Below are 72,089 nucleotides of genomic sequence, written 5' to 3'. Positions count from 1 at the left end.
TGCCTAACTATAATAACCATGCTTATTGTCAAATAAGCATGTGAAAATGTAGTATTTTGTAAATTAATTAAATGTATATTTTTATTTTTCATAGAATTTTAATGTTCTGGCAGCTATAATCACTCAGACTTAATGTTTGTATCGTCCCTGTACCCTCTAGTAAGCCTCATTTTACTGTTATATCCCTATTGGCTCTCACAAAATTTCACCCTCCTCAGCCACAATTTGCTGAGGAATGAGGATAAGGGTGCGGTGGAGCTTTTCTTTTGAGAAATGAGTGCTCCAATGTTTCCACTCTGTATTGCTTTCAGCTCTTTGTCTCTCTCTTAGTTTCTGTCCTCTATAGGATAAACCTTCTTTACTTGTAACTGAGGAAGACACTAATCTATGACAATAGCAGTATGTCACTAGGAGGTATTTCGTTTGTATCCTCCTACGGCAGATCAGTGGTATATGGTTTTACCCTAGGTCCCATGGCAGTTCTAGTCGCATGTTCTTGCATGCTAGTACGACATTAATCATGTCTTTCACCTCATTTAGTGTGCCTTACATCCAATCCAATAGTTGTTGGCTAATTTTATAATGACTGTACCTGCAGTCCGGCCATTTGTTATGGATCACAGGATTTGTAGATGGCTTGGAGTTTTTCTTTCTCTTCAAGAAGAGTGTGGAATACCTTTGCGTTCCATGAACTTTAATCAGTAGTGGTGAAGTTCTAGATAGAAACCACCTTAAATTCTCCATGTTTGATGAATATGTACATGTTGACCTTACTAGTAGGTCTTTACCCTCAGTTTTTGGAGATTATATTTTGAAATATTTTGGAATGGTAGGCATTTCTATGGTGTCCATTTGGTAAACAACTCAGTAAAAGATGAACCACTCCTGTGACTGGGGTTTTGATTTGGTGCTTTGTTTTATGTTTCATCATGACAGATTCTCTAAGTCCTAGAGAAATTTTAGCTCTCAGGGTCTGTGCCTTTTGTGCACCTGCTTCCCACAGTTGCTGAGTGAAGTCTCTCTGATGCCCATTAGGCTATGCACCAATCTTTGAGTATAGTAGAATATCATTGGGAATTTTCTCATGGACAGTCATTTATTTTATTTGTATTTGTAGCTATGTTTGGTGTTTTAGATATTCAGACCCTTGCACTTAGCAATGTCAGGGGTGGGCTCCCAGTCATGCAATAGTTATCAAGATAGACCAACCCGTCATTGATTCATCATTGCCACAATATCTTTGTCTCATTAATCCAAGCACATCTTATAAGCTGAACAAATTGTAAGTCAAATCTTTTTTTGCCTGGATTGATCTTCCAATCCCTTAACTGAATATCTTACTTGGTTATAGGAAATGGATGTTTCAGGCTCCATATCCTCCAGGGCTTAGAGTTTTAGCTAGCATCACCCTCATCAATTCCTGGGAGTTTCCTTTGGCCTTGGTTTTTACCTCTTCTAAGAGATGCAATCAAATTTCATTCTTATTCCCTGGAGTCTCTCACTCTATTTTCACCACACCTGATTCCCTCTGTTCTAACTTTCAGTTCCCACCTACAGGTAGTCCACTCTCCATATCTACCTATGATGTCTCAGTTTCCCCTTTAAATGAGATTTACACGTTCCTCACTTAAAGTCTACTAGTTACTGAAGTTCTTTGGGTCTGAGGATAGTTGGTTGCTTATCATTTATTTTACTGCTAGTAGTCACCATGTTTGATTTTCTGAATCTGTGTTAACTTAGTCAGATTGATTGTTTCTACTTCCATTCACAACCTGGCAAATTTCATTCTGTTATTGGTTTCAATATCTGAGAAAGAATCCACTGTGTAAATGTACCACATTTTCTCTATCCATTTTCCAGGTAAGTTAGATGTAGAATATTTTCAGTTTCTAGCTATTAGAAATGAAGACCCTACAAAAATAATTGATAAACTATCCTAGTAGTGTGGTGAATTTTCCATTGGGCATATTTCCAAAAGTGGTACAGCTGGGTCTTAAGGTAGATAGATTTTTTTCCCAAGAAAGCACCATATCTATTTCCAAAAAGGTTAAACGTTTTTACACTCCTACCAGAAAAATGAACTAGAATTTTCAAGTGTTTGAATCTGCTAAAATCTATGGTAATTTTAAGGCATTCAGACCTTTTATACTTTTAATGTGAGCTTTTGAGAATGAAATAAAAATGAAAGGGATGGGTAAATAGCAGTGTGATTTTTATTTCATGTCAACAATGGCTAGGTTTTGAGGGTAAGGCATATGGCAACCGGGCCCAGATTATAGTTATCTGAAATGAAGGCTCACTTAAGAAAAAGTTTTGAAAATATTCATCTGTAAATCTTTTTTTAATTACTGACTTATGTGAGAGGTATCTGTCCATTGTGGGGAGTGAACATCTTAGGTTGCATAAGAAATCAGGCTGAGCAAGACATGTGAAATAAACCAGTAATCAGCATCATTCCATTCCTTTGCATCAGTTCTTTTCCTTCAGGTTCCTTCTTTGTTTGATTTCCTGTCTGTCCTTCCTTGGAAGGTGTGCAGGTCATAGAAGTAAAAGCAAATACGCCCTTCCCAGCCTGTCTGATTGTTACCCCACTGACTTTTACCACTGTAATGCAAGCGTTAAATAACAAGCTGCTTATGGTTTAAATTGAGATGGGTTTTCATCGTGGCCTATGGAATAATTTGGTTAGGTAATTTGTTTCAAACCGGTACATTATTAAATTGTTCACAAAATAAGATTTGTCCTGTTACTTTACTGGTTCAGTATATACATACCTGGGTCTTTCTTCATCATTTATGTTCCAAAAGCAAATTCTTTCTTGGGAAATTCAAAATTGAGAAACACAAATGGTGATTTTATAATCTCCAGAATGTGTCTTAATGAAGGAATTCTTCTAAGTAAATGTACTCATCACCTTCAATTATTTTAATCAAATTCAACTCCCCAGCATAACAGAGCTCCCAGGGACTAAACCAATAACAAAAGAGAACACATATAGGATCCCCTGGCTCCAGCTGCATATGTACAGAGCATGGCCTTATTTGGCATTGATAGGAAAAGAATTCCTTGTTTCTGTAAAGGTTAGATGCCCCAGGGTAGGAAAATGCTAGGGCTGTGAGGTGGGAATATGTGTGTATGTTGGGGGAGCACTCTCACAGAAGCAAGGCTAGGGGCAATGGGAATGGGGGCTGGAGAGGAGAAACCAGTAAAGGAGATAACATTTGAAATGTAAGTAAGTAAAATATCAAATTAAAAAATAAAAATTATATATATATATGCTTAAATGAAAGAGAAAATCTAATAGATACAGAGATATTGGTGAAACAAAAGATTATAGACAAATTATCAATAAATATAGGATTTTAGACTTTCAAATCATACCAAACTAAAGAGAGCTGTGACTCACAAATGATTACATTGTTTTTCTATGAAAAATAAATAGACAAAAAAAATCTCAGGAATTTGGATTTCTAAACTGAGAAATAATGCATTTGACTCATAGCCTACAATTAAATTTGAACCAAAACAACTTCTTTTAACTAAAATTTTACAGTGTTTCTAATAGAACAGGGAAAATTGTAGATCACTATATAGGTACATTTTTCATATTCCTGTATTTTTGTTCTTTTAAATCTACATCATACATTCATCCATGTGATGATTTATATGCACACTTTAGGCATAGTCTTTGTACAAAACAAGCACGTTTGCAAAAATTCTCAACATTTTTTCTAACTCTATTAAGATATCTTATAAACTACCAGTATCTTTAACAGTTATAATTGCCCAATTTCATTTAATAAGACAAAGTTCTGCTGTATATCCTAGTTATGATCACCATTGATAGCGTCTTTGGTGAACTTTTTCTTAGTCCCATATAGTAGCAATATCCTCACATATCCATGTACACCTCTCTGCAGGAATAGAGAGAAACTGTTTTCAACATACTTACAACATACCATTCCTGACAAAGGGTGTAATTGATCATTTTATAAATAGGAAGGTTATCTTCACTCTTATTTTAAAATGCCAACCATCACTTCACTGATATTCCACAGTTTTCTTGCCATTGTCTCATCCTTAGCTTTGGGTAAGAGTTCTTCCTCCTTCCCATCACCAACATACCTTGTTGACGCACCTCCTATATTGGGCAAAGAGGCTATATTTCTTTACTTTAATCTCTCTGAGTCAATAATAATTGAATTGGCTGGAATGGCAGTGTTTTCAAGCATGCAAAAGGAAAAAAATCATAACAAGAACATTTTGTTTTAAGCGCAGTCATCATGTTCTTCCTTGGTTATATAACTGTACTGTTCTTCATAAAAACTTAAATGGATTAATTTCCTTTTTTTAAGGACAGAACCATCTGTGAAATGCTTTAACTATATATTAGAATAAATAAAACATTTCCCTACTGTTCATGTAACTGATCAGTGAAACTTCAAAGTATTTACTCATGTAAAGCCATTCTTATGAACTAAATACTTGCATCAGAGGTTAGAGTAGATATATATTCTTGTCCCAGTTTGGTACATGAATAAAAAATAAAAATAACTAGAAGAGTCCAATTCCTATTTACACAAATTTTATTATTATTATTTTTTCAATTTATTTACATACAATATTTTGCAATACCCTGACATCATCAAATAGTTATTTTCCTCATCTCTCTCACGTTAACCTCTGTAAGGATGTCCCAAAGAATCTGCCCTTCCTGGGGCATCAAGTCTCCATAGAGTTTGACACACCCTTTCCACTGAGGCCAGACAAGTCAGTCTTATGCTACAAATGTCCCAGCAGCCTTGGACCAACCCATGTATGCTCTTTCATTGGTGGCTCAGTCTCTAGGATCTCTCAGGGGTCCAGTTTATTTAACAGTGTTGGTCTGCCTGAGAAGTTGCCAACCAATTTAATTCCTTCAATACTTTCCTCAACCATTTTATAGGGGCCCTTAAATTCAGTCCAATGCTTGGCCTTGGACAAAGAAAGGGAACTTCAGACAAATTACTCTAATGAACATATATGCAAAAATACTGAGTTTATAAAAAAAAACAACTAGTGAACCTAATTAAAGAAAGCATTAAATCATCATCCATTATGATCAATAAAACCTCACTGCAGGCATGCAAGAATGGTTCAATATACAATAATACTCTCAATATAATCTTCCATATAAATAAACTGAAAAGAATCACAGTATTATCTCATTAGATGCTGAAAGAACCTTTGAGAAATACTAACACCCTTTCATCTTAAAGGTCTTCGAAACATGACAAAGGGAACATATCTAAACATAATAAGAGCAAAATACATGAAGCCAATTACCAACATTAAATTAAATGAAGAAAAGATTTAAATCAATATCACTAAATCAGAGATAAGACAAAGCAGTATGTTCCCTTTCTTTTGAATATAGTGATTGAAATTCTAGCTAGAGCAAGAAGACAACCAAAGATCAATTGCAGAGGAAGGAGTCACGGTATCACTATTTGGAACTGATATTGTATAAAAGCAACCCAAAAAATTCTATCATGAAAGTCTCAAGTTGATAGACACTTTCAGCAAACTGACTGGATAAAAATAAACTTTAAAAAAAACCTAAAAATTAAGAATAAGCTAAAAGTATATATTATACTATATATAAATGGTATAAAATAATAATTTATATATGATATATCCATATATGTATATATAATACATGTATATATAATATATGTATATAAAATAATTTGTTATTATACTAATAATAAATGTGGTGAGAAGAATTTAGGGAGACAAGATACTTTACAACAGATACGTTTAATATAAAGTATCTTTTTGTAATTCTAAGAAACCACTGAAAGACCTGCATGACAAAAATTTAAAGTGTCTAAAAGAAGACATAGCAGAAGTTATCAGAAGGTAAAACTATTCCCCATCATCATGGAACATAACGGTTAACACAGGGAAAATGGCATCTTAGCAAAAGCAATCCACGCATCCAACAAAATTCCAATAAAATGTCCAGAATTTAAAAGAACAATTCTCAATTTCTGGTACAAAAACAGAACTACCAGGGGTAGTTTATTTTATATCCTGTAGAATAAAAGAATTTCTGAAAGTATCATCACATGATACCTAAAAATGTACTTCAAGGCAATAGAAATAAAATTTTATGGTATTATTACAGAAACAGACAGATTGATCAATAGAATTGAATCAAGACCAATGGAAAAACCTACTCACTTCAACTATGCACCATTGACTTTTGGCAAAGAGTGAAAAAACATAATGAAAAAAAAAGCATATTCAAGTGGTGCTACTGTAACTAGATGTCTGCATGTAGAAGAATGAAAATAGATCCCCACCAATAATTTAAGTCCAAGTATATCTAAGACCTCAAAACCAGATACACTAAATCTAGTAGAAGAGAAGATAGGGAAACATTAAATGAATTGATACAGGAGATAATTTCCTGAATAAAATACCAATGGTTCACACTCAAATATCAACAACTGTCAAATGAAATCTCATAAAAATGAAGTCACTTTAAGGTAAATGATACCAACTATAGGAACAAACAAATGCCTGCACATTGGGAAATGTCTTCACTAAGCCTACATCTAACAAATGTATAATGTAAAAATGAATACAGTACTCACAAAAATAAAAACCAACAAATCAATATAACCCAATCAATAAAAGGGGAAGAGAGCTAAACAGAATTCTCACGAGAGTAATCACTTCTGTGCAAGAAGCCTTTATAGAAATGATCAAAACTCAAGTGAGCTCACATGGTGGAGAGACTTGAGTGCATAGGAACACTCATCCATGTTAAGTTGAAATGTTGTAAAACCAGTTTTAAAATCAATTCGGTAGTTTCACAGAAACCCGGGAGTTGTTTTGCTTCAAGACTTAGTTATACCATGTAACCATAAGATGCCCCATAATAACACATGGACACTTGCACAACTATTTTCAGAAAAACATTATTTGTAGTAGGTAGAAACTTGAAATAAACTAGATGTCTGAAAACTGAAGAATGAATAAAGAAAATGTAGCATTTTATACACTGGAATCCTATTAAGTTATTAAAAACAAAGGAATAACGATTTTTGCAGGTAAATGGATGGGACTCAATAACAACCTCCTGAGCAAGATAACACAAGAGCTAAAAATATAAATATGATATCTACTCACTTATTAGTGGAGATGAGCAATAAAGTAAGGGGTTATGGAAGTGAGCTTGTTTGACTTTAACTAAGAAGTGGAAATTTAATTATCGTCAGTTTTGGATAGAGAAACAGAACTGGGTATGAGAGTGGGTGATAAGGCGAAAGGCAATGGTAATCAGATATGGGCTGAGGGGAGGCAAGAAGGCAGAAGAATGCTATGGGTCAGAATGAAACTAGTGGGAAACATCTGTAACTAGCTGGAAGTCTGGAGATGGGGAGAATATATGGGAGTAAGTCTAGCTGTGATTCCTACAAGAGGGATATAGAGGCTGAAGGATCTAACCCATGTAGCCAGGCAGGACTCCATAAGTGGGTTAAAGATAGCAATACACCGGCAAGTCCTTCCACCCCAAATGTACAAGCCTGACATTTTGAAGGAATAAAGATTGAGCAAAGACTATTGCAACAATCAATAAATGGCTAGCACAATTTGAAACCCATACCAATTGATAGAACCAAACTCTGACACTATTGATGATACTCAGCTATCTTGCAAACAGAAGCTTAATATAACTGTCTTTTCAGGGCCTCTCCAGGAATAAATGGAGGCAGGTGTGCTTTCCCAAGCATCAAGCAGAAGATAGAGAGACAGAGAGTCTTGTGTAAGAGTGGGATATAGTTCTGAGCAAGGCTTAGGGTCCAAGGATACCAAAAAACGTACTATAGTGTCAACTATCCTGTGTCCACGAGGGCTCAAAGAGACAGAGCCACCCAGTAGTGGTCATGCAGGGATTGAAAGCTGCCCCTGCCATACATGCTTGTAGCAAATGTTCTGCTTGGTCTTTATATGGGAACCCTAACAATCAGACTGGGAAAATCTGACTGTGATCCCTGCTATTCAACCATGTTCACCCTCCATGGACTCCATGGTTGGATATCAGTGGGAAAGAATGCACATATTTCTTCTGCAACTAGAGGCCCATAAGTGGGGTCATACCCACAATTTTACTCCCTCTTCTATGAGGAAAAGGCAGGGGAGAAAATGAGAGAGAAATGAAAGAGGAAATTATGAGGAAGGCAGGGAAAAGAGCTTTGATTGGAATGTAAATAGAAGAAAAAATTAAGCAAAATTCCCAAGAGTAAGGGAAGCAAAAATATCAAGAAATAGAAAAGAGTGGGCAAAATAAAGAAATTTTACTAATACGGTTATTATGAGGAAAAACAAACAAAACCTGCAAACTAAAATGGTCAAACCATACTGTGAAAATAGACACAAGTCTCCCCTCCCTGTCTCTTGCTTGAAAAGGGACAAAAAGTATTTCCAAAGGTAGAGACAAACAATGGATTGTTGATGCAAAAATCACATGGAAGGAAAGCACTCAACGGCTGCTATCCAAAGTCACTATCATAAATAGTCTGAAGCTCAGGGATGAGAACCCAGGAGACACTCTTCGTCAAAGTACTTTGCTAGTCAGAGCAGCCAGTGAGGCACAGCTGCATCTCACTTCAAATCTCTAAAACTCTCCTCTTCACAAGGAAAGGAGGAAACTCAGAGAACCACAGAAGCACAGGAGGCTGAAACAGGAGGTGATCTGAACTGAAAGGTATGAAACAAGCAATTTGATGTAAGACTGTTTAGCATAAAAGTAAGTGTCAAGATAAGATACTAGTGTTTACATTACTAACATTACAGTGTCTAGATATACACCAGAGCCTTAGCCTTGGAAATATACAGGAAAGTTATGGGATTGCCCAGCAATCTTCACATATAATCCTGCTCAGTTAGGCTGTATTATATAGCAACTTTCCATAGTAATGATTAGAAAACTCAGTTTCAATGCATTTCTTACCTTGTACATGATAATAGCAAGAAAATTGTTTCCTTAAGTTTCATAAGAAACACAAAACTTTCTTGCAATTCCCTATTTATTCAACTGCCAAGTAGAGGAGTGAATGTCATACTCTGCAAGATATGATCAATGAGTGTATGATGATTCAGTATTACCAAGAACGTTTTGTAGATCATTTGCTGTTATTTGCCTATATAATGTAAAAGGGAGAAAACAATATTATAGAAATGTATGAAGAGGTTCTGACTCAAGTTTTAACACTAAATTACAAGGAAATAGACACCAATTTGAAAGGGAATGTTATGGGCTTTATCTAAGGGTGTGAATAGAAAAATCAGTAAAAAATATTCAAAATCCAATGTTTTATAGATGCTTGGTTATAATGACTCTGCATTGCCTTTTAGTCAGATAACAATTTGAAGCAAATAACATATTTTTAAAACCTTATTTGAAGTAGCACAATATGCAGAGTATACAAAATAGGAAAGTACGGGTTTAATTTTCAAGATAAAATATTTCTAATAATTTTAGCATAAAGGCAAATGTATCCACACTAAGAAGATTTACCAGCATCTAAAAGATTTAGAATTTGGCCATTACTGAAAGTGAATACTATGAGATTGAACAGGTGTTTCAGTCTTAATAACAATAAGAAATATCCTACCTGCAAAGCAGGACATCAAATAGAATATATTTACAATTTAATAATTATGTTTACAATTTCTACTGATTGAGCAAAGAGAAATTTGATGCAAGTAATGAAAACAAAAGTAAAATTTACAATTGTTCTTCACACAATGCTTTTCTAAAGTCTTTGTATGTTTTTGCTTGCATAATCACAAACTTGACACACTTATTCATGTCTAGTATACACCTCTATAAACAAAGAGTATAATATACATGATGCACAATGGAAAACAACTTTCAAATATTTGTAACTTTTTTCTCAAATTTCCTTGTTGAAGGCAGTATAATGGAAATATTGAGAAAGAAATTAAAAATTCTTCTCCTTTGCAAATACACACCTAAGGGAACAGGAAAGCTGTTTAGCTTATGATTCACTCTATCAGAGACAAGGTTGGCGTAATGAACCTTTGGCGGCCCCACTTAGTATCTCTTCCCTTGGTATATTTTTAAATAACTTGCCACACATTGTTGCATTGGCATAACTTCTACCAAATTTTTGGTTTCCTTTTGTGTCTTATACACTGCTTACTTCAACTACGATATCTTCTTTGATTAGTTTCAGCCATGGCTTCATTCCCAGTGATGTGTTTTCTCACTGTTCTGCTGTTACCATCACAGCTAACTGAAGGATGGGTAAGTTTAAAATGGATAATCATTCCAGATGTACCTAACGACTTTGTGAAAGTTTACACATGTTGCGAATAGTAAACTCCAAAGGATCTGATAGGGGAGAGTATTTTGAGGGAGTATTGGAGAAATTAAAGGGGATATGGTGATAAAAGAGTAAGTTTGCATTCTCCACCATTTGCTGGTATAAGAGCCACCAGTTCCAGGTGGGAACTGGTCACATTCACATTGTCATGTGAAGATGCACTGCAAATAAACTGTTCTTGTCAGACTTCCAATTAGATACTAAGGAGATTGTGATTATTGTCATTTGGAAAGAATGAAGGGTTGAGTTCAGATATGAAATTTCTATTAGAATGTTCTCAATGTTAAATGTAAGGTTGCAGCAGAAAAGTGCAGCAATTTCATTTAAAGAATAGCTGAGTGAGAGGAACAACTGCCAGAATTATCCATTACCCTCTATAGTATAAGGAATCTGCTTCAATATCAAAAGATAAATAAACCATACCTTCTGTCTAGCATATAGATAGTTTTAAACAAGACTACTGACATAATGTTCACTAAATATGAACTCTGATAAAATGGTATTTTTTTGTATTTTCCTCAGCAATTCTTAAAATTTTACCTCTTAAAAAGGACTCTTCTGATTGTCATTATAAATAATTAAAACCTTAAGAAGAAATTTTATCTACTAAAGAAGAAGATGTTATAGGAAGCAGAAATTTAGTATTGCCTTTTGTCTTATGAAAACTCATATCGAGTTTTACAAGAAATTTGTTTAACTTTTTGTTTTGAGTTTAATAGAAATAGAATTTAAATGACAATGCTGGCTTAAAAAAATGAAATAACTACTACAGATGTGTAATATGTGCTTCCTTTTTGCATGCAATTGATGAGTTGGGTCTATTTATTCAACCATAATACAATAATACCTCTTATTGAGAATGTAAAATAGGTAAGACATGTAAACATATTTTGCCACACCACATGTTGAGATACATATGGACAGACTTATAAACTGTACCAAAATTCATCTTGAACTCAAAGCCTCTTTTCAACCCATTTAGTCCTGTAAAATACGATTGGATAAGTTTTATTTTTATTACTGTAAAATTTGTAAAAATAATTTATCTCTACCTCAGGTTCTAAAATGGATTCAAAGAGACATCACCATATATGCTGATACATCAGTTCTCTTGATTAAATGTGATGATATAGAAGAAGCCGTTAATTATGTTATTGAGATACTTCTGGATAACAATGAAGACGAAATAGTGTTTAAAGAAATACCCAATGATATTCAATGCATTTAGAATTTATGTATTGCCTTTAATATCCAAGAACAATGTTGTTACTTCAACTAAAAGACCCATTAGCATGGCCTAACCAAGGGACATATGTTAAATAACAAAAACAGAAACTTATTCTCTCATTCAAAACTATTTTGAGCAAAATTTGAAAGTTATAAGTACTCATTTTTTTCCAAATAAAATAGGAGCCTCAAAGTGTCCCAAATACTTTGCCTCTTATGATATTCTCCATCATGGATCAGTCTTCTTTACTTGACCACACAAATAAAGAAATGGAGGATGTAAATAAATTCAATATAGTAAGAAAATTATTGTCTCCATATGCAGGCAGAAAAACAGAACAAAATTATGTATGAATGTAACAGGAAGATACAAATTAACAACTGTTCAAAATTAATACCCTAACTTTTTTTCTAAAACATTGAGTTGTAGCCTTGCTAATTCTATAACCTTTTACTAAAGTTACTCATGTTGTGTTAATGAACAAACATAAACCTTTTCATTCTTTCTTTGTAACTTTAAATTTATAATGTTATGAGTTGTAATGTTAACATGTGATATTTAGGATTTTCAACCCCTATAGAATGGTCATATTACCCCAAAAGGCATTGTAACCAACAGTTTGAGATAAGTTGCCTTAAGTTCACATGTTACTTTTTGGGAGGATTCCAACTGGACTCATTACCAGTCCCTCACTCTTCCTTACTTTAATCTGATCAGACTGGAGTGAAAATGCTCTTGGGTTCATATTATGCACATTTATGAGTATATAGTATTATCATGGGTTTTCTTTTCATCTTGTATGTAATTCACTGGAGATTTCATTCAAGTACATGATAGATTTTGATCATGCTCACATTTCAGGCACTCTATTTCCATCCATCTCCCCTGAACAATAAAATATTTTTCTCAAGAAACGTGGTCTGGACATTTGCTTTGGTTGTTGCTGTTATTTGTGACAGGGTGGGTTTAACCCGGCCTGCACATGTGGTCATTTGAATGAAGTGATCACAGGAACAAGGTTACTGTGCAGAGGCTAAGGCACTGAAGAATACTCTCCCTGTTTCAGAAGCTGAACACTACTATTGTCTTTGCAGATATTAAGTATTTCTTATGAGACCCTTTCTCATCTATGAGTGGATGTTGACAAGCCCAATCTTGAGAAGTCATTATAATGTCAAACACATCAATTTTTCTATGTAGTAGTGTATAACAAGTCAAAGATGTATGTTCAAATTTATTCAAGTCCATTGAATTCTCTCAAAATTTGAATAATGTGTTGAAAAAGTACTTGTTCTTGAAATCAGGGATGGAGACTCCGTTAGAATTTCTCTTACTGTTCTTGATTCTTTATCTACCCTGGCTCTCTTGGTTTGCTACATTGTTAAGAAATTTTATTTCAAGGTCTGTAAAGAACTGTGTTGGTATTTTGATGAGGATTCCATTGAATCTGTAGAAAGTTGTTGGGAGATTGGCCATTTTCACTACATTACTCCTCCCTACCCATGAACATGAGAGTTCTTTCCATTTTCTAATATCTTCATCAATTTCTTTCTTCTGAGTCTTTAAGTCTTGTCATAACTGATTTTGTCGTGCTTTTAAGAGTCACAGCAAGAAATTTTTATATTATCAATGGCTTTCTTGAAGAGTAGTCTCTCAAAATTCTTTGTCATGCAATTTACTATTTGTATAACAAACACTACTAAATTTTTTGAGTTTTATTTGAAGTAAACCACTTTCCTGATGATGGTTATCTTCTGTTGAGATTGTCTAGTAGAAACTGAAAAGGCACTAATGTATATGATACCATATCATTGCTAACTGTGATATTTTTACTTCTTTCTTTCCAGTTTGTATCACTTTGATCTCATTATTTGTGTTATTTCTTTACCTGGATCTTCAAGGGCTATATATAAGAGATAGTAAGAGAATGGACGGCCCTCTTTTGTCACTAAAATTAGCCTAATTCTCTTAGTTTCTATTCATTTAATTTGATGTTAGCTATTGGTTTGTCATATATTGACTTTATTATGTTAACTATGTGCCTTGTATTTCTGATCTTTCTTGTATATAGCAGAATGAAGAATTCTGTGTAGGCATTCATTCTGTTAGCTTCTGATTCTTTTATTTTATTTTTTTTTTACTGGTGACTTGTGTTCATCATTATTGTTGACAGATATTAATGTCCAAGTGTTGTTAATTCCCTTTACTTTGATGTTAGTTGTTTTATTCTGTGTGTTTTAGTGTGTGCAAGGTTTCTAGTTTTATTGTTTTTAATAGTGTAAAATTAATTACTACATGAACTTTCTTAATTTTAATGACCTTAATTGTGTTGATGTTTTCCTTCTAGTATCCTCTTGATACTAGGTTCCAATCTCATGGAATATCTTGGTTTCTCCATTTATAATGATTGAAATTATTGCTCAACATAGTAGTCTGGAATCATATCTGTGACGTATCAGGGTCTTTAAGTCATCAGCCTAATCCCTTCTAGCTTTTAGAGTCTCTATTGAGAAGTATGGTGCAATTCTGGTATGTTTGACGTAATATGTTACTTGTACATTTTTTCTACTTTTAAATTTTTTTCTTTTACATAACGTTTAGGGTTTGTATTATTATATTCTTAAAGGACCTTCTTTTCACATCCAATCTTGTGTTCTAGAGAGACTGTATCCAAATAAATAAATTAGTAATGAAAAGACAGACATAAAAACTAACACTGAGGGAATTCAAGGAATCATAAGGTCGTAATTTAAATCTTTACTCCACAAATTTGGGAAGTCTCAAGGAAATGGATGATTTTCTAAGCATATACCAATTACAAAAGTTATAGCAAGATCAGGAACACTATTTAAAGATCCCTATTTTTTCTTAAAAAATATAAGCAATCATTACAATTCCCCCAAACAAAAAAAAGCCCCGTGCTAGAAGCTTTTAATGGAGAAATCTAACAAAATTTTGAAACAGGCAACACCAATCTCTGAATTATTCCACAAAATAAAAATAGATGGAACATTCTAAACTCATAATATGAGGCAAGATTTAGCTTGTTACTTAAAGTACACAGCAACTCAACAAAAAATCATATGATTATCTCACTTGACACTGAAAGAAGTCTTTGATAAAATGGAACCCTCATTCAAGTTAAATTCATTGGAGAAATCACAGATACAGACACATACCTAAGCATAATCAAAGCAATATGCAGCAAACCAGTAGACAACATCAAACAAAATGTAGAGAAACTTCAAGTAATTCCACTAAAATCAAGGACAAGAAAAGGCTGTGCAAAGACTCATGTCTATTTAATATACTACTTCAATTTCTAGCAAAAAATGATTGGAGAAAGAAATAAGATCAAGTTGATAAAAATGAGAAAAATAAAGTATCACTATTTGCAAAGGATCTGATACGATACTGAAGCGTCCCTAAAAATTCTACTAGAGAATTTCTCCAGATGATAAACACTATCAGCAAAGTGGTTGGATTCAAAATTAACACAGAGATATCAGTAGTCCTCCTTTATACAAATCATAAGAAGGCCAAGAAATTAGAGAAATAGCACCTTTACAATAGTCATGAATAATATAAAATATTTTAGTGTAACTCTAGGCAAGCAAGTGAAAGATATGTATGACAAGAAGTTAAGTCTATAAAGAAACAAACTTAAGAAGATAGCATAAAATCGTAAGAATTTCCATGATCATCGACAGGTAGGATTCACCTAGTGAAAAATGATTAATTTACCAAAGGAATCTATATATTCAATGCAATCCCAATCAAAATTATAACACATTTTTATAGACTTCAAAAGTACAATTCTCAATTTCATATGAAAAATAAAAAAAGCCAGGATACCATAACAAACCTGAACAATAGAAATCTTCTGGAGAAATCACCATACTAACTTCAAGATATCCTACAGAGAAATAGTGTTAAAAACTGCATGTTGTTGGTACAGTGACAGAAAAACTGCTCAATAGAATGCTTTCGAGACACAGAAACAAAACCTCACACATATGGACAATTATACATTTTTAAAAATGCAAAGACCTAAATATGGGGAAAGAAAGCATCTTCACAGATGGTGCTGGATTTCTACATGGATGTCTACATGCAGAAGAATGTGAATATCCATATTTTTCACCCTTCCTATATCCAAAGTCCAACTGGACCTAAGATCTCAAAAGAAAACCATCTACACTAAGTTTCATAATAGTGAAAATGGGAAATATCCTTAAAGGCATTAGTAGAGGTGACAATTTCCTGCCAGAACAACATTGGCTCAGGCACTAACATCAAAATTTGATAAATGTGACTTCATAAAACTGCAAACATTTTGATAGGCAAAATACACTGACAAGAGGACAATATGTTAGGCCATATATAATCATTATTCCATTTGGATCACAATGATGGCCCCAAAAGAATACAAAGAATAATAAAAGGTGAAGGAAGGAGATAAATAAAAATGCAGTGTAGGTGAAAAAGTTATGTGATCTTAAAATCAGGAATCAATAACAATAAGCTGATTTAGAACACATATGATATGAAAGAAGAGAGATAATGACAGGGATTAATAATTTAAGAAGGGTTTAGTGCAGGAAGATGGAGGAAATATGTGGTAGAGGTTGAAGTAGAAGTCAGCAAACTAAGGATTAGCAAGTAAGCCTAGGAGAACATAGGATTACATAATTCTATTGCATATTTTATGTATTTCCATTTCAAATATTATCACCTTCCTTCTCTCCCATACCTCTCACCCCGCTTCCATGAAAATGCTCCCACTCCCACCCACCCAATACATCAATATCCTACCTTTCTCCCACACTGGGTTAATGAGCCTTCATAAGACCACGGACTTTTCTCCTCTACTTGATTCCAGACACTGTGATTCTTTGCTACATATGCAGCAGGAACCATGGGACCCTCCATGTGTACTCCTTAATGGCTGGTATAGTCTCAGAGTCTTCTGGAGGGTCTGTTTGATTGATAATGTTATTTGTTAAATGGGTTACAAATCCCTTCAGCTCCTTCAGTAATTTCTCTAAATCTTCCATTGTGGACCCCATGCTCAGTCTGATGGATAGCTGTAAGCATCCTCATCTATATCAGTAGTGCTATGAAAGGGCCACTCTCAAGACATCCATGAGTCTCCTGTCACCAAGCATTAACTGGCATCAGTAATAGATATGGAGGTTGCGGGCAGCATATAGGATGGATCCCCAGGTGGGGCAGTCTCTGGATGGCCCAATCTTCAGTCTCTGTTCCACACTTTGTCCCTTTATTTCAACCTGTGTGTATTTTCTTCCAACTTCTAAGGAGGACTGAAGCAGGCACATTTTGATCTTCCTTCTTAGCTTCATATGGTCTGTGAATTGTTTCATGGGTGTAACAGCTATTGGGCTAATATCCACTTATCAGTGACTGCAGACTAAGTATGTTCTTTTGTGACTGAGTTACATCACTCAGTATGACATTTTCTAGTTCCATCCATTTGCCTAAGAATTTCATGTAGTCATTTTTTTAATAGCTTAGCAGTACTAAATTGTTTAAATGTACCACACTTTTTTGTATCAATTCCTTTGTTGAGGGACATCCAGATTTTTAATAGGTTCTGGCTATTATAAATAAGGCTTCTCTAAAGATAGTGGAGCATGTGTCTTTGTTATATGTTGGAGAATCTATTGGGTGTTGCCAAGGAGTGGTATAGCTGGGTCCTCTGGTAGTAATGTGTTTTATTTTCTGAGGAACAACCGAACTGATTTCAAGAGTGGTTGTACTGGCTTGCAATCCCACCATCAGGGAGGAGCATTCCTATTTCTCCACATCCTCGTTAATGTTTACTGTTACTTGAGTTTTTGTTCTTAGCCATTCTGACTGTCGTGAGGTGACATCTCAGGGTCATTTTGTTTTGCAATACCATGATGGTTAAGGATGTTGAACATTTCTTTAGGTGCTTCTCAGCCATTCAGTATTTCTCAGTTTAGAATTCTTTATCACTTTACCCCATTTTTCATTTCATTGTTTAATTCCCTGGAGTCTAACTTTTTGAGTATTTTTTATAGATTATATATTATGCCTCTATTGGGTGTAGGATTGGTAAAGATCTTTTCACAATCTGTTGGTTGCCACTTTTCCTATTGACAGTGTCCTTTGCATTAGAGAAGATTTGCAATTTTATGAGGTTCCATTTATCGATTCTTGATCTTCGAGTATAAACCACTGGTATTGTCCTCAGAAATTTGCCCCATGCCTATGTGTTTGAGACTCTTTCATGCTTTTTCTTCTATTAGTTTCAGAGTATCTGATTTTATGTGAAGATCTTTCTTCTACATAGACTTGAGCTTTGATCAAGGAGACAAGTATAAGAAGAATAAGTCAATTTGCATTCTTCTATGTGCTGATGTCCAGTTGAAGGAGCCCTATTTGGTAAAGATGCTGTACTTTCTCCAGTGGATAGTTTTAGCTCCTTTATCAAAGGTCAAGCGACTAGATCCTCAATGCTATTCCATTGATCTACCTGACTGTCTTAGTAACAATACCATGCAGTTTGTTTGTTTGTTTGTTTTTGTTTTGTTTTTTTAATCATGATTACTTTGTAATACAGCTTGAGGTCAGAGACAGTGATTCACCCAGAAGTTCTTTTATTGTTGTGGATAATTTTTGGTATCATGTGTTTTTGTTTTGCCAAATTAATTTGCAAATTGCTCTTTCTAATTATATGAAGACTTGAGTTAGAATTTTGATAGCGATTGCATTGAATCTGTAGATTGCTTTCAGCAAGTGGATCATTTTTACTATATGATTCCTGTCAATCAATGAGTTTGGAAGATCTTTCTATCTTCTGAGAAATTTTCATTTCTTTCTTCAGAGACCGGAAGTTCTTGTCATACAGATCTTTCATGTGCTTGGTTAGGTTCACATAAATTTGTTTCATATTTTTTGTGGCTATTTAGAAGGGTGTCATTTGCCTAATTTCTTCCTCAGCCTATTTAACCTTTGAGTAGTGGGAGGCTACTTATTGGTTCGAGTTAATTTTACATTCAACCAGTTGGCAGGAATTGTTTATTAGGTTTAGGAGCTCTTTGGTGGAATTGTTGGGGTCTCTTAATTATCATATTATATCATCTGCAAATAGTGATATTTGGACTTTTTCCTTTCCAATTTGTATACCTTTGATCTCTTTTTCTTTTTTAATTGCTCTGTCTAGAAATTCAAGTACTATATTGAATAGGTAGAGAGAGATCAGGCAGCTTTGTCTACTTCCTGATTTTAGTGGCATTGGTTCAAGTTTCTCTCCATTTAGTTTGATGTTGACTTTAGTTTGATGTATATAGCTTTTATGATGTTTATGAATGGGCCTTGAATTCCTGATCTTTCCAAGACTTTTATTGTGAAGGAGCATTGAATTTTGTTAAATGCTTCTCAGCAACTAATGAAAAAATGATCATGTGGTCCTTTTCTTTGAGTTTGTTTATGTAGTGGAATCCAGTGATTGATTTCCATATATTGAGCCATTCTTGTATCCTTCTGATTACAGCTACTTGATCATGGTGCCTGATCATTTGGAGATGAAGAAGAAGCTCATAAAGATACAGTTACACATCCACTGCTAAAGAAAGCCTAATCGTACACAAGTTGGGATAGAGCAGGGAAGTTTTTTTTAAAATGCCTAGAGAATGTTTTGAGATAAAATAAACCTTCAAAAATATCACTGAGATCATATCCGTTAGCCATCCACTGCTAAGCATGGAACAGTCTCTTAATCATAGTTTGTATAGCCTGTGAGGTTTTTAGGGAAATTCTTCGTTTTGGATTTGTGTTCAATTGGAGGTAACATCTAAGTTAGGAATTGCTGAATGTGTTCACTTCCCTTCTCACACTGAGAAGCCAATTGACTTAGACTTGTGTACCCCATGTGCATGCTACGGTAATCTTTCTGTGTTCTTATGTATGTCAGTGCTTTAGAGTCTGGAAATGGTTGATTCTTTCATTGCATGTGCATTTGCTCTTATAAGTTTTCACCCTCCTCAGCCTGATGGCTGATGAGAAAGGTTTGATCAAGACATCTCACTTCCAACTGAATGTTTCTACGTTCTCATTCTCAGAAGTGGATCTTTGTGTAGACTTCTTTTGTGTTCCTATTTCCTAGAAAAGAAAACACCAATGAGAAGTAATGACCAAGACACTATTTTAGGGTTGTTGACAGTAATCTATGATATAGACACTAAATTATTATATGAAAACTTCTTAATTGTTCCTAATAGTGCTGTACATTTAGTTTATGTAAAGGATGCAATACCTTTAAAATCTTCCTCGTGTGTGGGAATTTCTATGATTTCCATTTGGAAACAAACTGAATTAGTGCCTACTCCTGGCACTGAGATTTCGTAAAGTGCTGAGAATGCTTAGTTGTAATTTTCCATTCCCTTGTTAAGTAATGCTGCCACTTTGATTTCTTTCATATTTCTGTACATTTGCATAGCTTTTAGTACAGAAGGCCTCTTTACGTTCTTTTACATGGCTTAGGTTTAGCAATGTAGCTTCATAATTTCTCTTTTGTCCCTTGCATCTTCCCCTTCCACATTGATCATTCTGTTCTTTCCTACTCAGTCCTACAACATACCCTATTCTAATCATAATTCTATATTTATTTCTACTTCCAATGGAGGTTCATTCCTACACTGTATTCCCTTACTGTTTAATTACCTTCCTTGGTTATAAAATTTGTGTATTATTGAACACTTAATATCATCCACCAATATATAATCAAATACATATTATGTGTCTAGGATTCTTTTGGAATGTGGGGTGGGGGTTAGTTTATCCAGGATGATACTTTAAGCTTGATACAGGGAAACACTATGACAAGCAATCAAATAAAAAAAATAAAAATAACAAAAAAATCACAATACAAAAATGAAAACAAAACTTCTAAGAAAAACAGTTTTCTTTGCAATTACATATAGCGTCTAAGGAAGCCAGGACAGAAGGAACCTGGAAGCAGGAGTTACTGTAGAGGCTGCTTACTGGCTTACTTCACATCCTAACTCCTGTTTTCTTATGGAATCCAGGACTATCATGCCAGGAATGGCAACACCCACAATGGGAGATCATTCCTCCCCATTTTGTCACTAATTGTGAAATGCCTTACAGCTAAATCCTATGAGGCATTTTCTCTACTGAGGTTCCTTCTTCTCAAATGATCCTAACTTGTCTCTATCTGGCAAAAACAATCCGGTACACTGATTAAGACAAAAGTGGGCTAAATGAACAAGCAGTTATTTCTGTGAAAGACTTGACCATGTTGTTTTTTAGCAGAATGTAAACTTGGACTTTGGTTTACAAAAGCTGTTGAATGCTTAAGAAGGCCTTAATGGGTGAAACCCATATAATAATGGAGAAGAGTGGGACTGATAGCAATGTAGATATTGATGAGGTAGCTTACGAGATTGCAGAGGAATAAAATGAAAATAGTTGCCTAAGGTTCGTCCTTGTAATATTTTGGAAAAGAGAGCATCAAATTCAATTTTTATGATTTTTTTTATTAAATGTTGTATGCTATAGCATACAAAAGTTGTATCTCTAATTTGTATAGGTTTCTTTATCTCCTGAGTGCTGTTACATATTTGAAAAGAGGTTGTAAATAGACCAGAGTTCATGGGACAACATGTTGGTCCAGGTTTACATTATAAGATCTCAAAGAAGCCTGTATAAAACATTAATTTTTTTTAAAGTGGACAATGCTTACTTGGTCATTGGGTAATAAGGAAACTAAGTGGCCAAATTCTGTAGCTAGGAAGGATCCTATGTATAACAATAGGGACACTGATATACTGTTGAAAGTTTAGGCACAAATTTTATCCTGTTTGCCAGAAATGCAGGGGCAGGATATAGAGCAGAGACTGAGGGAATGGCCCACCAGTAATTGGAACTACTTAAGACCTATCCCATGGGCAAATAACATCTATAAAACAATTCATAATACTCTGTTATCCTTTCAGAAAGGAGACTAGCATGGCTGTCTCCTGAGAGGCTCCACCCAGCAGCTCATTCAGACAGATGCAGACACTCACAGACAAAAAGTAGATGAAACTTGGGAACTCTCACAGAAAAAAAGAGGAAGTCCTGCAACCTCTAATGGGATAGGAACTCTACAGAAATAGATAACCTGGACCCTTGTACATTTTAGAGCCTGAACAGCCAACAAAAATCATACATGGGCTGTACCTAGGCCTCTGGGTATATATGTGGCAGACATACTGCTTGGTCTTCTTATGGGTGTCAAACAAATGAAGCCTACACTATCCAAAACCTTGTGACTATGTTGAATGTATTCTTTTAGCTGACTGATTTGTTTTACCTCAGTGGAGAGGATGCCTTAAAGGGACTGGATGTGCCAGTAACATGGATATGCATGGTGGCCTACCCTGCTCAGAATATGGATGGTGTGGTCAGGAGGGGGGCTGTAAGCATAGTATAGAATGAATAAGGAAAACAGATACATATTTCAAAAGAGAAGGCTACAGACAATTATCCAAGTTTTCAAAGATCTCAACTGACTTGAATGGATATGAACATCCAGCTTATACTCATTCTTCTTTTTCACATGGAATTATGGACATACATTTGCTAAAGGCCTGCAGAAGACTGGGATTTTCAACAATCAGTCATAGATGGGGGGAAAGGTCTCATATAACCTGTGTGCTCTGCAGGAAGGCACTGGTGGTAGATAGCTGCTGAAGTAGGGGGATTCATTTTCATCAGCGTCTCAGTTATTGCTGATTTGCTTTTGTTCCATGGCATTTCATATGCATATCAGTGTGTGTAGGCCTGATTAACCCAAACTGATGCAAACAACAATGACAACAGCAGCACCAATAACAGAAGCAGACACCAGCATAATATTTATTGGGAAAATAATCATGAGGGAAAAATGGAAATAAGTTAATCTGAAATGCGAGTGCAAGCAAATTATATGCTTATATGAAATCATCAAAAAATCATATAAAAGAGAAAATGATAAATACTACTCTAAAATCATCACAAAAGTTCATAGTGAGATGAAGCATAGCTGATTTTCATTCCACATTGATCAGATCACTATAAAAAAGAATGAGGAACCCATTATGTTATTACTGAGAATTATCCCAAGAAATGATTGAAAATATAAGTTAGTGGTTCTCATCTGGTTGTAGCACTGTTTTTGGGATGTTAATATCACAGTATCATGAATTTCAGATGTTTAAATAACAATTTATAATATTAATAGAATTACATTTGCGAGGGGTTTGGAATCAACACAATGTGAGGAACTGTATAAAATTAGCAGCATTAGGAAGGCTGAGAATCAATGATTTGAGGAAGAAATGATTAAAATATTAATTTTTTTTATTAACTTGAGTATTTCTTATATACATTTCGAGTGTTATTCCCTTTCCCATTTTCCGGGCAAACATCCCCCTCCCCCTCCCATTCTTTATGGTGATCCCCTCCCCATCCTCCCCCCCTTGCCGCCCTCCCCCCAACAATATAGTTCACTGGGGGTTCAGTCTTAGCAGGACCCAGGGCTTCCCCTTCCACTGGTGCTCTTACTAGGATATTCATTGCTACCTATGAGGTCAGAGTCCAGGGTCAGTCCATGTATAGTCTTTAGGTAGTGGCATTTTGAAGGGATATTAATATGTTCTACATGTACAGGAGGTGCAAAACATTTTTCTTCCTCTAAATGGTAAGACTAAATTTCTTTGCAATTTATAGGCAATCGCTGTTCTCCTTATGTTTGTGTACCTAAGTGAAAAGAATATATAATTGAATGAATAAAGAGCAGCATAGTATTTAAGACACTAGCAGACTTCTAGTTTATTGGGAAAACCTCAGTAATAATTAATTTCAAATATTAGTTAAAGGAGTTTTAAATGAGAGAATATACAACTTGGTTTTGGAGCCAAACACTAGTCCCTTGTATTAGACATCCAAATGAAGATTACTATATACTAGGTTTGCATTAAAAATATACTACTATGGTTTTGTTTTTCTTTGTAAAACATAACACAAGTTTAAGAGGAAGCCATAAACTATTAGTTGAAACACTATTTTTGTTGGAGCCTTGTAACATCCTGCCAACATCTTCCAAGTTATTTCTCATATCTTGGCAGTCAATCACTCCCATGACAATATCAACATATGTCGTGTAATAAGTAGATATAGAGGGTTCTTTCTGAATTTCTGGCAGTACCTGAAGTAAAGAAAAAAAATTACAGCAAGGTTTACAGTAAAATACACAAAACCTATACAATTGTATTTACTGGAGAAAATAAGTTGAGAAGAGTCTGTGAGCTGATGACTAATGCTAGACTTTCTAGGGTGCACTGGTCTCCTGTCACCCAAAATTAAAGAAAGTTGAAATCAGTGTAAGAGAAGGATTCTTATTCAGTACTCTTTAGAGACTATTGCACATATTTGGAACAAATTTTCCAAAATTTCTTCATACCTGACTTTCGGATATTAACACCAAAAATATTTTAGCCTATTTGGGGAGAGTAAATTAATCTGGCAAAGTTATTTTTTCCCATTTTGCTTAAGTTAACTATAGTAATATAACATATAACCAAGTACCACCAATTCAAATTTATACATTAACTTGTAGCCATATTTATATGGGAATTGAGTTCAGGAGTGGAAAAATGATTGAAAAATGTCAGAATTGGATATAGAGTTAAATTTCTACCACAGTTTAGTGGCCAAAGATTTAAGCACATTTAAATGACATGGTGCAATTAAATATTTTATCTGATACTTTAGAGTAAATTATCCACTTGACCATGAACAAATATTGATTTTCATACAGTTGTACAGTTTTGTCATCATAAATCTTACCATATGGCAATTGTTCAATATTTTACTATATTTCTTTTCTTTTTCCTATTCTGAAAAATAGAGACTACTAGAGTTTGGTTGAAGAAATAGACCCAACACAACAATTATTTATAGAAGTAATACACATATTACAAATCTGTAATAGTCATTGCCTATTACGTAAGCCAATACTGTCATCCCATTCTCTTTCTATTAAAATCAAAATGAAATATAAACCGACTTTATTTTAAAACACAAAAATGAATTTTCAGAGAGAAGGTAATTAATTTTCTGCTTATACCATCTTCCTTTGTAGAAAAGATTTCCATTTAAAGTTGTATTCTGAAAAGACTTTTAGTGTAACATATTAGCATGAAGATGTTTTAAAATTACTGAGAATGATATAGGGATATTAGCATCCATTTTAATAAACATTATATCAGTAATCCTATAAAAACTGTCTGTTGGCTTTAAAGCATAATATGGTTTATTTATATCTTGTGGCTGAGACATACTTTACATGCTATAGAAGCTAAAGGAAATTTATGTCCATTTGTCTTCACAATCAGCTTTATTTTGAAGGAAATTATTTGTCCCCTGATAGATTTTTCTGCCCCTGCCTCACATTTCACAGAGATACCATTCCAACAGAAGGCCTGTTTCATAGCTGAACTCAACACTTTATGCTTTGCAAATGATATTCCGTCTCAATCCCCTTAGCATCTAATTTGAAATCTGGTGTATTTGTACTACATCTCCATTATCACGTGTTTTGTTGCCACATTTCACTGGTGGCTATTATACTAGCCAGTGGTGGAGAGTGCAAACTTAATCTCTTATTACCACAATACTCTCAAGTGCTTCAAGACAAGCTCAAAATCTGTCACCCATCGTAAATGTTAAATTTTACTACGCGTGAGACATGTGAAGATTCATAAAGTTGTTAGGTAAGTCTGAGATGATTATCTATTTTTAACTTACCCTGCCTTCAGTGAGCTTTGAGGGAAGCAGCAGAATCATGAGGAACAACATCTCTGGAAAAGAAGACAAGGCTAAGACTAATCAACAAGGATGTCTTAGTTTTAGCAAGCAGTTTGTAGGACACAAAGTGAAGCCACAATATTAATAGAATCTTCAGAGTAGATACCTTATTTTGTCTGGTGTGGGTGAATTCTGCTCCCTTAAATACTTTTTAATAAGTTAATATTATTAACATTGACATCATTATCTGGCTGAAAGACAATACAGTAATTTCCAGGAAACATCAAGTTCATTTTAAATTTGTTATTCCATTTACCCCTTTCCTCTCTTCAAACCCTTCCATATGCTGTATATTGCTCTATTTGCAGCAATGGCCCATTTCTTCATATGCTTTAATCACTAAAATTTGAGTCAGACCCTCTTCATACATATCTGTAATGTCTTTTTCTTGCTATTTCTTCAAATACAAAATTAACTGAAAATAAATTACGAAACACTCTGTGTTAGGATAGATCATCTTAGTACAACTGCCTATACAATATAGAGAATGACATTTATTTTTCTACTTGCTTAACCAGTCAATAGTGAATTATAAGTAAGGCCTGTGCTTCCTAAGACACATAATGTCAAATGGGCTCTTATTATATCTATCATGGGCAGATGAGGAAATGCTTTGTAATTAATTTTTCCAACCGTCAGTATGGTAGGTAGATTTATACTGCTTCCGACTTGACCAGATTAATTGGAGAAGATTGCTGAGCAGTCTATAATTTCCCTGTACATTTCAATGACTGGGGCTCTGAGGTGTCACTAGTCACTACAGTTTTAATATTATAACTATTGTCACCTTACATTGGAACTTACTTTCAAACTCCACGATTTTAGCTGTAATTTCTTTTTTCACAGGCTATCAGGTAACCCAGCTCGTGTTGCAGGCTTCTGTGCTTCTGTGGCTCTCTTGGTCTCCTCATTTCATTGGGTAGGGCATGTCTTTAGAGTTTTGAAGCTAGATTTGTTTGCTCTGCATTGGTTACTCTTCACAGCAATAGGAAGGACTGAAGAGTTTCTCTTGGATTCTGCATTTTGAGCATTAGAATATTGAAGATAGTGAACTGAACGGAAGCTTTGAGTAATTTCTCAACGTGTGATCACTGGTACAGCAATCAACTATGTTGTCTTTGTTCTTGAGAATTTTCCTTTGTTAGTTTTATAACTGACAGATGTGGACCAGAGACTCCTGTCCATTTTTAAGCTGTCTAGAATTTAGTTCATAGTCTGTTGTGCCCATTATAACTGTATTGCAAAAAAAAAGCTTTGTACTTTATCCAATCTTTTATTTGTTGCAATTATCTCTTGAGTTGCTCTCACATTTTCTTGAATTTTTAAGCTTTTTGTTTATTTGTATTGGCTATTTTTATTTACATTTTAAATGTTTTCCCCTTTCCCATTTTCCCATCAATAAACCCTCATCCCACACGCTCTCCCCCTGCTTCTATGAGGGTGTTCCCCTACTACCCAACTCTTCCCACCTCCCTATACTGACATTCCCAAACTCTGAGGACATAGTTGTTTCAATTCACAGATGGTTCTCTCCTATAAGAGAAAAATTGTTCCACATGACTTGTTACAGAGAAGAGTGCAGCTGTATAAACAAGGAAGAAGACAATGAGTGCTCTGAACATAGAGTTCCTTACCTACAAATTTTATTTTCTTAGTCAGGTTGGAACCATCACAATGCCACCCAATCAAATTAGTTTTCAGAAAGAGAGATTCAAATAAAATAAAAAACAAAACACATCTTCATAGTGATCTATAATCTGCTATGCTCTATGACTCTTAAATACTGTGTAACTTTTGAAGAAAAGGAGGGTTTTTTGATTAAAATTTAATTTGTAGAACATGAGTCTAATACAATTTCTCAATTTGTACTTTGTAATTTTAGTTCGTTAAAAAAGAACACACAAAGTAATCCCCTTGAGAGTCACAATTCTCATTACTTTAATTTGATTAAAAATCTGAAAACTTATTTTCATTTATCTTTACTCCATAATCCTTATTCAGCATCATCTTTTATTTCCTTTAGCTCTACCCAGCAATTCATGTAGATGCATGTGGTCACAGACTAAGAGTGGATCAAGTTTGTAGAGTCATTGAAGAGTAGGGAGAAGGATTGCAAACCAAGAAGGGGATAGGAACTCCACAGGAAGACCAACAGTGTTGACTATCCTGGATTCTTAGACCACTCAGAGTCTGAACCACTAACCAAAGAGCATACACTGGCTGGACTTGGGCATCCCAGCACATGTGCAGCTTGGTTATCATGTGGTTTTGCAATATCCGAGGCAGGAACTATCCCAAAAGCTGTAGAATGTTCATAGTATATGTTCTTCTAGCTTGGGCTACTTATTTGGCCTCATTGGGAAAGGATGCAACTAGACTTGCAGATAATTAATGCTAGAGGCTCAGAGAATACCTTAGGGGACCCACCCTCTTTGAATCTCAATCAACCTTGTTTCTGTTTCCTATAAGAGCAAGCTTCTCTAATGATGGCTGAGCAATACAATAATCAATAATTATATTAGAATGTCATTAGGACATATTTTGTTGATATTCTCCTATCGTTTTCCCCAAGAACCCATAGCAGATCCACTTTCACTCAGGTTTTTGGCTACCAAGGCAATGTTCATCCTGGGTTCCATCTCAGTTATTGGACATAAAATCCAATTGAAATAGTTGCTGATTACTCTTAAAGTGTTTGTTTCATCTACCGCACCAGAGAATCTTTAAGTCAGTCAACTGTTGAAGATCAAAAATTTATAGATTTATCATATGGTTGAATATGGAATAACTTCTAGTGCCATGACCATTAGTAAAAAAAGGTGAAACTCTATATAATTATCCACTTGATTTCGCCATATTAAATGAGTATGTAGCTGTTGACTATAACATAGAGCCTTCTCTAAATTTTGGAGAGAATGCAATATTTTTAGAAATGTCCTGGATCAGTGGGAAAATTTATGGTGTCCGTTTGGATTAAAGGCTGAATTAGAGGTAACCCACTCATAGCATTGGAGTTATTATTTGATGTGGAAAATTCTTTAGCTTTATCTTATTTTTCCACTGCAAATTCTGTAAACTCTACTTAAACATTAGCTGTCTACATCTGTTTAGTATCTATGCATCTGATCCATTATTTATGAGTGAAGTCTATCTAAGCATAAGTGGGCTATGTACCAATTTGTTAGTATAGCACAATATCATTAGTAATAGTTTCACCGAGTTTTTTCTCTTTTTTTAACCATTTATGATTGGTTTTAGAGTGGGTCTCTGAGATATCCAGTCACTGACTCTTGGCAGTGTCAGGGGTGGGCTCCTAGTGATAGAATCTGTCTCAGGGTGGACTAGTCATTGATTGACCAACACATAATGTCTGTGTCATATTTATCCCAGAACATCCTATAGGCAGAACAAATTATAGGTCAAACCTGTTGTGACTGGGTTGGTGCTGCAAACCCTCCACTCAATGTCTTGCTGGTTACAGGAGTTGGCCAGATAACCTTCATTAATTTATGGGTTTCCTTTGATGGATGTTTGCAACTCATCCAAGAGATGCCTCCAAATTCCAATCTTGTTCCCCAGGACTCCCTCTGTCTAGCCTTCCCACACTTGATTTCTCCTGTTCCCATTCCACTCCCCACCAACATGTAGTCCACGCCACCATCTGAGCAAGACAGTAGAAACAAGCTAGTAATCAGCATTCCTCCGTACCTCTGTACTAGCTCTTACTTGCAGATTTGTTCTTTGTTTGATTTCCTGTTCAGCTTTCCCTGGATTATGTACAGTGAATGGAAGTATAAGCAAATAAATCATTTTTTGCTTGACCTGATTCTTATTTTCATGGAGGGTCATCATAGCAATAGAAGCAAATTAAGACTACTGGTCATTGTGGTCTATGAAAATTTGCCTTGGGGGTTTGTTGTTAATCAATAAATTCTGATATTGTAAACTGACAAATACTGATCTATTTTACCAGTTCAGTATACATACCAATGAGGTCTTTATTCCTCACTTTGGCTCCTAAAGCATATTCTTCCACAACATTCAAAATAGATACATAAAAAGTTTGATCTTCATATTTGAGGATATGTCTTAATGAAGTAAGTCATTCATCCAGCTAAAAGTATTCTTCACTTTAGATTTTTTATTGACTATTTTTTTATTTACATTCTAAATGTTATGCCATTTCCTGGTTTCCCAGACATAATCCCCCTATCTCATCCCACTTTCCTTCCTCTATAAGTGTGTTCACCTCTACACCAACCCTGCCTTCACAGACACCTCCCCCTGCCCCGACATTCCCCTATGCTGGAGGTCCAATTTTGGCAGGAGCAAGGGCATCTTCTTACATTGGTGCCAAACAAGGCCTCCCTTTAGAAGGAGGAGCTGGAGCCATGGGTCAGTCTATGTGTGATTTGGGTATGATTTAGTCAGTAGCAGTTTTGATTAGTTGACATTGTAGTTCTTGTGGGGTTGCAAGTGCCTTCAGCTCTTTCAGTCCTTTCTTTACTTCCACCATCAGGGACCCATTCTCAGTTCAGTGGTTTGCTGCTAGCATTCATCTCAGTATTTGACATGCTCTGGCTGTGTCTCTCAGGAGACATCCATATCCAGTTCCTGTCAGCATGTACTTCTTAGCTTCATCAATTTTATCTAGTTTTAGTAGCTGTATATATATGAAGCACATAAGAGGCAGACTCTGAATGGCCATTCCTTCAGTCTTTGGTCCAAACTTTGCCTTCATAACACCTCCTATGAATATTTTTGTTCCTCCTTTTGAGAAGTAGTGAAGCATCTGCACTTTGGTCATCGTTCTTCTTGAGCTTCATATGGTTCCTGGATTATATATTGGGAAATTTGAGCTTTTGGGACAATATCAACTTACCAGTGAGTGCATACCATGTTTGTTTTTCTGTGATTGGGTTACCTCACTCAGGATGATAATTTCTAGTTCAATCCATTTGCCTATGAATTTCATAAAGTCTTTTTTTTTATAGCTGAGTAGTAATCCATTGCGTAGATAGATGTACCACATTTTTGGTACCCTTTCCTCTGTTGAAGGGCATCTGAGTTCTTTCGAGCTTTCTCACTATTATAAATAAGGCTGCTATGAACATAATGGAGCATGTATCTTTGTATATGTTGGGTATCTCCTGGGTATACCCCAGGAGAGGTATACTGGGTCCTCAGGTAGTGCAATGTCCAATTTTCTGAGTAACCTCCAGACTGATTTCCAGAGTGGTTGTACCAGTTTACAACCCCACCAACAATGGAAGAGTGTTCCTCATTCTCCACATCCTTGCCAATATCTGTTATGACCTGAGTTTTGAGCTTAGCCTTTCTGACTGGTGTGATGGAATCAGAGGGTTATTTTGATTTGCATATCCCTGATAACTAAGGATGCTGAGCATTTCTTTAGCTGCTTTCAGCTATTCAATATTCCTCAGCTGAGAATTCTTTAGTTAGCTCTGTACTCAATAGTTTAGTAGGGTTATTTGGCTCTCTGGAGTCTAACTTCTTGAGTTCTTTGTATATTTTGGATATTAGTCCTTTATCAGATGTAGGATTGATAAAGATCTTTCACAATCTGCTGGGTGCCATTTTGTCCTAATGCCAGTGGTTTTTTTGTTTGTTTGTTTGTTTGTTTTTGTTTTTGTTTTTTTTGTTTTGTTTTTTCTTGTTTTTTTGTTGTTTTTTGTTTGTTTTTTTGTTTTTTTGGGGTTTTTTTTGTTTGTTTGTTTGTTTTGCCTTACAGAATCTTTGCAGTTTTATGAGGTCAATTTGTCGATTCTTAATTTTACAGCATAAGCCATTGGTGTTTTCTTCAGGAAATTGTAATTGAGACACTTCTCAACTTTTTCTTCTATTACTTTGAGTGCTATCTGGTTTTATGTGGAGGTCCTTGATCCACTTGGACTTAAGCTTAGTACAGGTGATGGGAATGGATCGATTTGCCTTCTTCTACATGATGACCTACAATTGAACCATCACCATTTCCTGGAAATGCTATATTTTTTTCCATTGGATAGTTTTAGCTCCTTTGTCAAAGCTCAAGTGACCATAGCTGTGTGGGTTCTTTTCTGGGTCTTCAATTTTACTCCACTGATCTACCTACCTGTCTGTGTACCAATACCATATACTTTTTATCACTATTGCTCTTTAATACACATTGAGGTCAGGGATGGTGATTCCCCCAGAAATATTTTTTTTATTGTTGAATATAGTTTTCACTCTCCTGGTTTTTTGTCTTTGCAAATGAATTTGCAAATGGCTCTTTCTAACTCTATGAAGAATTGAGTAGGAATTTTGATGGGGATTGCATTAAATCTGTAGAATGTTTTTGGCAAATGGCCATTTTTACTATATTAATCCTGCCAATCCATGAGACTGGGAGGACTTTCCATCTTCTGATATCTTCTTCTTTCACTTGCTTGGTTAAAGTCACACCGAGGTATTTTATATTAGTAGAAACTATTGTAAAGGGTGTCATTTTCCTAATTTCTTTCTCAGACTGTTTATCCTTTGAGTAAAGGATGACTACTGATCTGTTTGAGTTAATTTTATATCAAGACAATTTGCTGACGTTGTTTATCACAATTAGTAGTTTTCTGGTAGAACTTTTCGGATACCTTAAGTATAGTATCATAAAATCTGCAAATAGTCATATTTTGACTTCTTACTTTCCAATTTGTACCCCTTTGATCTCCTTTTGTTGTCTGATTTCTCTGGCTAGGCCTTTGTGTACTTTATTGAATAAGTAGGGAGAGAGTGGCAACCTTGTCTAGTCACTGATTTTAGTGGGATTGCTTCAAGTTTCTCTTCATTTAGTTTAATATTAGCTACTGGTTTGCTGTATATTGCTTTTACTATGTTTAGTATGGACCTTGAATTCCTTATATTTTCCAGGACTTTTATCATGAAGGGGTGTTTAATTTTGTCAAAAGCTTTCTCAACATCTAATGAAAGGATCACATTTTTTCCTTTGAGTTTGTTTATATAGTGTGTAATGTTGATGAATTTCTGTATATGAAAACATTCCTGCATCCATGGAAGGAAGCCAGTTTGATCATGAAGGATGATTATTTTGATGTGTTCTTGGATTCAGTTTGCAAGAATTTTATTTATTATTTTTGCATCAATATCCATAAGGGAAATTGATCTTAATTTCTCTTTCTTTGTTGGGTCTTTGTGTGGTTTTTGGGATAAGAGTAATTGTGGCTTCATAGAAAGAATTTGGTAGTGCTCTGTCTGTTTCTATTTTGTGGAATAGTTTGGACAGACTTGGTATGAAGTCTTCTATGAAGGTTTGATAGAATTGTGCAATAAACCCATCTGGTCCTGGACTCTTTTTGGCTTGGAGACTTTTAATAATTGCTTCAATTTCTATAGGAGTTATAGGGTTGTTTAGATGGTTTATCTGTTTCTGATTTAACTTTGCTACCTGGTATTTTTCTAGAAAACTGTACGTTTCCTTCAGATTTTCCAGTTTTATTGAATAGAGGCTTTTGTTGTAGAATCTGATGATTTTTTGAATTTTCTCAGATTCTGCTGTTATGTTTCTCTTTTCATTTCTGATTTTGTTAATTTGGACACACTCTCTGTGACCTCTGGTTAGTCTAGCTAATGGTTTATTTATCTTGTTGATTTTCACAAAGAACCAGCTCTTGGTTTTGTTGATTCTTTGTATAGTCCTCTTGGTTTCCCCTTGGTTGATTTTAGCCCTGAGTTTGAATATTTCCTGGCTTCTACTCTTCTTCAGTGTATTTTCTTTTTCTTTTTTTTCTTTTTTTTTGGTTTTAGTGCATTTAGGTGTCCTGTCAAGCTGCTAATGTATGCTCTTTCCTGTTCCTTTTTGGAGGCAGTCAGAGCTATGATTTTTCCTCTTAGCACTACTTTCATTGTTTCCCATAAGTTTGGGTATGTTGTACCTTCATTTTCATTAAATTATAAGAAGTCTTTACTTTCTTTCTTTATTTCTTCCTTGACCATTTATTATTGAGTAAAGCATTGTTCAACTTCCATGTATATGTGGGTTTTCTGTCATTTTTATTCATTTTCTGTCATTATTGAAGCCAACTGTAGTCCATGGTTATCTAATAGGATGCATGGGATCATTTCTATCTTACTGTATCTGTTCAGGCCTGTTTTTTTGACTGATCACATGGTAGCATGAGGTGCTGTGAAGAAGGTGTATCCATTTGCTTTAGGATAAAATGTTCTTTTTTTTTTTCTTTTTTTCTTTTATCTTTTTTTCGGAGCTGGGGATCAAACCCAGGGCCTTGCGCTTGCTAGGCAAGTGCTCTACCACTGAGCTAAATCCCCAACCAAAATGTTCTATAAATATCTGGTAAGTCCATTTGTTTCATATCTTCTCTTAGTTTCTCTATGTCTCTGTTTAATTCTGTTTCCACAGTCTGTCCATTGATGAGAGTGGAGTGTTGAAATCTCCTACTATTATTGTGTGAGTTGCAATGTGTGCTTTGAACTTTAGTAAGGTTTCTTTTATGAATGTAAGTGCCCTTGCATTTGGACCATACATATTTAGAATCGAGAGTTCATCTTGATGGATTTTTTTTCCTTTGATGAATATTAAGTGTCCTTCCTCATCTTTTTTGATATATTGTGGTTGAAAGTCGATTGTATTCGATATTAGAATGGCTACCCCAGCAGATTTTGTGGACCATTTGATTGGAAAGTTGTTTTCCAGCCTTTTACTCTAAGGTAGTGTCTGTCTTTGTCTCTGAGGTATATTTCTTGTATGCAGCAAAATGCTGGGTCCTCTTTACATACCCAGTCTGTTTGTGTATGCCTTTTTTTAATCTATTGATGTTGAGATATATTAAGGATTAGTGGTCGTTACTTTTGTTGTTACAGGTGGAATTATGTTTGTGTGTCTTTCTTGTTTTGTTTCTTTTGCAAGAAGATTACTTTCTTACTTTTTCCAGGGTGTAGTTCCCTCATAGTGTTAGAGTTTTCCATTTATTTTTCTTTGTAGGGCTGAATTTGTAGACAGATATTGAGTAAATTTGGTTTTGTTGTGGAACATCTTTGTTTCTTCCTCTATGTTTATTGAGAGTAACTCCTTACTGATCTTTCAAGTATTCATTCATGAAAAGCCATTCTGTAGAACTTCACATTGGCATCAGAGGTTACAGTAGATGTATGCTATTATCCCAGGTTTTTACATGAATAAAATGTAAAAATAACTGGAGGATTTTCCTTTCACTCCTTTTTTTTACATTGTGAAACCTCAGACAAATGAAAATCTTTCTTTAATGCAAAAGACAACATCATTAGGACAAAACAAAAACCGTTACATCAGGAAAATATCTTTACTAACCCTACATTGGTCAGAGGGTTAATATCCAAAATGAATAAAAACTCAAGAAGTTAGAAATGAGCAAATTAAATAACCCAATTAAAAATGAGGAACTTTGCTAAACAGAATTCCTAGAAAATAATCACTAATTTCCAAATGGCTTTGCAGAAATATCCCATGTCCTTAATAAGCAGGGATATGAAAATGAAATCACCCTGAGATTTTATCTTACATTTATCAGAATAGCTAAGATCAAAAACACAAGTGACAGCAGCATAAGGTGCAGGTATTTGGAGCCTGTGGAATACTTCTCCATTGCCGGAAAGAGTTTAAACATGTACAACCTCTTTGGAAATCAACTTGATGATTTCTCAGCAAAATGGCAGTCGATTTACATTAAGACAATTTATATTACTCCTAGCATTCACCCATAGAATGTCCAATGGTATCACAGGGACACTGGCTCACCTTTGCTCATAGCAGCTTTATTTGTAATAGCCAGAAACTTATAATGCTGTACATGTCCCATAAATGAAAATGGATAAAAAAGTGGTATATCTATACAATGGAACACTTTTCAGCTATGAAAAAGAAAGATGTCATGAATTTTACATCCAAGAAGCTGGAAATTTAGAGTATCATCCTGAATGAGTTAACCACGTTCCATAAAAATCAATATGGCATATAATTATTTGTAAGTGGACATTAGCCATATAGATCAGGTTAACCATGCTACCTTCAAAACCATACTACAGACCCAGTAATTGGGTAATAAGGGAGGAGCCATAAGGAACATGTGTAAATCTATGTCAGAAGGGGAAGCTCGGTAGTCATCAGCAGTATATGAAGAAGTAATCAGGCTATGAGTCCCAGTGAGGAAGGGAAAGGGAATGGGGATCAAATATGGGAAAAGGCATGACAAGAGAAGGTTGAGAATGAGAATGGAAATGAGTTTGGAGAATCTCTTAATCTAGCTGGAGGCATGGCACTGCAAAGGGTACAGAAAATTTATGTGGTAAGCCTAGCTGAGATTCCTACCAGAGCAGGTAGAGAGACTGAAGTGGCTAACCCCTGTAACAAGGCAAGACTTCCAGAGGATGGGTGGGGATATCAATCCACCCTGCAACTTTTAACTCCAAATGTTCTTGCCTACAAGATATGAGTGGATAAAGATAGAGCTGAGACTGAGCCAACATTCAAGCACTGACTTGCACATCTTGAGTCCCTTCCTGATTTCTGATGCTCTTAACTGTATTTTACTATCTCAAATACAGAACCCTAGCAAAATGTTCTCTTCCAATGATTCATAACAGCAGAGGATGGAGGCAGATGCAGAACCACAGTCAAACATCAGGAAAAGATGGAAGAACAGGATGTAGCACTGAACATGCCAGAGGGACCAATTATATCGTAAAAATATCTACAGTGCCAATTAACCTGTGTCCATAGGGGCTCATACAGACTGAGCCAACAACTAAAGACAAAGCTGGTTCTATACATAGATACCCTACAAAATTATAGCAAATATTCAGCTTAGTCTTCATGTGGGAACCCTTATAAGCACTGCTGGACAGTCTATTCCTATATTCCCTGCCTTTGAAACCTTTCCCAACACCCCGGTTGGAATGGTTGGACTTTATTTGGAGAGAATATTCTTACTCCTGCAGGGACAATATGTTTCAGGGTGGGATGGTACCAAAAGTGTTGCTCCGCCTTCCTTGAAGAGCTGGGAGGAAATAAAAGAGAGGGAATTGGAATTAGAAAATGGGATATAAGGAGGGAGGGCAGTATGATTTGGATATAAAGTTAATAAAATGGTCAAAAAGTGTATACCAAAAGAAAGGGGAGAGAACAAAATGGAAAAGAGGCAAGGCTGGGTAAACGTAGAAATATTTAGTAATATGGTTAGTAAGGGAACAAAAACCAACAATAACAAAAAACAGAACCACCAATCAAAAACAAAAACAAAAACCAAAAAAACTGTGATCTGTTATACCCACACAGTTAAAATTGGCATGAAACTCTGCTCCCTGTCTCTTATTTGAAAAGGGAGCAACAATAAATCTTCAGAAGTAAAGACGAAACAGATTGCTGACCAAACATGCACATGCAAGGAAAGTACTCACTGCTGCTATCCAATGTCACTATTTTAAATATTCTGATGGTCAGTGAGCAGAAGCCAAGAGGAAGGTCTTCAATCAAAAATTTAGGAAGAAGAGCAGCCAATGTTGCACAACCACATATGGCTTTAAATATCTAAAGACCTGCTTCTACACAATAAAATAAGGAGGCCCAGGGAACCACAGAAGTACAGGAGGTTGTAACAGGAGCTGATCTGAACTGAAAGGTTTAAAACAAACAATTTGAACCAAGATTGTGGAGCATAAAAGTAAGTGTCAATGTAAAATGACAGAAGTTAACAATGCTAAGATTACAGTGCCTAATGACATATCAGAGCCTTTGAAATATACAGGATTTTATGGGACTGCCCAGTAATATGCATGTAAAAATGTAGTCAAGTGGGATGTACTATAAAGTGACTCACTGTGCTGATGGGTAGAAAATTCAATTTAAATGCATTTCCTCATTTGTACATGGTCAATAAAAAGTAAGAAAATAGATCACTTCAAGTGTCAGAAATAACAAGCCTCACTTGCAATTGGGTATTTACCGGTCTGCCAAGTATAAGAATGAATGTTTTTACTCTGCTTGGTATAGGTAATGAGTGTATGCTGATCCAGTGTAACCCAGAATATTTTGTAGGTCATTTGTTTTTATTTGTGTGTATGAAGTATGAGCAAGAAAATGAAATTACAGATAGATATGGATGGGTTCTGACACAAATTTCCACCATAAATTGAAATGAAGTAAGAGAAAGCAATTTGAAAATGATTTCATGGAGGGTTTGATTAGAGGAAAAGGGTAAATGGTATTAAAAATGTAAAATTTACTGAATGCTGCTAATCATGATTCTGTATAAACTTTGAGACAGATAATAATTGAAGAAAAAGCATAATTTGAGAATCAGTTGAAGGTGCAGAATATATACAAAGAATACAAAATAAAGTACCAACCCTTCAATTCACAAGGTTATTTCTTTCTATGAATTCTAATAGGAAGGCTAATGTACCTTCACTCAGTAGCCTTTAACAGCATCTGAAGAATGGAGAATTTGGTAACTCCTGAGAGTGGACATTATGTGAAATTAGTAGATATGTTTGAATCTTCAAAAAAATATGAAATCATCCATCTCTAATGAATGGACTGAATGAAATGAAATAGAATAAATAATACAATTAACTAACAGTGTTTACGTTTAGTACTGAAGGAACGAAGTAAAATTTGATGCAAACAGTAAAACAAAATAGCATAATTTACAATTTTTATCTACCAAATGCTTTTCTGGAGTATTTCTAAATTACTTTCTGCATAAAAAGCATGACTCTTTCATTAATCTCTAGCATAGATGAAAGGCTAAAAACAGAGAATATCAAAATAAAAAACTGTAAACAGTGAAATCAACTTTCAAAGTTTAGTATACTTTTTATTTTCAAATTTTTCTTTTTAATACAGAGTGATAACTATGTCCAGATAGAACCTAGGAATACTTCTCCTCCTGCAAGTTCACACTTAAGGCATCACTGAGGACATTTTGCTTATGTATCAGGCCTTTGGCGACAGAGGAAGAATTATAAAACTACAGTTATCCTACATGGTATCACATTCATTAACATATTAATAAAGAATTTGTCAAACATAGTTGCTTGGGTATGCCATTTATTAACATTTCAGCTAAAATTTGCGTCTCATGTATTTCTTGCTTCAACTAAGACATCTTTCATTAGTTTCAGCAATGGCTTCTTTCCCAGTTGTGCATTTCCTCATAATTCTGCTTCTACCTTCAATGCTCAGTGAAGGAAAGGTAAGTTTAACACTGATAATTATCTCACATCTACACAACAATATGTGAAATTTCACATTACTTTGAGTAGTAAACTCCAAAGTGTCTGAAAGGAGAAAACATTTTCAGGGAGTCTTGGAATACCTAACAGACATATGGTGTTAAGAGAATCTTTGCAGCTCCACCTCTGTCCAGCATATTTGCCAGTGACATGTGGAAACTGGATACTTGAAATGGAGATATACTGTAAATATACTGTACTTACCGTATATCAAATTAGATACTAAGGGGATTGAGAGGCACATAACTTGCAAATCATGAAAGTTAGAGCTCAGATATGAACTCTGTCTTTCTGTTAGCATGTTCTCATTATATAATATGAGACAGGGGCAGAAAAATCCAGCAGTGGACCCAGAAAATCATTTTAAATAAATCTGATCGTAAGACCAAGGGTCAAAATTATTCCTTAACATCTATTGTACATGAAATCTTTCTCAATGTCAAGAGATAAGAAAACCATACCTTGCTGTGTAGCATAAAGACAGTTTTAATAGGATTTCTGATATGTTCACTCAATATGGACTCACTTTATTTGATATATTTTACATTTTATTTTCAGTAATTTTTAAAAAATTGCCTCATAATATATCTTCTACTGATAGTCATTAAAAAATTTTAAAAAGTTAAGACAAAATTTTATCTACAAAGGGTGATGATATAAGAAGCAGAATATTAATATCGTATTTTCTTCTTTAAAAACTCATTTTTTGAGTTTTGAAAAAAATTGCTTTGAACTAACTGAAAATAAAGTCAATGACAACACTTGCTAAGATAAAATGCAATCAATATTACATATTTTTAGTATACACCTTTGTTCTACAAGTAATGGGTAAATGTGTTGGGTCTATTTGTTCAAGCACACACAGGAATAATCTCTGTTCTTTGGAATCTAAAATAGGTAAGAAATATAGAAATATATTTGCCAATGGCCATAACATATGCTAGGATCTATTTTTTATAAACTATAAAAAATCAATAATAAAAACTCAATATTTGTTAGTGGTCAAGTGAATAACACAATTAGAAATATCAGAGAAAATACATAATTGCAGCATGTATTTTATATGTGCTTATATACTGCTATTATAAATGGGACACCAAATTGGTACAGAAATTCAAGCTCAGATTCTATTCTATTTAAAAGATTGTTCTACCCCTGGTTCAAGATCCCCATGCACATATCTACAAGATAACCTATAAATTTGAACCAGTGCTATTTGGTTATCAAGTACACTATTATTAGTAATGTGATAAAATGAAAAGCAATCTTAATTTTCCTCAATAGACTAAAATACAGTTTTGTGATAATATCAGAAAGTTGGATGTTGAGAATCCCTTGAGAATTTGCTGAAAATATGTGAAATAGTCCTGTTAAAGTAAATACTGAGTAAGGAGCCCGCCTTTTTGAATGATCCTCTGAGTTAAACCTCCTTTAATGATGAGTGAAAGGAAATTAGTGCACCTGGAGGTTTCCCATTAATCTTAAGCTCACAGTCTCTTTTCATCCTTTATTATCCTGTACAAATAAACTTGGATAGGTTTTAGGTTTCTTACTGCAAACCTTCCTATAAAAACTTATCTCTACTTCAGGTTCTGCAACCAACTCAGAAAGAACCCGCCATGTTGCCTTTCTGGGAATTGATTGTCTGTCAAAGTGTAAGAAATAAATTAGAAGATGTTGATCCTGTATTCCATGTCTCCAATCAAGATCAAACATTGTTAAAAGACATGCCTGATGATACTCAACATGTGTTGAACTTATGTAATATCTTTAATAATCTTAAACTATGATGTTACATCAATAATGGATGCGATGAACTTCATTTGCATGGCCTGATCAAGTGACTTGTGTTAGACACCGAAAACAAAATTTTACTCTCTCATTCAAAAACTCTTTTTACTAATAATTGACATTTGTGAGTACTGAATTATTTTCCAAATAAAGTGGGGGCCTCCTAGTGTCCTACCTACTCTTTCCCTTATTATCCTCTCTTTCAGATCAATATCTAATTTAATTATCACACAAACTCAAGAAGAATGGAAGTGTAAATAGATTCAGTATACTAAGAAAAGTATTCTCTACACCTAGAGCAGAATAAAAAATGTTCTGATAACATGGATGTACCAAGCTAAATATTAGCATCACTTCAAAATTAGCAGCTTAAACTTTCGTTCTTTAAAGCAGTGACTCTCAAACTTTGTAATGCTATAACCCTTCACTAAAGTCTCTCATGTTTTTGTGACAAGCAAACATAAAATTATTTTCATTGCTCCTTCATAATTGCAAATGTCTATATTTATAATTGTTAAGTAAACATCTGATATTAAGGATATGTGATTGTTGACCCATGTGCAATGGTCATTTTTTCATTAAAGAGGTGGCTACAAACAGTTTTCAACCCTAGGTCTTAAGTATGTTACCTGTCTGCTTGAATCTCAGTTCAATCATTATGGGTCCTTCACTCTTCCACAATTTAATATTGTCAGACTGTAGCAGAAAAGAATGCACAATGCTTCACACTCTGAATCTTTATGTTTATTTAGTGCTATCACAAGTTTTATTTTTATCTTTTATGTGATTCTTTGGAGACTTTGCACAAGTGTGTGATATATTTTAATCATGCTTACATTTCAGACTCTCTTATTTTCATCCATTTCCCTTGAACAATAACCTTTTCACAATAAATATTGTCTGCACTTTTTGCTTATGTGGTTGTTATTATTATTTCTGATAGACTAGGTTTAACCTGATTTACACACATGGTCATGTGTATGAAGTGATCACTGGTCTAAGGCAAACCAGGAGGGGCTGTGCCACTGAATATAATTACTCTCCATGCTTCAACAACTCTTTACTACCAGTGACTTCCTAGGGATCAACCAGGTCCTATGATACACTTCCCCATCTACGTCTGAGTGTTGACATGCCCAGTGTTATGGAGTCCCTGGAAGAAGTAACCTAGGTCTAATTTTTCAATTTTAAAATGTAGAACAAGTCGAAGATGGATTTTCATATTCATGCAAGTCAGGTGAGTACTCTCAAAACTTGAATAAATGGTTAATAAAGTATTTGTTCTTGAAATCAGTCCACATTGTTAAAAAATTTTATTTCAAGATCTCTAAAGAGGAATGTTGGAATTTTTATGGGGATTTCATTGCGTCTGTAGACTGCTACTGGTATGATGGCCAATGTCATTTTATTAATCTCACCTATCCATGAGCATGGGAGATCTTTCCATTTACTTTTAATATTTATTTACTTCTCTTATGTATAAGAATACACTAAGTTCTCTTTAGATAAACCAGAAGAGGACATGGGATCTCCATTACAGATGGTTTTGAGCCACTAAATGATTGCTGGGATTTGAATTCAGGACCTCTGGAAGAGCAGTCAGTGCTCTTAACCGCTGAGCCATCTCTACATTTTCTGATTTTTCTTCTATTTTTTTGTCAGAAGCTTGTCCTTGTCATACTAGTCTTTCACATTGTACTTCTAGACACGTTATATTATTGGTGGCATGTGAAGAATATTACCTCTCCAAATTCTTGCTCATCCCATTTATCATTTGTATAATGAAGAGCTACCTATTCATTGAGTTAATTTTGAAGTGAACCAGTTTGTTGAAGGTGTTTATCTGCTGCTGGAATACTCTAGTAGAAATCTAGTGCTCATCTATGGATACTATCATATCATCTGTCAATTATGATATTTTTAATTCTTTCTTTCCAATTTATATCCCCTTGATCAACTTTAGTGTTCGTATTGCTATAGCTAGAACATCAAAAGACTATATTGAAAGAAAGGAAGAGAGTGGACAATCCCATCTTTTTGCTGAAATTAGTGGAATTGCTTTAAGTATCTATCCACTTAATTTGATGTTAGCTATTGGCTTTATCATATATTGCCTTTATTATGTTTATGTATTTGACTTGTATACCTGATGTCTCACGCATATAGCAGATGGAAGGATTCTTTTTATGCAACCATAATGCTTACCTGTGTCTTCTTATTGGGAACTTGAACCCTTAAATGTTGACATTTATGAAAGTTTAAGGAATTTTTATTTCCTGTTATTTTGATGGTGGTGGCATTGTGTGTGTATACATGTGTGCATTTACAAGAGTTTCAATTCTATTATTGCCTTTAATGGTATGAAATTATTTATTCCATTATTTTCCCGACTACAGTTAGCCTAATTGTGTTGGTGTCTTTCCTCTAGTATCCCGTGTAAGCTGAGTTAGTGGAAAGATATGGTTTCAATTTCGTTTGTCATGGAATATCTTTTTCTTTAAATTTTTTATTAGATATATTTCTTTACTTACATTTCAAATGTTATTCCCCATCCCAGTTTCCTGTCCATAAGTCCCCATCCCCTTCTTGTCCCCTCTCCCATACGGGTATTAACCCCAAACATCCCCCTTACTGCATCCCCTATATTCCCTTCCCCTGGGAAGGCTTCCCCTTCCACTGGTGCCCCAACAAGGCTATTCTCTGCTACATATGCAGTTGGAGCCCTGGGTCAGTCCATGTCTTTCGGTAATGGTTTAGTCCCTGGAAGCTTGGTTGGTTGGCACTGTTGTTCTTATGGGGTTGCAAGCTCCTTTAACTCTTTCAATGCTTCCTCTAATTACCCCAGGGTTCTAATCTCATTTTCAGTGGTTTGCTGTTAGCATTGACCTCTGTATTGTACATGCTCTGGATGTGTCTTTCAGGAGAAATCTATATCCGGTCCCTTTCAGCATGCGATTTTTAGCTTCATCAATCTTACCTAGTTTTGGTGGCTGTATATGTATGGGTCACGTGTGGACCAGGCTCTGAATGGCCATTCCTTCAGCCACTGCTATAAACTTTGCTTCTATATCCCCTCCTATGGATATTTTTTGCCCTTTTAAGAAGGAGTAGGAACATCCTCATTTTGGGCATCCTTCTTCTTGAGCTTCCTGTGGTCTGTGGATTACGTCTTGTGTAATTCGTGCTTTTTGGCTAATATCCACTTTTTGATGAGTGTGTTTTTTCTGTGATTGAGTTACCTCACTCAGGATGATATTTTCTAGTTCATTCCATTTGCCTATGAATTTCATGAAGTCATTGTTTTTGATAGCTGATTAGTACTCCATTGTGTAGATGTACCACATTTTCTTAATCCATTCATCTGTTGAGGGGCATCTGGGTTCTCTCCCACTTCTGGCTATTATAAATAAGGCTGCTATGAACATAGTAGAGAATGTGTCTTTGTTGTATATGGGACCATATTTGGGTATATGCCCAGGAGAGGTATAACTGGGTCCTCAGGTAATGGAATGTCCAATTTTCTGAGGAACCTCCACACTGATTTCTAAAGTGGTGGTACCATTTTGCAATCCCGCCAACAATGGAGGAGTGTTCCTCTTTCTCTTTCTCCACATCCTTGCCAGCATCTGCTGTCACCTGAGTTTTTTATCTTAACCATTCTGACTGGTGTGAGGTGGGATATCAGGGTTGATTTGCATTTCCCTGATGACTAATGATGTTGAACTTGACTTCTCTATCTATCGTTATTGAAACCTTGCTGGGTTTAGTAGTCTGGGATGACATCTGAAGACTTTTTGTGGTCTTTGAGATGGGAAAAATTCTATTTCCTGTTATCCTTAGGTTTGATTGTCCCCTGTTTTCTGGATGTTTTGTTTTATAAAGTTTTTAAATTTTGAGTTTTCTTTGATGATTATATCAATTTCCTCTATCCTATTTTTACTCCTGAGGATGTCTCTTTCATCACTTGTATTTTAATGGTAATCACTGTTAAATATGTAGTTCCTGTTCTCATTTCTAGGTTTTTCTTTTTCCTTTTTTTTTTTTTTTTTTTTTTCCCGGAGCTGGGGACCGAACCCAGGGCCTCGCGCTTCCTAGGCAAGTGCTCTACCACTGAGCTAAATCCCCAACCCCTCATTTCTAGGTTTTTCATCTCCTGGATTTTTTTTTTCTTGATTGTATTTCCCATTTTCGGTCATAGACTTTTGGATTCATTTCCTCCACCTGCTTGATTGTATTTTCCTGTAATTATTTACAATTTATTTTTTATTTCTATTGGTTATTTTAAATTGGTTCATTTCCATTTCAAGTGTTAGCTCCCTTCCCAGTTTTTCCTCCACAAAAATGATATCCTTTCAGTCCTCCAGCCTACCTCGAGGAGTGTGCTCCATTACCCACCCAACCAATTCTTTCTCAGAGCCCTATCATTCCCCTACCTTAGGAGCCTTTGCAGAACTAAAAGTCTCCTCTTTCAGTGATACCAGATAAAACTATCTTCTGCTACATATCCAGCTGCAGCCATGGGTCCCCCATGTGTACTCTTTAATTGGTGGTTTAGTCCACCAATTTAAGGTTTGATATTTTGCTATGAGGTTGAAAAACCTGTCAGCTCCTTCACTCCTTGCCTTGACTTCTCCATTTGGGTCCCTGTGCTCAGTCCGATGTTTAGTTATGTGCATCCTCATCTGTATTGTTCATACTCTGGCAGAGTCTTTCAGAGGACAGCTCCTGTTAGCAAGTGCTTCTTTGCATCTGCAATAGTATCTGGGTTTGTTGTCTGCACATGGGATGGATACCTAGGTGGGGCAGTCTCTGGATGGCCTTTTCTTCAGTCTCCACATTACTCTTTCTCTCTGCATTTCCATTAGACAGGGACAATTCTGGGTGAATTTTTTGAGATTGGTGAGTAGCCCCATTCCTTATCTGGGGGTCATGCCTATCAACTACCTCTATCTGTTGGAATGTATTTTCCTATCTTTCATTAATGTATTTATTCATTACCTCTTTAAATTCCTGTATCATCTATATGTGATTGGATTTAATGTCATCTTTTTGTTCTTCAGTTTTCTTAAGGCATCCAGGGTTTGCAGTGGTAGAAAACTTGATCTCTGGTGGAGACATATTGTGCTGGCTCTTAATGATTTTGTACTTACATTGTTCATTAGGCATCTGGTTTTCCCATGGGTTTGCTGAATAATCCTCCTTACAGCAGGGATTCTCCAGAAGGCAGAGGGAAGGCATGGGCCAGAAAGCGAAGGTAAGAGGACAAGACTGGCTGTGCCTAAGGCCCACCTCACTGACTAAGGCTTGGTGGAACAAAATTCCATGCTGGTAGTTCTTAGGAAACCTACAGGCCTCTTTGATTATTGTGTTCGAAGTGAACCAGAACTTTTGAGCTGTGCTCCAACATAAACGAATGGGAGGGAATAGGTGGGGTGGTTTTTCAAGGTGGTTATTTTGGGGTGCAGCAGGCCTCCATCGGGAAGCAGGATGCCCTAATTTTCCTGCAAAGCTCCACAGGATCAAAGGGTAAACCCAGTTCAGCCTCTTTAAATTCTTAACAAAGATGGTCATATACTACTTACTGAAAGGAAAGACAATTGCAAAATATAATAAAAAGGGAAAACATGCTAGCAGTAACTTTTATACAAATATGAAGGAAAATACACATTTTTCAGTAGGTCTAAATTAAACATTTTCTTTTCACTCTACAGTGAAATTTATACAGTCTATTATTCACAATGCAGAATATTTTTCCTTTTGTGTAATCACAATGTTCCACTTCAATAGCAGAAAACGAACCAATAGCTCTATTTTTTTTTCTGAAAAAAAAAAGTGATTTTTGGGTCTTCTCTGAAATCAGAACCTATCCTCCTTCTTGGTTGTTTACATAAGGTCTCTCATTAAAATCAATACTTATTAATTGCTAGACTGGAAAGCCCTGAATGTTCCTCTATCTTTCTTTAAAATCTGAGAAATAAGCATGTCCTAACTTCTTTTTTACATGGTTATTCAAAACCAGAGCCATGCTTGCATGACAATGATTGAACTTTGAATTATCTTCACAACCTCAATGATTTTATGTTAAGTATTAAACTTTCTATTAGTTTTAATAAAGATAATGATATGTACTTCAATCTATTGGCTTCTATTTTGCTATTCATTTATAATTTACATTAAACTTTTCTTAACTAGTTAACGTATTGAGCCATTTTAAAATAAATGTCTTCTGACAGTAATATTCTCCTATTGAGTTGAATATAATTAATTCTTCATTCACTTTTTAAGTAAGATTTGAATTGTGTGTTATACCATTATTGATTTCATAATTCCAACATCAATTCATGTTAAACGTATTAGAGAAATCATGGAAACCCAGTGTATAACTAAGCATAATCCAAGCAATATCCAGAAATCTAATAACTTAACATCAAACTGGAGAGAAACTTCAAGCAATTACACTAAATATAAGGAAAAGACAAGGCTGCCTCTATGCTCCCTATCTCTTCAATGTAGTACTTGAATTGCTAGCCAGACAAACAAGGGAAAAAAGATCAACTTGATAGAAATTTGAAATGAAAAAGTCAAGATATCATTATTTGCACATGATATGATAGTACAAACAACCCTCCCCAAAAATTCTACCAGAGAACTTCTCCAGATAATAAACACCATCAGCAAAGTGTCTGGATACAAAATTAACACAAGAAATCAGTAGCGCTCCTTTTACACAAATGATAAGAAACAAGCCAAGAAATTAGAGAAAAAACACCCTTAACAATAGCCACAAACAATAATAATAATAATAATAATAATAATAATAATAATAATAATAGAAGTAATAGTAGTAACAGTAGTAGTAGTAGTAGTAGTAGTAGTAGTAGTAGTAGTAGTAATGAAATATCTTGGTTTAACTCCAACCAACCAAGTGAAAGATTTGTATTACAAAAACTTCAAATCACGGAAGAAAGAGATTGGAAAATATATCACAAGATGGTAAGATCTCCCATGATCATACATAGGTAAGATTAACAATGAAAATGGCCATCTTACCAAAAGCAATTTTCAGATTAAATCCAATCCCTTTCAAATTTCAAACTTCATATGGGGAAACAGAAAGCTAAGGATAGCCAAAAAATATCCTGTACAATAAAAGAATTTCAGGGGAGAATCATAATCTCTGGCCTCAAGGGGTATCACAGAGCAATAGTGATAGAAATGTACATCATATTATTGTTACAGAAATAGACATATTGAATGCAATAGAATTGAAGACTCATAAAAATATCCCCAAATCTATGGACACTTAATATTTGATAAACAAGCCCAAAATCATACAATGGAAATCTACATACATCAGCCTGAATGGAGCTTAAATCCAAGAGTATCAGAGACATCAACATAAAGGAGGATGTAGAAATTTCATAGAAGGAAAAGTGGGAAATAACCTTGAATGCATTGGTATAAGAGACAATTTCCTGAACATAAAATCAATGGCTCAGACTCTAAGATCAATGAATGATAAATGGGACCTCGTGAAGCTACAAAGTTTTCTAAGTCAAAGGACACAGTCAATAGGATAAATTGTTAGCCTACAAAATGGGAAAGAATCTTCAACAACTCTACACTTGACACTGGGCTAATATCAAAACTTAATGAAGAATATAAGAAGTTAGAAACCAACATCCCAAATAACCCACTTAAAAAAGAAAAGAAATAAAGAAAACCAGAAACAGAGGTAAACAGAAAATTCTCACCAGAGGAATCTCAAATGGGTCTGAAGAACTTAGTCCTCAGGGAAATGCATTTAAAACCAACTCTGGGCTTCCATATTACACCCATTCAAATGACTAAGATCAATAACTCAGGAGATGGCACAAGCTCAAAAAGATGGAGAGCAGGTGAACACTTCATTGCTAGTGGGAATTAGAACTTGGACAAATACTTGTCAATTTCTCAGAAAACTCTCTGTGTCAGGTTCTAGGTAGAGTCTGTCAGAGGACCACACGATCCCGTGCAAATACAACATAACAGAGTATCACCAACAGTGTTAAGGATCAGATCTTCCTAATGGGACTTTTCTCAAGTTGGATCACTTATTTATACTCCTCCACCTAGGAAATTACATATTAAGTAACAGGGGATTTCTCTCCCAAACCTAAAGAAAGAGTTGCCCATGAACATACAGAACTTCAAATAGAGTGGACCAGAAATGAAACTCCGTCAGTCACATAATAATCAAAGCAACAAATGCACAAAACCAAGAAAGGATATTAAAAACAGTAAGGAAACAGGTCAAGTAATATATAAAGGCAGACCTATCAGAATTACATGAGACTTCTCACCAGAGACTATGAAAAACAGAAGATCCTGGGCAGATGTAATACAGACCCTAAGAGGACACAGATGACAGCCCAAGTTACTGTATCCAGGAAACCTCTCATTTACCATAGATGGAGAAACCAAGATATTCCATGACAAAACCAAATTTACATAATATCTTCCTACAAATCCATTCGTACAAAGGACAATAGATAGAAAACTTCAATGTAAGGAGAGAAACTACACCCTAAAAAAAAGAAGGAGGAAATTATTCTAATTTCAACTTAACCAAAGAAAGATAACCACACAAACATAATTCCACATCTGACAAAATGAAAGGCAGAAACAAATAATTTTACTTAATATCACTTGATATCAATGGGCAAAATTCCCTAACAAAAAGACAGACTAACTGACTGGATATGTAAACAAGACCCAACTTTGCTGGATATAGGAAATGTACCTCAGTGACAAAGACAGGCATTATCTCAGAATAAAAGGCTTGAAAAGGTTTTTCCAAGCAAGTGGTTCCAAGAAAGAAGCTGGAGGGCTCAAGAGTTGGCCCAGAGGATAAGAGTACTGGCTGCTCTTCCAGAGGTCAATTCCCAGCAACTACATAATGGCTCATAACCATTTGTAATGATATCTAATGCCTTCTTCTGGTGTGCCTGAAGATAGCTACATGGTACTCACATATATAAAATAAATAAAACCTTTTATGGACAGGAAACCAGGAAAGGGAATACCATTTGAAATGTAAGTAAAGAAATATATCTAATAAAAAAATAAAAAAATAGCAAACAAAATGACTGGCTTGAATGCTTATTCTTAGCATACAAACTTAGCTAAATGATATATAACAAAATGAGCGGATCTTGAAAGAAAAGTACTAGATATTTTGATGTAAAGTGTTGGCCAATTACCTGGAAATCAAATACTATATAATCAAAATAATATTTTCAAAAGAACAAGAACTAGGAATATTTTCCCCTCTTATCTATGATATTTTGTAATTCTCTATCAGATTTTCCAATGTTTCAACTGTTCAGTTAAATACCTCGTTTGTGCCATTATATTTTCTCACAAATCTTTCATATTATGACAATAAACTGCCTAATATTAATTATATGTATCAGGTATCACATTTCTTTAATAATGCCAAGGATAAATAATTCTGTCTTTCACCAAGTACTTTTAGTGCAAATAACAGTGGAGGCAAGTCACATACTACTAAAGAGAGAGAGAGAGAGAGAGAGAGAGAGAGAGAGAGAGAGAGAGAGAGAGAGGAAGCTGATGCAGCCATTCTAATATGGGCTGAACAAAATTTTCAGCCAAAAGTTGTTCAAAAATATAAGGATGGACACTTGGACACTTCATATTCATCAAAGGAAAAATCTACCAAGCTGTACTAACAATTCTGAACACTTATGCTCAAATGCAAAAGACACACACTCATAAAAAAAACTATACTGACATTCAGAGCTCACATTGCACTTCACTCAATAACAGTGGAAGATTTCAATATCCTACTCTCAGCAATGGACAGATTTTGGAAATAGAAACTAAAGAGAGACACAGTGACACTAAGGAAAATTATGAACGAAATGGATTTATACAACTGTAAAACATTTCACCTTATAACAATAAAGTCACAAGAAGGTTATATCTATGCCACACAAAGATCATACAAAGAAAGAGAACATCAGACCAATTGCCCTTATGAATATCCAGGCAAAAGTACTCAATAAAATTCTCAAACTAAATCCAAGAACATATCAAAAAATCATCCATCATGAGCAAGTAGGCTTTATCCAAGGGAGGCAAGGATGGTTCAATATGTGGAAATCCATCAACGAAATCCAGTATATAAACAAACTCAAAGAAACCATATGATCATCTCACTCAATACTGAGAAAGCACTTGAGAAAATTCAATACCACTTTATGGTAAAAGTCTGGAAAGCTCAGGAATTCAAGGCCCATACCTAAACATACTAAAAGCAATATACAGCAAAGGAGTAGCAATCATCAAATTAAATGGAGAGAACATGAGGCAATCCCAGTAAAATCAGGGAATACACAAGGCTCCCCATGCTCTCCCTACCTTTCCATATTATACTTGAATTCACAGCCGGACCAATTAGACAACAAACGAAACCAAAGGAATAGAAACTTCATTGGAAGAAGTCAAAAATATCGCTATGTGCAGATGATACAATAGTATATTTAAGGGACCACTAAAACTCTGAGAAAGATATTTGGGAAACTACAACCTTCAAAATAATCACAAATAATATACATTCCTTAGTGTGACTCTAACAAAGCAAGTAAAATGACAATATTTTGTATTGACATTAATTTCAATTATGTATGACAATAATTTCAATTCTCAAAAAAAAAAAAAAAAGAAATCAAAGAAGAACTCAGAAGATGGAAAGATTTCCCCTGCTCATGGACTAGCAGGATTAATATAGTAAAATGGCCATTGTGCCAAAAGCAATCTATAGATGTAATGCAATTCCCATTAAAATTCCAACTCAATTCTTCATAGAATTAGAAATGGTGATTTGCAAATTCATTTGAAATAACAAAAAAACCCAGGAGAGCGAAAACTATTCACGACAATAAAAGAACTTCTGTGGGAAATGATCATCCCTGCTCTCAAACTGTATTACAGAGCAATAGTGATAAAAACTATATGTTTTTGGTACAAAGACAAGCAGGATGAAGACCTGAGTAGAATCGAAGACTCAGACATGACCACACACACCTATGGTCTCTTGATCTTTACAAATGATCCAGTGGAAAAGACAGCATCTTCAACAAAAGGTGCTGGTTCACCTGGCAGTCAGAATGTAGAAGAATGTAAATTGACCCATTCTTATTGTCTTGTACAAAACTCAAGAACCACTGTTCAAGGACCTCTACATAAAATTAGATACACTGAAAATAATAGAAGAAAAAGTGGGAAAGATCCTCCAACACATGAGCACAGGGGAAAGTTTCCTGAACAGAACTCCAATGGTTTATGCTCTAGGATAAAGAATCAACAAATGGGAATTCATAAAATAATGAAGCTTCTCTAAGGCACTAGAAGACACTGTCAATAGGAAAAAACAATGAACAACAGATTGGGAAAAGATCATTACCAATCCTACATCCTATAGAGGGTAAATAGCCAATATATACAAAAAAATCTCAAAAAGTTATACTCCACAGAATCAAATAACCTATTAAAATGGGATACAGAGTTAAAAAAAAAAAAAAACAACAACAACTCTGACTTGAGGAATATTGAATTGCCTCAAAGCACCTAAGGACATTTTCAACATCCTTAGTCATCAGGGAAATGCAAATCAAAACAACCCTGAGATTCCATCTCACGCCAATCAAAATGGCTGAGATAAAAAGCTCAGGTGATAGCAGATCCTGGAGAGGATGTGAAGAAAGAGGAACATTCCTCCACTGTGGGTGAGATAGTAAGCTGGGACAACCACTCTGGAAATTATTCTGGCAGTTCCTCAGAAAATTGGAGATAGTCCTACCTGAGGACCTAGCTATATTTCTCTTGGGCATATACCCAAATGATTCTTCAATATGTAACGAGAACACAGGTTTCACTATGTTCATAGCAGCCTTACTTATAATAGCCAGATCTTGAAAGAACCCAGATGTCCTTCAACAGAGGAATGGATACAGAAAAAGTGGTACATTTACACAAGGGAGTACTACACAGCTGTTAAAAAAAAAACGATGATTTCACAAAATACTGAGGCAAATAAATGGAAGTAGAAAATATCATCCTGAGTGAGGTAACCATCATCACAAAAAAACTACATAAGGTATGCACTCATTGAAAAGCAGATATAGGCCCCAAATCTCAGTTTATCCAAAATAGAATTTACAGAGCACATAAAGCTCAAGAAGAAGGAAGATCAAAGAGGAATGCTGCAGTCCTTCTTATAAAGGGGAACAAAATACTCACAGGAGGAAACACAGAGACAAAATGTGAAGCAGAGTCTGAAGGAAACGCCATCCAGAAACTGCCCCACCTGGTGATCCATCCCCCATACAGTCATCAAATCCTGACACTATTGTGAGTTCCAAGAAGTACATGCGAACAGAAAGCTGATAGAGCTGTCACCTAGAGGCTCTGACAAAGCCTGCCAAATACTCTGGTGTATGCCACCAGCCAACCATTAAACTGTGAATGAGGTCTCCAATGGAGTTAGTGAAAGGACTGAAGGAGCTGAAGGGGTTTGCAAACCCATAAGAAGGACAAAAATATTAAACAACCAGACACCCCAGGGCTCCCAGGGACAAAGCCACCAACAAATGAGTACACATCCAGCCACTGATGGCTCCAGCTACATATGTATCAGAGGATGGTCTGGTCAGACTTTAGTGGGAGGATAAGCCCTGGGTCTTGTGATAACTTGATTCCCTAGTGTAGGGGAATACCAGGATGGGGAGGAGGGAGAGAGTGGGTTATGTTTATGCAGGAGCACCCTCATAGAAGCAGGGGCAGGGAGGATGTGATATGGGGCTGCTGGAGGGGAAACCATGAAAAGGTATAGCATTTGATATGTAAATAAAGAAAAATATCCAATAAAAGAAAAAAGGAAGAAAACTATAGCACCTAACAATGTTCATATTGAATGAACATTATGTGAACAATCATTTTAAACCACCTGTAAGATACAGAGTATTCAGGTGTTATCTATCTTTTGAAATTATGGCAGACTTCCCATGTTATGGAGATTAAAGGACAATTTAGCTGTTGGTCTTTACAATCTACTTTATTTAAAATAAAATTATGTCTACGGCTAGATAATCCTGCCCCTGCTGCACATTTCATTCTAACAAATGAAAGACTTGAGGCTTAAATTCCATACTTTATACTTTGAAACTGACATGCATCTCTAACCCCTGATGATTGAATATCAATTATATGTTTGTAGTGCATCTCTACTGTCAACTGTCCCTTTTCCACCAGTTACTGATGACTGTTATACTTGCCAGTGGTGTAGAGTGAAAACTTACTCTCTTATAATCATAGACCTGTTAAGTGCTCCACATATCCCTCAGAGTGCTTTCACCTATCAGATACTTTGGCTTCCACTACTGTCAAGTAGTTTACAATTTCACAAATATTTTACGCACATCTGAGATGATTATTTATTTTAAACATACTCTGCCTTCAGTGAATTCAGAGCATTGTGAGAAACAGCATTATGGGAAAGGAGCTTTTGTTGAAAGTAATGAAAGATATATTAGTTGAATCAAGGCTTACATGGAACACAGAGAATACTCAACATATTGATAGAATTCATCCCCAAGGATGTAGAACAAATACCTTAACATTCCTAGTTTCTTTCTTCACGTGTCTATTAGGCTACAAGATGGATATTTGTTGGAAAATAATTATGAAATTGTGAAGGTGGCTTTTCATTGTGTACCATCTTTATTTTGATATTCTCTATTTATATATTTCACCTACACTAGACATGATCAGGGCACATGGGCTGTGATTACACCGAGAGAAAAATATACCTATCCTAGAAATGCATGTTGTGAAGAATGAGTGTTACACAACACTTTTCTTTTAAATGTTCAAAGTCTTGCAGCTATGAGTTTTAGTTTTAGTTAGGGATTTGCTTGTCACAATGAAATATTATGACCAAAAAAATAAAAAAAAAACAAATTTCAGAGAAAAAATGTATTTGTTTTAAGATTCCATATTGTTGCTCATTATCTTATGAAGTCAGGACAAAACCAAAACATGTCAGGAACCTCCAGGCAGGAACTGATGTAGAAGCCATAGATTGTGTTGCTTACTGGCCTGTTGACCCTGACTTGTCAGATTTTCTATAAAATAAAAGGACATCACCCCAATGAAGGAACCACCTACAATAAGCTTGTTTTTTTTCCATTAATTACTTGTTAAGAAAATTATTTATAGCCAGATGTTTGGAGGTCATTTTCTCAAATGTGGTTATTATTTCCAGATAATTCTATTTTGTGTGTGTAAAGTAACATAGGTGAACACTGGCAAACACAAGTGTTTTATTTGATGTTTTCTTAATAAGCTGGCTTCCATACAAGCCACTACAAAACAGACATCAATTTTTGTCTTTCCTATAGAAACAGATGTTGTATATGTAGGATATTCAGGCTGCAAAGGGGTTAAGGAGGCCAAAAGGCTCAAACAAGCTGTTGTTCTTGAGTCTGATATTTGACTGAATGCCAGAAAAGTGTCACTATGATATTTAGATTATGGATTATTTGATTCAGCTGTTCCAATGAAAATCAAGTCACAAGAACAATGTGTGAAACTTGCGTCAGAATTTCATCATCTTCAGTGGAAGGGAAAAACTTCACATGGCAACCATAGTAAAGGGGATGGGAGTCACACATATAAACACGTGATTAGGAGAATACTTAGCCATACAATCCAGGCTTACCACTGGTAATAGGTGTTAACAAACTGTGTGGCAGCCATAGACTAGTTATAGTTCTTTGCCTACTGGTGTGCTAATGAATATACAAGTATAGAAATGACAGAATCATGAGCCAAGGCCTTTACAATGCAAATTATGGTTACCTTAAAGTGAGTAGATCTCTACATTCCTAATGTTGCAACCCTTTTATATCAATCTTCATATTGTAGTGAAACCTATTCTTAAATTTTCTCTTGTAACTTCATAACTATAATAACTAGGGATTGCAAGATAAACCTATGAATATGTAGTACGTTGTTAGTTAATAATATATACATTTCATTTTCATAGAATTTTAAGTGAGAATAATTTTTAATAGAGTGTACACTGATTACCCTCCTCCTAAAACTTTTCCTGAATACGCTCACATTGGATCACACAGATCCACATGCTTTTGTGATAATTTTCATTAGAATACAGTTACCTAAAAATAGGAAACAAGTATTATAAGTTAAAATAAAACTTAATTAAATAAAACAATCTAGAATGAATAAACTAGCAAATGAACAAAAAGAGGAAGATTCAAAATGTAAGAAGCTCAAACAGCCACAGAGTCGCAAACTCACACCTAAGGAAATTCCATAGAGAAAATGTGAAACAAAGTATAGAAGAAGCAACCTTTGTTTTAAAAAAGAAAGACCAGAGAAAATGTCTTAGTTAGGGTTTTACTGCTGTGAACAGACACCATGACCAAGGCAATATTGATAAAGAACAACAATTAATTGGGACTGGCTTACAGGTTCAGTGGGTCAATCCATTATCATCAAGGTGGGAGCATGGTAGCATCCAAGCAGGCATTGATACTGGAGGAACTGAGAGTTTTACTGTCGCAATTTGCCCTGGAGTTATCTATATTTTGATGCTAATTCCACTTCCCCAAGGACAGCTGCCTAGTCCTGTACTCAGGACTCAGGTGCTTTCACCAGAACCTTCTCCCCATTGAATTTAAAATAAGGTGAGGGGCAGGTACAGGATAGAAGGGGAACTGTCATTGAAGGAGAAGGATGGATGGGTAGGAGAGAAGTTTGAAGAAAGAGGAGGAGACTGGAATGGAAAGGAGGAAGAGACAGGAGGGAGAGGGCGAGAAGCCATGGCATATGATGTTAAGATTCTGCTTTGTGTATTTACAGGTTGTTATTAATGTTCTTAAGGGATGGATGATACTGGGCTTTGTATGTTTAGGTGGGCAATTATATCTTACCAATTGAGTCAAACGTTACTGTGTTGTGTGTTCTTTATGTGACAGTTTGAGTATAGGAAGGTGTGCGGCGGCAGGAGACAGAGTTGGGATGTGTTTCCTCCAAGATATCTAGGAGTACTGAAGATATCTTGGAGTACTGAAGTGCCGGTCCTAGTGGGGTTAAAAGATTACCCTATTTTTTTATTTTTTATATTTTTATAACAACATCTACATATTCATCTGAAGTCTACTAGAAGAGGACTGACTTCCAGGCAGCTAGAATTAGGATCATAAGGTCACCCCCACAGTGACATACCTACTCCAACAAGTCCAAACCTCCTAAAAGTGCCACTCCCTCTGCCATCACATTATACTCCCTGGCCCAAATAGACTTGTTCAAACATATACCTCTGTGGGGGCATACCTAAACATAGCATAATGCAGAATACATTTAGTCAAACTTCAAAAGCCCCCATAATCCATAGCAGTCTCAATAATGTTAAAAGTCCAAGTTCAAAGTCTCTTCTGAGATTCACTCAATCACTTAACTGTAATCCCCAAAGCAAGACAGGAAACAAGCTGGGCAAATTCACAACTCTGGATCTCCATGTCTGATGTTATAGCAGTCTTCAGATTTTCAACTCCTTTTTCATCTTTGTTGACTGTGACAAACTTCTATCTCCTGGGCCATTTGCATTCCCTGTTAGCAACTTCCCTCAGGAGATAGCCTATGGCTCTGGCATCTTGAACATCTTGGGGTCTTGAAGGCAACTTTAATGTTACAGCTTCTTGTTTCAATGTCTAGAATCCACACATGATCTTCTGGGAGACTCCACAGGACTGGTGTCACTTGTCCAGTTCTGTCCTCTGAAGCACTCTAAGCTCAGATTGATCTACTCCATTGGTGCTGCTGTTCTTGCTGATCTCCCTTTGGTACTGGAATCTTCCACTCACTGAGGTCTTCCACTATAACTAGGCTCCAACAATAGACTTTCACAGGCTCTCTTCCTAGTGCCAAGCCTCAAACCCTTTGCATGACCCCTTCAGTCCTAGACTGTAACTGCAATTGAGGCAGCACCTTAACCAATGGTTTTCTATGGCCCCTCACAGTGCCAAGTCTCAGCTGCTCTTCATGACCCTTTCATGCCTGCAAAACTGGTAATACCTGGTTGAGTCGTACACATTACCAAGAAGAGCTGCAGAATGAGCTACAACCTTGGCTATCCCCGGAACACAGCTTCTTTGTGCTCTCAGTAAACACGTCCCAGAAGATTCACCTCAGTGCTGCTGCTCTCTTCTTAATCACTACTAATTTCTTAGCTCCAGCTAACCAGCATCAATTATCCCAGTAGTTTCTTTCTCCTCTTAACTATAAGAGACACATGGCATAAGCTGCTGAATTCTGAGCTTGCAGGAACTGAAACATGGCCCCCCTTTTCTATTACATTATCACTAGCTTCCTCTTTTCTAGCTCTTTCACTGCTTAAGCTCAGCTGTCCGGACTCTTGCTGGTAGACTGACTTTGAACCCAGAGATTTGCATGCGTTTTTTCCTTGGATTAAAGGTATGAACCACCATGCCTGGATCTAAATATAGCTAAGTAGAATCTGGCCCCAAAGCCACACTACTTTAATCTGCTATCTCCTACTACACAGGATTTGGTTCCATTTTATTTCTTGGCGTCCCTTTAACAGTCAAACCAAATATTTTAAATTTTTCCTACCTAAACTTGCTATGCTTGTTCAAAATGTCCTTCATAAGACTTAACCAGAGAACAAATTTCTGCTTGGAGTTTTGAGACTTCATTTGTCAGTGCAAATTATATAAATAAACTCTTCAGATAAGGGCAAAAACCATCTACATTCTTCACCAAAATACCAGAAAAACAGTCTCTAGGGCACAAACTGAAATTCTTCTCCTCTGAAACCTCTTGGGTCAGGTCTACACAGTTCAATTCACTCACAGAAATAATGTCTTTAATATTGTTACTAGAATGGCTCATTAAGCCCCATTCTATTCCCTTTCAAATCCAAAGTCCCAAAATTCACATAACACAGAAAGTGTTATAAGTTTAAATAAACCTCCAAATAAATAACTGAATTCACTTGTGTTACCCATATACTACTGGGCATGGAATCTGTTCTTAAGTGCAGTTTTTATACCCACTGAAAGAGGTATGTTTCTTGAGAAACATAATCATTTTGGAATGTTTATCAATTGATAATATCTTCAAGACTAGGAACTGATGCAGGTGTTTGTATTCTCTTCTTCCCACTAGGAAGCCTCTTGTTTAGACCTGTGCTGCCCATCTAGCATGCTGCTACAATAACTCTGATTTTATATATGTATCAGCTTTGTAGTGTTTAGAGAACATTTTTTTCTATTCTTGAATCCCCATTGGCTCTTAAGCAATTTCACCCTTCTGTGCTTTAATTGCCCTGGGGAATGAGCAGAGAGATTGAATGAGATATATTCATTTAGAACTACACATTCTAATGTTTCTGACTCTCTGTATTTAGTTCAGCTGTGGATTGACTTTGTTTCAAACTTTTTTTCTGTTTACTATAGGTTAAATCTTCTTTAGTGATGACTGGTAACACATTAATCAATGATTATATCAGAATATCATTAGGACATATTTTGTTAGTATTCTTCTGTGGTTTTCCCCAAGTTGCCAAGGCATATGTAGTCTCAGGTACTTGGCTACGAAGACAATGTTTATCCTGAGGTCCATCTCATTTAGTGGGCCTTAAATCTAGTTAAATATTGCTAGTTGCTCTTACAATGTTTGTACCTTTATTCCATCATATCATCTCTAAGTCTGAGTGAGGTAACTCAATCACAAAAGAGCACACATGGTATGCAGTCAGTGATAAGTGATATTAGCCCAAAACCTTGGAAAAAATAAGAAAAATTCGCAGATCATATGAAGCACAGAAGGAAATCCAAAATGTGGATGCTTCATTCCTTCTTAGAAGTGAGAACAAAATATTCATGGAAGGAAATACAGCAACAAAGAGTGGAGCAGAGACTGAAGAAAAGGTCATCCAGAGACTGTCCCACCTGGAGATCCATCCCATATGTAGTCAGAAAACCCAGTCACTATTGCTGGTGCCAAGAAGTGCTTGATGACAGGAGCCAGATATCTGTGTCTCCTGAGAGGTTGGCCAGAGCCACACTGATACAGATGAGGATGGTTGAAGCTAACTATTGGACTAAACAAGGGTACCCCAACAGAGAAGTTAAAGAAAAGACTGAATGAGCTGAAAAGTTTTGTCACCCCATAGGAAGAAAAACAGTATCAACCAATTAGACCCCACCAGAGCTCCAAGGGTCTAAACTACCAAACACATGTGTACCAAGTACACATGGAGGGACCCATGACTCCAGCTACATATGTAGCAGAGGATCGTATAGACCAGCATCAATAGGAAGAAAAGCTCTGTGTCCTGTGAAGACTCATTTCCCCATTGTAGAGTAATGCCAGGGCATTGAGGTTGGAGTGAGTGGGTGGAAGTGGGAACATGCTCATAGAAAAGGGGGAGGGAGAGGAGGTATGGGAGAGGGGGGTGGAAGGGGATAACATTTGACATGTAAATACTTAAATATCCAAGAAAAATAAAATTTTAAAAACAACCCTAACTCATAACTGACATGGACTTTATAACTCATGGATATGTATATCAAGACCTATTCCAAAGGTCTGCATCAATGTTGTTTCATGGTACCTCCACATAAACTGCTTTTTAAGATTATATCTAATAATATGTATAATATATATTATATTGTATAAATTATACATTACATATCATATATAATATATCATATACTATATATGATATACTATATTTTATATATTATATGTTATATATTATATATTGTATATAATATGTATATGTATATATTATGTATATTTATATATATGTACATATAAATGTTCCGTGTCCTTAGTAATCAGGGACATAAGATAATCCATGGTATCACAGGGCTACTTACTCACCTGTATTCATAGAAGCATTATTCGTAATAGCCAGAAACATATAACAACCTACATATCCCATAACAGAAAAATGGATAAAAAAATGTGGTAAATATACACAATGGAATAATATTCAAACAGTAAAAATGACAACATGTATTTTACAGTTATGAAGATGCTATTTTAGAATGTCATCTGGAAGGAAGTAACTCAGTGCCAGAAATACACATATGTAATCATTTGTAATCAAGTATAAGCCATATAGAGTGGCTGGTACTGTCCAGAGACCCAAAGTACCTTGCTAGTAAGGAAGGAAAAAGGGAGCACGGGTAAAATCTATGTAAGAAGGGGAAATTCAATTGTCATCAGAGGAGGTAGATGGAGAAAGGGAACTGTCTATGAAAGTCAGTGAGGTGGAGAACAGGAATGGTGATCAAGTACTGGGAGAGGCATGAGAAGAGAATGATGGGATTGAGAATGGAAACCAGTTGGGAGCATCTCTTGATCTAGCCAAAGGCCTCTCATTGGGACAGGTACAGGAAATCTGCGTGGATAGGCTTAACAGAGATTCCTACCAGAAGGTTAGAGAGACTGAAGTGGTTAACCTCTGTAGTCAGGTAGTCTCTTCCCGAAGAGAGATGGGGACATCAATCAACCTTTCAGTGTTTAAATCCAAATGTTTTCATCTACAAGTTATGAATGAATAAAAATAGAGCAGAGACAGAGGCAACAGCCAAACAATGACTAAACCAACTTGAAACTTCCCTTGTAAGAGAACCAAATTTGGATGCTATTGACAATATTATACTAACTTGAAAACATAAGCCTAGCATAACTGTTTCTTCAGAACGTTCCTTCATCCAGTAGAGGATGGAGGCAGATGCAGATCTAGTCAAACATCAGGAAGAGGTGAGTCTTGTGGAAGGGTGGAATATAGAACTGAACAAGACAGCTGAGCTAACAAAAATCACAAGAAGACCTACAGTGTTAACTAATCTGTGTTTATGGGATCTCACAGAGACTGGATCAACAAACAAATACCATGTTGGATCTAGATATAGGCTCCCTACCTATGCGTAGTATATATTCAGCTTGGTCTTCATGTGGGAACCCAAACAACAGAGCAGGACACTTTCTGTCTATGTTCCCTGCCATTGAAACACTTCCTCACTCCCTGGATTATATGGTTGAACCTCAGTTGGCAAAAGTATACCTACTCCTGCTGAAATTATATGTTCCGACATTGAGACATACATTCCATTATTGCTCTGCCTATTCTGATGAGAGGATAGGGAGAAAAGAAGAGGGAATTGGAAGAGAAAAATGGGAGGAGAGGAGGGAGGGAGCTTTTATTGGACAGAAAGTTAAAAAAAAAATCAAAATGTTATATCAACAAGAAAGCGAAGAGAACAAAGGTAGAAGTAGGAAAGACTGGGTAAATATAGAAATATTTAGTAATACAGTTATTATGGGCACAAAAACCACAGCAAGAAAACAAAACAAAAACTATGAATGGGATGAATATTCCCTTCCTATCTCATTTTGAAAAGGAAGCAAAAGGGAATCTCCAGGTGTAAACACAAAATAGATTGTTGACATAATCACATGTAAGGAAAGTACTCAGGACTGCTATCCGACGTCACTATCTTAAGCACTCTTGTTCAAAAGTAGAGCTCAAAGGAAACTCTTCAATCACATCTCTTTACTAAGATTAGCAGCCAATGTTGCACAACCACATATGACTTCAAAAGTATAAATTCTAGCTTCTACGCAATAAAAGCAGGTGGCACAGAGAACCACAGAAGTACGGGAGCCTGTAACAGGATTTGATCTGAACTGAAAGCATTAAAACAAGAAATTTGAGCTAAGATTGTGGAGAACAAAAGTAAGTGTTAACATAAGATGACAACCGTTACAATGCTAAGATTACAGTGGCTAGTGACACATCAGAGCCTCAGTCTTTGGATTATAGAGGAAGTATGGGACTGGTCATTCTTCACATATAAACGTGGTCAGGTGGGATGTAACATAAAGCAACAAACTGTACTGATTGTTAGAAAACTCAATTTAAATGCTTTACCTCATTTGTGCATGATTGACAGTAGTTTGCTTAAAGTGTCAAAAAAAAAAAAAACCCACAAGCCTTACTTACAATTCAGCATTTACTGGTCCACCAAGTAGAAGAGTGAAGGATTTAACTTTACAAGGTATAGCCAATAAGGATATGCTGATCCAGTATAACCCAGAATGTTTCGTAGGTCATTGGTCGTTATTTGTTTGTATGAAGTATGAGCAAGAAAAATACATTACAGATGTGTATGGATAGGATCTGACTCAAATTTTAACAAATTTAATAAATTGAAACAAAGAAGTAGACCATGATTTGAAATCGAGTCTTGTAGTGTTTATGAAGGGTTTGATTTAAAAAAAAAGGCACATGGTATTAAAAATGTAAAATTTACTGGATGCTTGCTAATAATGACTCTGTATAATCTTAACAATTAGAGGCAAAAACAAAAACCATAATTTAAAAATGACTTGAAGGATTAGAATATATACAGAGTATACAAAATAAAGAACCAACCCTTCAATTCACAAGATTAACAACTACAGGAAATTCCAGCAGGAGGGATAATGTACCTACACAAACTAGCTTTTAGTAACATCTGAAGGATAGAGAATTTGGTAACTCCCGAGAGTGAACATTATATGCAAATAGCAGATATGTTTTGAATCTTCATAAAAATATTAAATTACCCATTTTTAAAAGCATAGATTAGATGAAAATAAATAGAATAAATATACAATTGATTAATATTATTTATATTTAGTACTGAAGGAACAAAGTAGAATTTGATGCTACTAGTAAATTACAATAGCAAAATTTAAAATTGTTCTTCACAAAACACTTTTCTTGAGTCTTTGAATAATTCTGTCTATATAAAAATCTGACATACTCATTCATCTTTAGTATAGATGAAAGCTATAAACAGAGAAGAAAAAAATAAAAATGTGTTCACAATTTCAAAATCTTGTATTTCTTTTTGTGTCAAATTTCTCTTTTTAATAATGAGTGATAGCCATGTCCAGATAGAAACTAGGAATACTTCTCCCCATGCAATTCACACTTATGGCATCACTACAGCCATTTAGCTTATGTATCAACCCCATTGGAGACAGGGTGGGCACAATAAAGCTACAATGATCGTATCTGGTATCTCTTCCCTTCTTTATGTTATGTATAAAGAATTTGTCACACACAATTGCTTGGTCATACTATCTGTTAATATTTCAGTTGCTATTTTTGTCTCATATACTGCTTGTTTCAACTGAGAAATCTTTCATTAGTTTCAGCAATGGCTTCTTTGCAAATGGTGTACTTTCTCATAATTCTGCTTCTACCATCAATGCTCACTGAAGGATGGGTAAGTATAAAATGGAAAATCATCTCTGATATACCTAACAATTTTGGAAATTCCATACTACTTGAGAGTAGTGAATCTCCAAAGTGACACCATTTTAAGGGAGTCTTGGAGCACTTAACAGGACTAATGGTGTTAAGAGAGTGTCTTTGCACCCTCCACCACTGACAGGTATGCACCCCCCACAACTCACAGGTACATTAGCCACCAGTGACATATGACAACTTGACTCTTGAAAATGGAGATGAATTACAAATATACTGTACTTACCATATCTCAAATTAGATGCTAAGGGGATTTGATAGGCATGTGCATTGCAAAGCACGAAGGGGTGGGTTCAGATAGAAAGCATGTCTTTGATAGCATGTTCTCACTGTAAAATGTTAAGCATGGCATTTTAAGTAAAGCTGATGTGAGGACCAACAACCAAAATTATTCTTTAATCTCTATCAGATATGTAATCTGCCTCAATCTATAGAGATATATAAACCATACCTTTCTGTGTTGCATACAGATAGTTTTAAATAGGATTGCTGATATACTGTTCATTCAATATAAACTATGTTAATATGGTATATTTTATATTGCACCCTCAGTAATATATAAAGATCTGCCTCATAATAATGCTCTATTGACAGTCATTAAAAAAAGTTAATCCTTTAAGACAAAAGTTTATCTACAAAGGATGATAGTATATTAAGAATATCAGTATTATGTTTTCTTCAATAAAAACACATTTCTTTTTGAGTTTTGATAGGTATTTGCCTTATTTTTAGTATTGTGCTTAATAGAAATAGAATCATGATGGCAACATTGGCTTAGATCAAAGGCAACAAATTTTATGAATGTCAACTATGCACTACAGTTATACAAGTAATTGTGTTGGTTCTATTAATTCAAGTACACTCTAAAAGTCTCTGTTCTTGGGAATATAAAATATGTAAGAAATATAGAAATATATTAGACAATGACCATAACATATGCTGAGATCTATGAGGGTATATCTACCAACTGCAAAGAATAAATCAATATTTGTTATGGAAAAGTGAATAGCACAGCCTGACATATCAGAAAAATATATGTGTTCCATGTATTTTTACATATGCCTGTATATGGCTCTTATCAATGAACTACCTACAGAAATTCAAGTTTGATGATTATATAAGGACTGTTCTTTCCCTGAATTCAATCCCCACATGCACATATCTACACGATAATGTATAAACTTAAATCAGGGTTACTTGGTTATCAGATATAGTACCATCACTAATGTGATCAAACAAAAAGCAATCTTACTTTTCCTGAATAAACTAAATTATATTTTGTGGTAATATCAGTTGGGTGTTGAGAATCCCCGGAAAATTTGTTCGAAGCATATTAAATAGTCCTGCTAACATACTGAATAAAAATGCCGCCACCACCACCCTTTCTGGCTTATCCCTTGGGTTAAACCTTCTCTAATATTAGGTGATGAGAGATTGCACTCTGGAGGTCTTGAACTCAAAGCCTCCTTTCATCCTGTATTGTACTGCACAAATACAATTGGATAGGTTTTATATTTCTTACTGTAAATCTTTCTATTATAATTTATCTCCACTTCAGGTTCTGAAGTGGAATAAAAAAGAACTCACCATATCTCCTGATCGTAAGGCTCTCCTGGAATGTCAAAGTATAAGAAATATCACAGAAGATTTTGTTCAGATATTACAAAGCTCCAATCCAGACCAAATATTGTTTAAGCCTATACCTGAAAGTATTGAATACTTGTTGAACTTATGTATTGTCTCCAATGGCCCAGAACTATGATGTTACTTCAAGTAATGGACACAATGGATTTCACTAGCATGGCCTCTTCAAGTGACTTGTGTTAGGGACCAACAGAAACCTTTACTCTTTCCTTCAAAACTATTTTTGAAAAGTGCTTGAAATTCCTGAGTATTCAGTATTTTCCAAATAAAATAGGAGCCTCTAGTGTATTACATACTGTTTTCCTTATTACACTCTACATCAAGTTTGTATTCTATTTAAATTAACCACATAAACACAAGAAGAATGGAAAGTATAATAAATTCAACATACTAAGAAAATTACTTGCTACACATAGAGGTATAAAAATGTTCAGAATAAGCTGTGAAGATACCAGAAGGCTAGATATTAGCATCACTATGAAATTAATATGCTAACCTTTCCTTCCTTAAAACAGTGACTCTAAACTTTCATAATGCTATAATTCTTCACTAACATCCCTCATACCTGTGGTATCAAATATAAACTTATTTTCACTGCTACTTCATAACTATAAATTTGTAACTTTTCAAATTGTAATATTTGATATCTGATATTCAGGTTGTATGATTTTTTCAACCCCTGTATAATGGCCATTTTTGCATTAAAGGGGTTGCTACCAACAGTTTCAAACCTTCTGCCTTAAATTCACATGTGACATGTCTGCAGGATTCCCAATTGAATCAATATGGCCCCTCATCATTCCTGTCACAAAAAATGCACTATGCTTCACACTGTAAGCTTCTGTTTATATACTACTATCAAAAATTTTATTTTCATCTTTTATGTGATTCTTTGTAAAGTTATACAATGTGTGATAGACTTGAATCCACTCACATTTATGATTGTTATTTTCATCCATCTCCCTTGAACAATAATCCTTTTTTTTTCTCAGTAAATACTGTCTGAAATTTTGCTATTGTTGTTGTTGTTGTTGTTGTTGTTTTTATTGTAGCTATTTGTGAAAGACTGGGTTTAACCAGGACTGCACACATGGTATTGTGTATGAAGTGATCCCTGGAACAAGGAAAATCACCAATGCCGGTGTCATTGAATATAATTACTCCCCCTGCTTCAGCACCACTGTACTGCCAGTGATATCCTAGGGATCAACCAGGTCCTATGAGATGCTTCGTCATCTATGTCTGAGGGTTAGCAAGCCCAGTCCTTTGGAGTCCCTGTAAGGGTAAACAGGTCAATTTTTACATGGAGAAATGTAACACAAAGTCAAATGGATGTTCACATTCATTCCAGTCAGTACAGTTTTTTCAAAATATGAATAAGTATTTGACAGTAGTTGTACTTGAAATCAGTCCACATTGTTAAAATTTTTTTTTATTTGACCTGTAAAATATTGTACTGGAATTTTGATGGGACTGCATTGTGTCCAGACTGCTAGTGGCATTGCGGCCATTTTCCCTATATTAATCCTATCTATCTATGAGCGTGGAATAGCTTCTTCAATTTCTATTTCCATTAGAAATTTGAAGTTCTGGTTATACAGGTATTTCACGTGCTTTTGTAGAGTCACACCTAGACATTTTTATTTTAGGGTTATGTGCTCTACCACAGGGTATGGACGCTGGGGAGGCAAGACATGAATGAAATGTTTTGACTGTATTTACACTCTGCTGTTGTTGGGCATGTGTTGGGCCTTAGGAAAGCCCCACCCACCACTTCAGGAGTGGGGAAGCACAGTCTGAGGTGCAAGATTGCCAGAACTGGCTCAGACTTCCCTGGGGCCTACAAAGAGGCTGGGGCCTACAAAGAGGTTGGGGCCTACAAAGAGGCTGGGGCCTACAAAGAGGCTGGGGCCATTTGGTTTTCAGGCTCTAGGATACTCAGTCACCTGCTGGTAGTTGCAGAAAAGCAGAGATTGGAGTGGGATCCCACAGTGCTAGATCTAGTCCGGGGTGGGGGTAGGGATCTCTGGCTTGTCCCAGCAGGGAGTTCTTGGCCTGATGGTGGGAGTGAGTTTCAACTTGGTGACAGTCATGGCTGGCAGTGTCTTCTATGGGAGACTATACTATAGTTTAACACCTTCTCCGTGGCTCCCCCATGGTGGATCCTAATGAAAAGGGGTAGTACAGGGTTTTAAGGCATTTTATTGTCATGGTGGAAAGTGGATGAGGGTGAGTCTGAGGTTAAATATCTTTTGCTGGGAGGAATGTGTGGGAAGGAAAGCTTATTGGTTAATCCTCCAGACCTTTTAAGTACCTCATTAGTATGGAGATCTGTCTTGAGCCTACTTGACCCCGTTTATCACTGTATAATGGAGGGCTACTCAATTATTCAGTTAAATTTGAGGCAATTCACTGTGCTGAAAGTGTTTATCTGCTGCAGGAATTCTCTAGTAGAAATTAAGTGCCCACATATGTATAATATCATACCATCTCCCAATTGCAATAGTTTTACTTGTTACTTTCCAATTCGTATCTCTTTGATTTCCTTTAGTTGTCTAGTTGCTCTATACAGAACTTACTGAAAAAAATAGGAAACAAGTAGACAACTCTATCTTGTCCCTGAAAGAAGTGAAATTACTTTAAGTTTCTATGCATTTACTTTGATGGTAGTCATTGGTTTGTTACATATTGTCTTTATTATGTTTAGGCATTTGTTTAGTATACTGGTCTCTCTTGTATATCGCAGATTAAAAGATTCTGTTTATATGCACAATCTGTTTGCCTGTGTCTTTTTATCAGAGAATTAAATCCATTAATCTTGACATTTATTAATTTTTGAGGGTTGTTATTTCCTATTATTTTGATATTAGTGATGGAAATGTGTGTGTGTGTGTGTGTGTGTGTGTGTGTGTGTGTGTGTGTGCGCGCGTGTCCAAGAGTTTGAATTCTATTAGCTTTAAAAATGTGAAATTATTTACTCTTTTATTTCCTTGACTGTACTTAGCTTAATTTTGTTGGTGTTTTCCTTCTAATATCCTCTGTATGGTTGAGTTAGCGAAAAGATTTTGTTTAAATTTCATTTGTCATGGAATACCTTGGTTTGTTCATCTATGGAACTTGGAAGCTTTGCTGGGTATTGTAGTTTGGAATGACATCTGAAGAAGGTTTTGAGAGCCTTTGACATGGGAATATTCACTTCTTCCCATTATCCTCTGGTTTGATTGCTTCATAGTGGCCCAAGGTCCTGGATGTTTTCTGTGATGAAGTTTTCAGATTTTGAGATCTCTTTGACCATTGTATTGATTGTGTATCCTATCTTTTATGCCTAAGAGTCTCTTTTCCTTCACTTCTATTTTGTTGGTAATGATTGCCAAGTCTGTAGCTCCTATTCCCATTCCTAGGTTTTCCATATCCTCGATTTTTTTTCTTGCTTATATTTCTACTTTTCAGTTCTGTGATAATTTGATCCATATCTCCCACCTGTTTGTATTTTTCTGTATTTCTTTACATTTATTTGTTTCTTCTTTTAATTCCTCTACCTGTTTGAATATATTTTACTATAATTTATTAAGGTATTTATTCATTACCTCTTTAAAGTCTTCTATCATGTTTATGTGATTGAATTTAATGTCATCTTCTTGTACTTTCGTTTCCTTAAGGTATCCAGAGTTTGTAGTGGCAAAAGACCTGAGCTCTGGCAATGTCCCATTGTCCTGGCTCTTGATGATTTTATACATACACTAACCATTAGGTGTCTGGTTTTCCCATTTGTTTTCTGGGCAATCCTCTTGATAGCAGGAATTCTCTAGACAGCAGATGGGTGTCATGGGCCAGGCAATGAAGGTTAAAGGACATTATTCGACTGGCTCTGCCTAAAGCAAATGTCACTAGCAAAGGGTTGATGGAAGACTTTGTCTAAATGTAGTGCTTAGGGGTCTATACTGGTTAGTTTTTGTGTGTCAACTCGGATGCCGAGTTATCAGAAAAAGAGCCTCTAGTTGTGGAAATAATTTTCCATGAGACCCAGTTATAAGGCATTTTCTCACATAGTGATCAAGGGAGAAGGATCAAGGCCATTGTGCATCATGCTGTCCCTGGGCTGATAGTCTTGGGTTTTATAAGAGAGCAAGCTGAGCAAGCCAGGGGAAGCAAGACAGTAAGTAACATTCCTCCATTGCCTCTGCATAAGCTTCTGCTTCCTGACCTGTTTGAGTTCCACTCCTTACTTCCTTTGGTGATGACCAGCAATGTGGAAGTAAGCTGGACAAACCCTTTTCTCCCCAACTTGCTTCTTGTTCATGATGTTTGTGCAGGAATAGAAACCCTGACTTAGACAAAGTGGTACCAGAATAGTGGGGCATTCTGGTGACAACCTGACCATATTTTGGGGAGGACTGTGAACAGACTTTGGAAATTTGAGCTAGAAGAGCTATTAGGATGTTCAGAGTTCTGTGGGATGTTCTGTAGGAGTTTGGAAGATAATGTTGAGAAGAGTGCTGAAGATGGAGACCTGGCTTGTGAAATTTCAGAGGGAAGATTAAACACTTTTATTAGGGTCATGTTGTTTTGATTGTGATGATTCTGTGGTTTTGGTTAGCTGGGGCTGAAGAATCAGCTGTGATTAACAAGATACTAGAACTACAAAAGCTAACCTTTGAGTTACTGGGACAATTGATGCTGGTTAGCTGGAGCTCAGAAATTATCAGTCATGAGAAGAGACCAGCTTCATGGAGGTGAAAAATTCTGGGAAGTGTTTTTTGAGAGCTGTCTTCCAGAGATGCCATTGTTTTACCTCATGCTGTGTCTGGACTTGGTAATGTGTAAGAGTCACCCAGGTGGTACTGGTTTTGAAGTCATGAAGTGGTCATGAAGAGCAGCTGAGACTGGGTACTGGGAGAGGACATGAAAGGCTATTGGTGAAAGTTCAGCCTCAGTTGCAACTCATGGCATAGGACTGAAGGGTTCATGCAGTAGTTGATGCTTGGCACCATAAAGAGAGCCTGTAAGAAGCTATTGGTGAAGCCTAGATGCAGCAGAGGACAGCACCGTTTTGGATATGCCAATACCATGAGATGACCACCAAGAGCAGCAGCAGCAATGGAGAACAGGCATCTTTGAATGCCTAGAAGACAAGGTGTGCTTCAAAGGGCAGAACTGGAGAAGTGACCCAATCCTTGGAGAATCCCAGAAGCTCATGAATGAATCCCAGACATGGGACAGTTAGAATTTGATTTCGTTTTTTATTGTAACTGTGCCCTTATATTTTTCCCTCTTGAAGAAATAATTTTAGTGGAGCCCACAGTTAAGAGACTTTGAATTGTAAAAATACTTGGAATTTTAAAAGAGATTGGATATTTTCAAGGGATTGAAATTTTAATACGTAAGAATGTGTAAAGACAGTGGGACACTTAAAGTTATTTAGATCTTGGGGGTGAATAAGAAAGTAAGCTTATAGGCTTAATAAAGATGTGATTTTGTGTCAAGTTGACAAGGGATCAATTGTACTGGCTAGTTTTGCATGTCAACTTGACACAGCTAGAGTGTCACAGAGAAAGGAGCCTCAGTTGATAAAATGTCTCCATGAGATCCAGCTGTAAGGCATTTTCTCAGTTAGTGATCAAAGGGGAGGGCCCTATCCTTTGTGGGTGGTGCCTTCCCTGGGGTTCTAGTCTTGGGTTCAACAAGAGAGCAAGCCTGGCAAACCAGTAATTATCATCTCTCATGACCTCTGCATCAACTCCTGCGTGAGTTCCAGTCCTGACTTCCTTTGGTGATGAATAGTAACATGGAAGTGTAAACTGAATAAACCCTTTCCTCCCCTAACTTCTGCTTGGTCATGATATTTGCAGGAAGAAACCTTGACTAAGACACCCCAATGGCTTCATCTCCATATATACGCTTTTAAGAATTCTGTAGTTGATGATGGCTCACTTATCAACAAGCAAAGTTTTAAAGCCCCTTAGGATATACTTAATTCCACCTACCAGATGGGTCTACGCTTATGAAAAAAATCATTTGGTTTTGTTAAAACAATACTTTGCTGAATAAACAAGAAGAGGGTAACTGCTCTGAACACAGAGTTCTTTACTTTTTAATTTGAGTTACTTTTACATGGGTGGAAACATCACAATACCAATCAAAACTATTATTTTGAGTCATAGAGTTTAATATAAATACTGACTGAATTAAAAGGATAATGAAAATGTGTTATATCTATACAATGGAATAATATTAAACTAGTAACGTATTCATTCCCCTTTTCTTCCATAAGACTCTCCAAGTTCCACACACTGTTTGGTGTCTGTATATTTCTGTGTAAGCTACTGAGTAGAGGCTCTCAGAAGATAGCCATGCTATACTCCTGTCTTCAAGAACAGAGTATCCTTAATAGTGTCATAGAGGG

The sequence above is a fragment of the Rattus rattus genome, chromosome 4, assembly GCF_011064425.1.
Source record: "Rattus rattus isolate New Zealand chromosome 4, Rrattus_CSIRO_v1, whole genome shotgun sequence".
NCBI classification, from domain to species: Eukaryota; Metazoa; Chordata; class Mammalia; order Rodentia; family Muridae; genus Rattus; species Rattus rattus.
The sequence above is the reverse complement of the archived record's forward strand: the minus strand, read 5'-3'. Positions refer to the sequence as shown.